At 40.6% G+C, this 71,511-nt stretch overlaps 4 protein-coding genes across 4 annotated transcripts; 3 read left to right on the top strand and 1 right to left on the bottom strand.

Moving 5' to 3' along the window:
• The first annotated feature begins 471 nt into the window (after nt 1–471).
• Nucleotides 472–25,858, top strand: spire1a (spire-type actin nucleation factor 1a). The gene is made up of 19 exons (XM_029514434.1): nt 472–978; nt 4,451–4,482; nt 11,830–12,096; nt 14,160–14,285; nt 16,774–16,848; nt 16,966–17,130; nt 17,314–17,400; nt 17,485–17,614; nt 19,432–19,479; nt 19,838–19,992; nt 20,365–20,446; nt 20,555–20,697; nt 21,698–21,721; nt 22,420–22,449; nt 23,198–23,335; nt 23,442–23,512; nt 23,606–23,633; nt 23,716–23,879; nt 23,985–25,858. The coding sequence occupies exons 1-19, from the start codon at nt 648–650 to the stop codon at nt 24,250–24,252; spliced, it is 2,364 nt and encodes a 787-aa protein (XP_029370294.1). The 5' UTR covers nt 472–647; the 3' UTR covers nt 24,253–25,858.
• Nucleotides 25,859–29,340: 3,482 nt separating this feature from the next.
• klhl38a (kelch-like family member 38a) lies at nt 29,341–32,577 on the bottom strand. The gene is made up of 4 exons (XM_029514752.1): nt 32,508–32,577; nt 30,087–31,437; nt 29,856–29,961; nt 29,341–29,630 (listed from the first exon to the last, which is right to left on the bottom strand). Exons 2-4 carry the CDS (start codon nt 31,434–31,436, stop codon nt 29,341–29,343), a joined length of 1,746 nt encoding a protein of 581 aa, XP_029370612.1. The 5' UTR covers nt 31,437; nt 32,508–32,577.
• A 2,857-nt stretch (nt 32,578–35,434) lies between these two features.
• fam91a1 (family with sequence similarity 91 member A1) lies at nt 35,435–54,623 on the top strand. The gene is made up of 24 exons (XM_029514627.1): nt 35,435–35,506; nt 36,523–36,607; nt 37,081–37,232; nt 38,581–38,638; nt 39,961–40,028; nt 40,351–40,464; nt 40,997–41,087; nt 41,682–41,744; nt 42,036–42,142; nt 42,269–42,307; nt 43,981–44,093; nt 44,634–44,743; nt 45,101–45,213; nt 45,304–45,390; nt 45,561–45,690; nt 47,480–47,628; nt 48,234–48,368; nt 49,384–49,497; nt 49,616–49,688; nt 50,331–50,477; nt 50,953–51,054; nt 51,249–51,372; nt 51,507–51,576; nt 52,110–54,623. The coding sequence occupies exons 1-24, from the start codon at nt 35,435–35,437 to the stop codon at nt 52,293–52,295; spliced, it is 2,502 nt and encodes an 833-aa protein (XP_029370487.1). The 3' UTR covers nt 52,296–54,623.
• Nucleotides 54,624–56,909: 2,286 nt separating this feature from the next.
• On the top strand, nt 56,910–60,837 carry lratd2a (LRAT domain containing 2a). The gene has a single exon (XM_029514074.1). It carries the CDS (start codon nt 57,337–57,339, stop codon nt 58,159–58,161), a length of 825 nt encoding a protein of 274 aa, XP_029369934.1. The 5' UTR covers nt 56,910–57,336; the 3' UTR covers nt 58,162–60,837.
• The last annotated feature ends 10,674 nt before the right edge of the window (nt 60,838–71,511 follow it).

Consider the following 71,511-nt stretch of genomic DNA (forward strand, 5'->3'; position numbering starts at 1 on the left):
AGCCTAAAACTAATTCTGCAAAACCACACAGTAATTGAAGATACGACTGGAATTCATATTTTACAGCAGTATAAGGAGCAGACTGTGATAATAAAGCAGAAATAGAACAATTTCAATAAAATAAACAGAACAAACAAACAAATAAATAAATAATTAAGAGATTACCCAAAACAAAAACTGAAATGTCTTGTGTAGATGGCGGAATTGTTAAAAGGATACTTATGAAAAAATAAATATAGAAATTAAACAAAAGGTTGAAGAACTAAGAAGCGTAAAATAGAATTGCTCATATATACAAACATTGAGCATCGCGGGTTCATCCAAATTCTCATGAATGTAAAGTCTTCCTTTAACGGACTTTAATGGGCCGAGCCGCACACCTGGTGGCGGTAGCTCCTCCATGACAGTTTCCTCTTCCTGTGGACGCTGATGACGTAGCACCTTAATCAGTGGACAATGAGAGCACGCGGAAATCTGAGCAGCAGTCGGCTGTCTCGCGCTGAGTGAGCCGTTGGTGCTCCTCGCTCTCCCCGGGAAGGAAACAGCTGAAGCCTAACCCTCACCTGCACGGCTCCGACAGTTACCGAGTCACACCGATACCCTGGCCGCTTTTTCCACCACAGCTATGCGGCCGTAATGCTGTGAGGATGGCCAAGCGACTGGGGACTGACGACGGGATGCTGAGTTCGCCCCCGATTCTCCGGGATTTCGCCGCGGACTTGAACACCGGGGACGTGAACCCGGACAGCGGCGACGGAGCCGATGAAGTCACCCTGGAGGAAATCTTGACTTTGTACAGCCAGCCGATAAACGAGGAGCAGGCGTGGGCAGTGTGCTACCAGTGCTGCCGGACTTTAGCGCACAGACACAGGAGGAGAAGCTCCAAGTCCGCCGGGTACCCGAAGAGGATCTCCGGACCCGAGGATGTTCGGATCGGTAGAGACGGGACTGTCAGACTGCACTTTGAACACGGCTCAGGTAAACGGAGCGACCGTAGCCAGGTGCCTGCTGTTTCCCCCCCCCCAGACACGAGTCTGTTTGTCTAACTACGCAGCTAGACGACAGAAACCACAGCGGGCTGCCAACAGGGAAGCGTTGTCCCTCTGAATCAGCCACAGGCCAAACGAGCGGAGCATCCCGATGAAGAGGCCATATTGTTGGGGCTGTCTGCCTGTAGCCATGTGAACATTTTGTTTACTGACGCCCGATGCGGTTGTTGTTGTTAATGCATCACCACATAGCTTATGGGATTCACAGCGCCCAAGAAAACGGTATTATTTAAAATAACACCGACACAATCTGCCATTAAAATGATAAAGATGGTTAATTCTATCCCTTCATCCAAAGCGGAGATATTGGGGGATTGGCTGGTTGGTGTTTGTGTTTGAAATGCTGCTGCTTTAGCCGTCAGTTAGCTTCGGTAAACATTGAACCATGTGATGGATTCAAACTGCAGAGCACCTTGGAGGAAATCCAGAGCCGAGCCATACAGTCAAAGTCGACGCCAAATACAGATGACTCATTTTGCTGCTAACGGCCCCACTCTTTGTGTTTGTGACACTCAAAGGTCCAGTAGTACAGATCAGGTGTTGGCTGTATCACGTCAAGCATAAGGAAAGTGCGTTTTAATGTGGTCTGATAAATATATATGCTGTTAAAATCAACATTAAATGCAAAGAGTTTTAGCCCTGTTGTTCCAGATTCCGTTTAGATTTCTGTTCTGGCTATGTTGTATACCTCAAAACTGAAATAACTGAATATTTGGTCAGACACATGACGGTAAATTGATCAGCATTAGTTTTGATAACCGTTTCTGAGACTGTCATTCTAAACATTTTCTAGTTCTGCTAATATCTCTTTGTTTTTACAGTAACAGTAAAACCAGTACATTTTGGGTTTTGGCACTGGTGGTTGAACAAAATGAGAAAAATGAAGATGTCAGATTAAACATGTGGTAATGCAGTTAAAAAAAACATTTTCTTTAATGTTTATTTAAAAACATTATTCTATCAAATGAGCCTTTGGGTATGTCGGGTGATGTAAGAAATGTCTCAAAGCCTGAACTGCATTTCATCAGTATGGTTGATCTTGGGTTAGGAGGAGGAGTTGTTGATGTCAATAGAGCCTCAGGCCCTAAAGTCATGTACGCAGTCTCCTTAGCACCATTCAACTACCTTTCTTCCCTTCTCCCTTTCCCTCTTTCGTTGAGTCCATCTCAATGTATTAAACTAACCACCAGTATCGCCTCCTGTGTGTGGATATTACACCTCCGTATAAACAGGTTCAGTCATTGCTACTGAGTGTTTTGGCATGGCCAAAAGAGAAATGTGATGATCAGATGCATAGACTTTAGGAATCTGACTTTGAAGAGTCCCTTGCTGCTCCTCTGGCTAGTTGCTGAGGTATTTTGGGACAACTCGGCCCTGTCCTGATTCTTATTAGGCCTGGCGATGAGAGAGATGTGAAACTTATTAAGCCTCCTGTGGCTCAGCAGCTAGTTTAAGAGGTTTCTGCCCTAGCAGAAAATCAATGCTTATGCAACCTAAGTATAGCCTGCACATAAGTCAGTGACAAGGTGGCATATTTGGCTAGTTGACAGACCACCAACCGCACTCTGCAGCTAATACCATCCTGTTCAAAGATATTGTCTAGAGCAATATGCTTGTGATCAGCTAAAAAGCCATCCCAGGAAAGATCAAGTTTATTTTTGTGATGCTTTACAAATGCAATCATAATAATATCCAGGATGGAGTCCAAGTCCAGTCTTATTTTACACTCAACTGACGCAAGGTATACAACCCACCTTCCAAGATAGCATCATTTCACTCAGAGCCTGGTGGTGAGTATATTCACACCCACTCAGTGTTACCCAGAGGAGGGCAAAGCTTGAATTCTGCATTAAGAATAAACTTGTTTACCTCAAGACTTCAGTGATTCATACCTTTCATACCTACAGTACAGTTTTTTCCTCTTTTTGTTTATTTGGTACATGCAATGTTAGAGCCAAACTGATGTTCATACCGCTAATAAAGTAACCTATTTCACTGAATGAGTTAGAATAAACATGGGGTTTCCTCTTTGTGATTTGTTGATTACATTGGAGGGCAGTGATGGCTAAAACATCAAACTTTATCCTAGTCCAACATAGTCTGGCTGACACATATTGCTACTCCAAACATACTTTCTGTGATTTACTTGTCCTAGGAAAGACAAGAGCTCTGGCCAAGCCACCTCTGCTTTGCTGGAACAAACAGAGGCCTTCGTGTTTCCCATATGAGCTTAGGTGGATGAGTGTTTATTAATATTTTCCTGTCAGCTATAATTCATAATGATCTGTCAACAGAATGCCTTTTCTGACAACATGTCTTTAAGCTCTCTATAAAAATATGAATGACTATTTCCATCAACCATAATTGGAAATTACCCAAAAACACTACCTTTTTAATTGAATGCATTTAAATTGAAATGGAATTATCAGTGACATTGAATTGAAGTATCTCTGCTTTTGCATGATCTAATCTTAAACTCTGGACTGGTGTGAAAGTCTCCATGTCAATTGCATCTGTACTTTAACCCATAATGTTGCTATCATTGACAGGTGTGTTCTATTCAAAGCACTTATAGGTTGTGATTACTGGTCAATTGTTAAAACTGGAAGGCCAACTGTTATTAAATAGATTCTTAAATTGACAGTGTACTGTTTGTACATGTGTGACTGTGACATGGTTGACAGAAACCCGCATGGACCTACAGATAAGATGGTCAAGGTTGATTTGCCATATCGTTTATCCAAAAGGAAAAAGTATTGTTTTTTTCTTCGTAAGCTCTTAACATTCTCTGTATATGTAAAAACAGTTTGTGTGACAAAAGCTACCACATTCAGCCTAGATTATTTATTTATTGGAAAGGTTGCAGTTCGATTGATGTATTTCATGCTTTTTTTTTTTCCTCCAGCTTTATATTTTGAGAATGCCTCTTATGGTAATGGATAGTCAGTTGTCAAGTATTAGATATCTTTTCCCAATGTATGAATGAACAATCATGTTTCCAAAGATAGCCCCCTGTGGCACGTTTTGACAACCTGCTTTGCCTCAGGCAGTGTGCAGTTACTGCAGAGAAAACACAATGATTTATTCACCCACTCAGTTATCTGAAGTGCTGTAATCACGTAGTGTGGCTTTTCATCTGCTCCTCCTGTGTGGCTACATTAGTCTCCATAGTGGTGCCGCGCACGTGAAAAGTGATATTTAATGTTCTGTAGCACTGGATGTGTGTTTTAGCTCTGCCCATTTACTTAAAGATGTCTGGTACACCAAACACCAAAGCAATACATTCTTTTTAATAATTCAGTGGGTGTTTTTGCTATGTTAATTAACTGTTACAAATAATAACGTGTGCAATTATAACCATCCTTAATATTAATGCTCTTCTTTATGTTCTGTCATTGCAGATAAGAACAGATCGGCTCCCACATCATTAGCGGTGAGTCTAAAAATCTACTTTATTCATCAGATTTGATATGAATCACTGTTTAGTTTAATTTTACTCAAAATTGGCTAAGATGTATTTTACCTTTTAATGTTTTCACTCAACATCTGGCATGTATCATTTACTTTACCCATAATGTAGGTAACAGTATTTCAGAATCAGTTTTCATAGCTTGCTCACCACTGATGCTTTTCATGCTAATTACACCACAAATAAAGTGGTGTATCTCTGAGAACATTCACTTCCCTTCAAGCCAGTGCAACATGGTAGTTAGCAAAGCTTTTCATTTTTAATTTTAACATTTTTATCATTGTTATTTATCATTTTTATTTTTTACCACTCTAGAGCCTATTTTGTAGAACTGTTAGTAATCAGTCAAAATATAGATATTTCCCTGCTAATCAGATTTTGATGGGATTTGCTTTCTTGTGTTTTTCCTTCTTTGTCTAAATATGCACACAAAGAATAACATGATCACTGTGAAAAGTAATTCTTCCCATTTAAATATAACAACGTTCACTGAATCCTTTCATGTGCTGTAGAGAGTGAGCTATATGCAAATGGCTCAACTAATTTGTTGTGTAGTTATTTTGTAAGATGCAGGAGAGCATGTTTTTGGCCTTCTTTTCATTATATATTTTTTTCCTCATCATTCACGAAAACACCAGTACCAATACAAGTGCACTGAGGCCAGTAACGATGACCAGTGTCTGTCTGACCAAACAAGTTACCCTGTATAATGGGAGGAGATATTGCTATCTCAAAATTCATCATGTGTATACAGTGTGAGTGTCATCAGTGTTTGTATTGTAGTTCATGTGATCACAGGTACGCACAGAATGTACTTTCTGTTAAACTCTTTGCTGTTGTAGTTGATGCTGGATTACCGCAGTCCATGTCTGTTTGTCTTTGGTGCTGTTAGAGTTAACATCTTGGTCAATTGTTACTTCAGTGCATCTGTGTCATACAGAGTTGACAGGTTGACTCTGCAGCTAAAATTTGGGACTTGTTATTAAAGAGATGTAGCCTAAACCAAAGATAAATTTGCTTCTCATACACTTGAGCTCTCTGCCATAGCAAATAGCAGGGAAAAAAATGCAATATGAATTTCAGTCTCTGACTCTTTTTTGGTTGATGGGTCTACTGCTTTAGCCCATACTGAGCTACCTCAACAAATGAAGACAATTTGGGTTTTTTTTTCTGAAATATCCTGACAACTATTTGGTAAAGAAACTCAAATGGGATTGGTTTAAGCTTGATTACAGGCTCAAAATTAAATTTGTCAATTATTTCCAAAAAACCTGAAACAGTTTTTGCTATACCTGTCTGCTTAGCATGTTAACATTAGGTTTCCAACTGAAAATTATTTTCATTATCAGCTAGTCTGCTAAAAATAAATGGATCAACATTGATGTAATGTACACGTTTGCATATTAAAGTTAGGATTCAGCTGAAGTATTGCCTTCCAGCTGTCACTGGGATGACTGTGGTGTATGATTGTTTTGTTTTGTAGAAATCTTTTACTTATGCTAATGTCATTTTAGCTTTAACTTTAACTTTGACCTGGCATTTTTGCACAACCTTGTTTCTTTCAGATCATTTGTGGAAATTGATTTAATACACATAGTCACACTCACAAACACAGCATTTTTGAAACAATTTGAAGAAATGCTTTATTAGGTTTTGGCCTATGTTCCCTAATCTTTTGACCTTGAGTGTTTGTTATGTGAAAGTATTCCTTGTAAGTGATTTGGTGAGCTTGCAACTCTAGTTCCACTACTTCTCCACACTTTAGTGTTTTGGAGCTAATCACTGGCTCATGTAGGGTTGACTAACTTTCCCTTTCTTTCACCAAAGAACCTGTGTTTGGGAAATCATCACTAGTGTCAAATAAGATACATTCATTTCTATGTTAAATGTTCTTACAAAGCAGCTTTTCTCTTGTGATGTGTCCTATCATGTTTCTGGTTACTAGCGTATATGTCTTAGAAGAAAGGATATATGTGAGATGTCCACCTTATGTTGCAGACTATAGGATAAGCTTAACCCAGTTTTTCTCTGTTGAAGATTAAGGTGAGATTAGTTGTAGTATCCAATTACAGGTTCTCCATTTTGCCAGATCTGCCCATGTCCTCGTGGCTCAATTTTAGGCCAAATAATGAGTTTGCCAACAGCAAGCACAATGTAAACCCTTGGATTTTGACACGGATCCTAAAGGGGTTTCAGTGAGTTAGTCAGGAATTGCCTCTGAATAGCCTGCAAGATTGTTTTCTCTGACTTAAAATATTACAGAGCCATTAGACCCTATTTTTTTTTTTTTCCACTCACATGCCTACTCTTTTCTGTTTTGAAGTGAGATTTGATATTGGAATCATTTAAACTCAGAATTGATATATTTGGATTTTGGGGCTCAGGCTGACCAGAGTTATATATGTGAACAGTGTACAGTAGTGGCCTCCGCAGTGCAGCTGGTTGAACAGGGCCTGCATGTGTCTGCATGTGAGGCGTCTGTGTTTAGAGTGTGTACGTGCGCGTCTTTATAGCAGCCACTGGAGAATGTGAGCTCCGTCTCTACCAAGACTGACTCTCACTGTTGTCTGCTCTGATGTCAGCGCTCACTCTGGAGAAGGAAAAGCATTAATTTTTATATAGTTGTTAGTCAGAGTGTTTGGAGCAGTCCCTTGAGTCTCACCCAGTTTGATCCCTGTATGCCTGATATGTACCAGTGACTTAATTATGTTACTTTGTTATTGTTACATTGTTATTCTAAGTCAGATTTTTCCGACACTGACATTGTCACTTAAAAGCACCCTTGCAGCTTGTATTACCAGCCCAGGTGTTACATTTCTCTTTCTACAAGGATATTCAGAGCAAGCACAAAGTCAGGGAAATCGATTTATTGAACGATTTGAGTCAGGGTATTCTATTTATATCCACAACAGAAAATATATATATTCATTTTCAGTTCCAGTCAGGCCTGCAGATTGAGTTGCCATGTTACTGTGCCAAGTTTATGAAGTTATTGCATCTTGTACAACAGATGTTTTTCAGCAGCTACTTGAAAGTCCCAAGTGGTTTTTAGAATAAGACACATGGGTTTGCGCGAAGGAGCCTGATTTGTCTCCTGTCAAGCTGCTGGTCAGATTTGTGTGTTCAGTTGTGCGGTGTGGGGATTTAGACAGCATTAAAGGTCATTAGGAGATGCTTGGTTATTTTGTAGCTGATGAATTTCGGCTGTAGTGAAATAAACTATATGGGCTTTCAATCTTGGGAAGATATTTTTGGTACCAGTGAACCAAGTGTTTCACCCTAAAAGACTTTTGCCATTGATTGTAGTATCATGTACTGCCAGTGTGAGACAGCCTGTGAGTTTTGAATTTTGTCTTAGAACTCTTACCTGCATTCCTCAGCTTTTATGCCTATAAATCAAACTAATGGCAGAGACTGATGAAATGTAATGTCTAAGGGAACTATTTAAATCAGAGAAACATTTTCTTCATCAAGACTATCCAGATAACTTCAGTTGACTTGAATGTAAACTCGACCTTTTGACAATTGAAGATTTTGAAGGAAAGAGAAAGAGCCGCATTATGTCCTGTCTCAGGATGAACAACCATAGTGACGCTGCTGACTGAAGGAGACAGAGCATCCGCTCCTGCAGTGAAAGACGTCTAGATTTAACTCTGCTTATGTAACTGCATGGATGGCTTTTCTCTACTACTACAGCAAATGCTGAGGGCTGCTTATCTGACTGTTTTGTGAACTCAGATAACTAAAGTGATTGATGGCTTGGGCTGCGAGTACTTAACTCTGACCCAAAAATGACACCTTTTGCAATAGTCAGCATGAATATATATATATATAGATATAGATATATAGATATAGATTCATCAGCTTAATCTTGTGTTTTACTGTCTTTACATTTTGCCAGATATAAATTTTGTTTTAAAAGCAATAGATACAACCCAAACAAGATTTATTTAGCTTCTTCTAATCAGAGGTAGCAGTGTTAAAAAAGTTCCCTTTTCTAAGCAAGTTCCAAACAAGAAGCAAATGTAGACAAATCGTAACAGCATTTTTAGCCAGTTCCAAAAAGCCTTAAGACCTAGAGCCATGCAGTGTAGCATTACTTATGAGTGACCAGGCTTGCTTGCTTGCATTTTGTGAGAGTTCTGGCCTCGGCGGAGAACAGATGTTGTTAATTATATATCCTTTATTTTTTTTGGTCATCAAAAGGCCTGTGTTGTGTTGAGCATTGGGTCATTTTTAACGTATAACAAGGGCATATTTGATTGAAACAAATGGTTTCTGTATGGGCACATACGTAGATTTTCATTTCATATTAATTTGAACAATTTTAATCTATCAATTAAAGGCTTATTTACAGTAGTAGTTTATATACTAGTTACTAGTACTAGTTAGTTAGAAACAAGTCATGATGGTTGAGATTTAACATAACCACATCCCTTCATTCAGGAGACAAAGGTTATTTATGAGTAAAAGATTCTCTTCATATTTGTCATTGATTCTTAAGATGCCACCTCTGAATGTGATCTTCATGGAAAACAGAGACGCGGAAATAAATCATTGTTGGAAAATTGCTTCTCTTACCTCAGTCAGTAATGTCAAGCTTACCATCTCTTATTGGTTTGTGGAGCGTGAGAAAAGTTGCCTCTGAGGAAGAATGGAGTGTTTTTGGAATGTATTGAAACATCCACACTTATGAAAATGTGTGCAACTCTGTGTATGTTGTAAGCCCGTCTTAGCTGAAATTATCCTCTCATCCTATCTTGTTTTTTGTTTTGTTTTTTACATCCCTGACTCACCCTGCTACTTTTCTTAGGAAGCATTTGGTAATAGAGATGATTTTCATAATAGCAGAGGTTGACTGATACCTAACTGGTTGAGAATGTGTGTAATTCATCCATATTGTTGTAGTTCACGCAACATGAGTCTCAAACCCAGTAGTGGATTTTCTGTATGCATTTCACAGCTATTCATCCACATACTTGTTTCCCCTCCTTCACAGATCTTGCTGCTCCTCCACTTTGCCCACTTTCCTCATTCCTCAGTTTTTATACAAGATTGTGACATGCATTTGTATTTTTTTTTTTTATCTTTTCCAGTGAGCAATTTTTGCTTTTTCGTTTTCTGCCCCTGAGTCAGCCTGCAACTGGTGATTAGACATTAAAATATAGTGAGCAAATTAACTGAATAGTGAGCCTTTCTGTCATTGGAGGGTTACTTTTTATATGCTAATTCTATGTTGGCAAGGAAATTAGATTGAAATAATTAGTGTTAGCTAAATCTGCTCACACCTTGTCAGTACAGCACATGTTCCTTTTAATAAAAAAAAAAAAAACTTTAATGCAACTGTTCAAATCATTAAGTATTAAGTATTCTGGACTACCTCTACCCATTACGGTGCATGTTTAAGTACAGATGGATTATAAGGTTACATAATAAGACACCAAGGAATAGGATTTTAGCCCGGGAAGAGGATTATCAACAGCATGCAGATAGTTGATAAATCATAGCAGTATAATGCTACAAAACTGATCTTTGCTTAGAAAGAATACAATTAGAAATTTTGCATGACTTTTTGGTGCTTTAAGGCATTGTAATGTATTTTAAGGCACAGGAAGAAGACAGAAGGGTTGATCTTTTAATTTATTTTTTTATTTTTTCCCTCTTGGGCGCCTCCCTTTTTCAACAATGTTTCTCCGTTCCTTTCTTTGTAAGAACATACAGTTAGTCAATGAGTCACAATATGAAGCTCATGCTGGAGTCTTATATGATGATTCTATTGCCTAAGCAAAGACATTAAAAACGCTTTGCTGATTACATTAAACACTGCCGTTATGTAACATATGGTTGAAACCATTGTAAGTCTGTCATTGATAAGTAGGGTTAGAGTTAGTTGTTAGTTATAATTAGTTATAGTTGGTTTTGGTTAGTTATGTTTTCAGTTGAATCATGTTGGAAAGTTTCTCTGATTAGTTTGACTGATTCATTAGTAGCTTTAATAGAATAATGTAGTCTTGTAAAGCATGTGCTGCTCCCTGAAAATTAATATGCTAATATACAGCCATTGACACCCCTGGCTTATTTCAGCCTGTTTCAATGCAGTTTAATGGGCGTGCTCTGTAAGATCACATGAACCTGTTGCACATTGAAAAAACAGAAACTTTAGCTAGTGTGCCAACCGCATAGCAATACAAATACATTGCAGCCAGCAGTTTACATGGTGGATATCCATATTGTCACAAATCCTGTGCAAACATTCCAGCCTTCGCAGCTGTGCAATGACACAACCTTCTTGTTTTCTATTATAGAAAGCAATTAAGCTCACTGTATAATAGAAAACTGAAATCAGTAGTGCAAATTACAGTATATGTTCTTGTAGGCGGAGGGTGCAAACTACTATGTTCTGAAATAGCTGTTGATATGAGGGATGGAAAGTATTTTAAGTCTTACAGTTGTCATTGATATGAAAAATGAAAGAATATGTAATAAAACGTTTTGATAAATGTAAAATGTAAATGACATGTAGGTTTACTACTCAACTTGGAGTCTTTAAACAATCCTTCCCTTTCTTCCACAATCTATTTTTCCTCATCCTACAACATTTCCGTGGTTTGTTTATGGTCTTTTTCTTCCTTGTGTTGAATTTTTAGCATGTCTTTTTTCCCAAACATTTGTTGACCTGAGACCACTGGTTAGATTAAGTTATCAGGAGAGGACAAATCAGTAGCAGACATGCTGAATTGAAAGAACGTCTTTGTCTGGTAGTGACCTAGTGGTAGTTTCAGACATGAAGATGATTTGTGACAACCTGCGAGAAAAGATGGGTCATACCCTGCTTATTAATGAGAGGAGGCTGTGATTAAATAAAATCATGCTCAGATCATGGACATGATCATGCTGTTTGGAGGAACACTGTGGCCTTGGTTCCTATATTTTGAGGACATGAACTCTCTTCTTGTCTGCTCGGGTGAATTGAGTTTGCTGTAGATAGGAGCTGTTTATCTACCGAAGACAGGGGTGCAATAAAATTAAGTTTGTTCTCTATTAGGATGTTCTGGTGTCTCAATATATGGAGAAAAGCTGTAACAGAGAATATATAAAGAAAATTGAATGTCACCTGAAAGGAACATATTGCTGACACACTTAGTTAAAAAAAAACAAAAAAAACCCTTTCATATTTTTGATTGACATTTTTGTCCTTTGAGCTAAGAGGTAAAATCTTGAAATTGAAAAATCATTGTCAATTGCAAGAAACCATTTTAGCCAGGTTCACAATAATAATCTGCAACATTCACTTTATAATTTTTCCAACAGGTTATCGACTCACTGGGTGTTATGATATATAAAGCTCTGGACTATGGCCTCAAAGAAAATGAGGAGCGTGAGCTCAGCCCACCGCTTGAGCACCTGATTGATATGATGACCAACCCTGAGGAAACGGAGAGTGACACCTGTCCTGATGAGGGCTATGAAGCCACTGAAGAGGAAGATGAGTGTGAGGAGGATGAACGGGAAGATACCTTTGTCTGTGCTACCACTGACACTGTCAGCCGCATTCGTGGCTATCAAGATCTCATCACGGTAGGTTGTTTGGAGGTGATGGGGACTGACTGGTTGAAAGATGTTTCTTATCTGCTGGGCCTTCTGTTGACCAGGAGATGTCTTTGGTAATGGGAATACCCAGGAATTTAAAGGAATTATAGCCCAAAGTGCTTGTATTTTGTTGCAAATGTGAGCTCAGTTTTTCTACTCTAGTTTCCACAGCTGCATCAAGTCTGTTCAAAGTAGAATCCTTGCACTTCAGTAATTTCCTACAACATTTTGATCAGGCACAGAGTCAGGCTGAGGGAGATCACCATTCCACTCCATTTTCAACTTTCAAAATGTCCGTCAGGTTCATGGGCACGCCAGCTGATGCCAATCCCAGCTGGCATCTCGGGCGAGGGCGTGGTACACCCTAGACAGGTTGCCAGTCTATCACAGGGCTGACATACAGAGACAGACAAAACACTCACCATAGGGTGATTGAATTAAAAGATTCTCCATTTGCTTTAAACATCCTCTTTTTATATCCTGCAGATCCATGCTTTCTCCCTTCTTATAGTCTGTTAATTAAGCAGTGCATCCACACATAATCATCACTCTAGCTCCAAACAAACATTCTTGCTGTCCTGTAAATCCCCCAAGTAACTCCTATATATGAGGCTGGTGATTATAGCTGCTTGAACAAACTGGTATTTGGGGAATAGGCTTAGAAACTTTCACAGCCTGTTCCCTCCATGTAATGAATCTGGTGAACACACATGTTATGTCTGTTTGCTGCCAGTGCACGTCTCGTCTGGCCCCTAATTCCCCCAACAATTATTCTTTTGTGAACTTAGGTAATTAGGCATTTGCGACAAACCTCCTTCCTTTCTTACTTGTACTCTGTCTAACAGGGGTAGGTTGGGTCAATGTGGGTTTGACAAGATATGGGGTTGACTAAACATGACAGTAGTGCCTAGGGAAGCATCTGTTGATGTCAGGGTGGAGATGTTGAATGGATTTTCTCAATGTTTTAGTGTAATGGGTGAAGTGAGGAGTGGCTTCATGGGTTGTCATCTCACGAAAGCTCTCAATGCATTTTGTTTTCGGTTGATTGCTTGTCAAATTTCACACGCAAGGTGGAATTGGGTTGGAAACACTTGTGACATTAGTGCAAACTTACATAGGGAGAATCTGCCGTTCACCCACACTTTTGTTTTCTTGTCATGTTTTTGTTGTTGATAAAGATAAGTGTTTTTAGTAGAAACAACGGAAACTGCTGCATCAATGTGGTATTAGTAAACACATTACCTGAGAATTTCACAAGGAAGAAGATGTTGAGTCAGACATTCCTGTGGTTTGCCCAGCCCATCAGGAGAACATACAAATATGTCATCCATCTGGTTTCCTCCTTTGTCTTGCTAAAGATAGTTTGGCAGTTGTTCCATTACTCTGCCTGCCACCCTCTATTGCTAATGCAATCACTGCCAAATACCTAAAGCGTCAGAATGGTATTTTTCATGATCTTTTGTAAGTATGTTGCTGCTACAGGAAAAGCAAGCCCCCACTGTGAAATGTACGGCTTTACACAGTTCTATATTTTTAGCTACGCTAATGGCATGACGTTATGGATGACTATGCTGTTTTTTTTTTTGTTTTTTTTTTTGTTGTTGTTGTTGTTTTTCTCTGGATGTCATGATTCAAATGTCTCAACAACCGCTGGATAGATTCCTATAACATTGTGTTGATATACATAGAGTGTAGCTTTAAAGTTGGGTCTAACATGGTTGTATTTTCAGAAAACTTTGACTAAATGATGGAATGTGCATCATAGAAAGGAAAATGTGACTAAATTCTTGATAGTTTTGGATCATAGCAATGTCAGAAAACTGCAGCCGCAAAATTGCTCACTATGTTAGCAAAACAAAAAAACAAACCTGCCTCCAAATATGGCTACTCTGACCCTAGCTAGAAGGGATCTCTTCATGAGTCAGTTTACGAGATACTAATGTGTATTGTATGATGACCATGGTCAATAAATATTTTTCTATTGGTGACCCTACATACAATTAACATAAACATAAACACATAACACATTCCTTTTCTTTTAACCTCTACAGCTATGTTCCTCCCACCTGCCCAGCCCATCAGATGCTCCCAGTCATTACCAGGCTGTGTGTCGTGCACTCTATGCTGAGACCAGGGAACTACACACTTTTCTGGAAAAGATCAAGAGTGCAAAGGAGGTATGAAATGGTGGCGTCTGTCACTGCTGGTTTCTGAAGATAAGTCACAGTCAACTTCAAGCAAACAATTCCATCTGTTCAATTACCAACCAACTACCATTATATAAAAAATAATTGAAGAAGACACAAGCACACATGGTTTTAATTATTGGTGGTTTTTGGTGAGTGTTGGCCTTGTCTCTGATTCTATTTGTGATGTTCATGGACAGGATTTTGAGGCGCAGCTGTTGTGAGGGGGGGTTGCAGGTTGGTAGCCGGAGAAACTCATTGTTGCCTTTTGCGGATAATGTGGCCCTTTTGGCACCATTGGCTTTAGATCTACTGCGCTCACTGGATTGGCTCGCAGCTTAGTGTGAAGCGGCAGGGATGAGGATCAGCACCTCTAAATCTGAGGCTGGGCTTCTCAGTAGGAAACCGATGGATTGCCGACTTCAGGTGGGGAATGAGTCCTCTCCCCAAGTGAAGGAGTTCAAAGATCTCGTGGTGTTGTTCATAAGTCTGGAGGGTGAGATTGACTAGAGAATCGTGGAAGCTGGTGCGGTGCTTCATTCTCTATACCACACCACTTGTCACGAAAAGGGAGCTGAGCCAGAAGCAAAGCTCTCGATAGAAAAGAACAAGATCACGGGCAAAATGGGTTTTCTCTGCAGGGTGGCTGGGCTCTCCCTTAGACATTGGGTGAGAAACACAGTCATCCGGGAGAGAGTCGAGCCGCTGATCCTTTGCGTGGAAAAGAGGCAGCTGAGGTGGTTGGGGCATCTGATAAGGATGCCGCTAGCACACCTCCAACTGGGAGGAGAACTTGGGGTAGATAAAGTGGAGAGATTTCATCTCCTCACTGGCCTGGGAGCGCCTCGGGATCCCCCAGTCAGAGTTAGCCGAGGTTGCAGGGGAAAAGGAAGTCAGGGGCTCCTTACTAAAACAGTTACCCCCGCTACTCGACTCAGATAAGCAGTTGAAGATGGATGAATAAAGACAAAATACATGCACAAGGTTAACAGAAAGTACCAAACTCTTGTTTTTGAAATTCCCATTTATTTGTAAATTGGCTGTGTAGGATTCAATTGGTTAAATATGATATTTTTTCTGTTGCTGGTAAAAGAGAATACCCAAATGCTACCCATACATAATAACAACAAAACAGCACATAAAGCTGTGATGGGCCAGAAGGACTGAGAGTTTGACCTCTTCGTCAGGCCATCTTGAGAACTCCGCCAAGCTTGACCTGGCATCAGTACACTAGCTAACTGGTAGACTGTTTCCTGTTGCAATAGTGCTGCACATGTCATGCAACTCTTTACCAAGATGATTTTTTTTTCACTTGTTCCTAATTTTTGCATTTATGAAATAAATTCAGTTAAGAATACTTACACCACCATTTGTTTGAGCAAAAACAAATAGTACACAAAGTCATATAAAGATTTTGTGTGAACAGGTCTAAGGTGTTAATTAAATACTTACTTTTAGCTTTCTTTGATAAGAGTGTAGATAAGATGTAACCACATGTTTTGGTCCATAGCTTGTCAGACAGCATAGCTTTACTGAACAATGTATGCACTGGTGGTGACTTCTGCAGGAGGCCTGACTTATGCAAACAATGTTATCTAACAGAACATTATAGAATATAGTATAATGTTATTTAAGCAATTTAAGGAGTTTAAAGTATGGAACTACTAGCCTAGAGAGGCCTTTTTCCGCTTAATGTTGACCTGAATATCACCGGATAATAGCTGATGAGTAACCTTACACACTACCATACATGCTTACAAATTAGGAAGCTAGTTAGTGAGGCTTTCTACCAGTTCTTTTAGCACTTGACAAACAGCTGTGGCTGTCAGCAGTCTGCTAGATAATGCTTGATTCAATTACTTTTAATTAACCTAAACCGAAATTGAATTAAGAGCCTTTTTAGATTTGTTTATGAAATATAACGAAGAGTTTGACTGCGTCTATAATGAAAATAGATTGTGTCCCACATTCCAGTGTGAGTGTCTTCTTTGCCTTTCCTGAATTAAATAAACAAAAAAACTAAAATAACTGAAGGAAGAGGCAACATGTTAAAAATACACATGGCACTCTACCATGTACAGGACAGCAACATGCAACTGTGAAGAAAGGACACACAAGACAGATACTACAAAGAGGAGGGTGATTGGACATAAGAAACAAACAGTACATCAAACAGATGTCCTGATAACTAGCTTGTGCAGTAAAGATTCAGCAGAGACACGTTAATAGCACTCATTAGTGTGCAACTGTCTTTCCTTTCCCACCCTCTGGTACACTATGAGTATAGAGTGAGACAAGATATTGAGATACTCATGTAAAAGAGCATCCATCAATTAACAAACCAGACTGTTATAACATTATGGGCAGCTTGCCAGCGATCTTCATTTAATTACAGCCAGCTCTGGGAATACAGTGACGCATCTAGAGTGTTGAACAATGTTAACGTTTATGTTCTTCATGCCCCTTTTTTCTTGTTAAGAACCTTCGGAAAATGGAAGGTGAGACACAAGAGGAGCCTGTTAAAGACCTCAATGAGCTGCAAAATGCTGATTGGGTAAGAAGAACATTTACTTGTCCTTTACTTTTACTACATGTCCATGTGTTGGAATTTACTTGTGCATGTGTGTTTTCTGAATATAACTGCATCCAGTATCTTTTGTATTCCCATAAGGCACGGTTTTGGGTTCAGGTGATGAGAGATCTAAGAAATGGTGTGAAGTTGAAGAAGGTTCAGGAACGACAGTACAACCCATTACCTATTGAATATGAACTCACACCCTACGAAATGCTGATGGATGACATCCGCTCCAAACGTTACAAACTACGAAAAGTCATGGTGAGGATTTCACATGGACTGAACATTAGCTTTTATTTTTGGTTTTACCTGTTTTCTGTTTGTAACAAACGAGGATATAAATGTCATGGAAAGTTTTCTTTTTTGCCTTATACTGGTGTCCGACATGTAACATTTAAGGCTAATATATCTATTAATGGTGTGTGCATTTGTTTGTGGTCCTAGGTGAATGGAGACATTCCTCCAAGGTTAAAGAAGAGCGCACATGAAATTATTCTGGAATTCATCAGGTCACGACCACCGCTCAATCCTGTGAGTAATACACAACAAGGTTCTAGTAATCTGTCAGAAGAAACTTGTATTACTGTGCTCACTCCTTTGTATGTCATACATCAGGTTGCAGCCCGTAAACTGAAACCCCACCCGCCTCGACCTCGCAGTCTCCATGAGCGACTGCTTGAGGACATCAAAGCTGAAAGGAAGCTCAGGCCGGTCTCGCCGGATATGATCCGCAGACACCGTCTTGGTGAGACACTGATACAGAAGTGATGATGTTTATGTCTACAAATGAATATGGCTCCACAACACCTTCCTTGAAAACTATTATTATACTAATCACATAATAATCACACAATAATTGTATTTTTTGTATGAATGTAAACCTTTCTGTAATTCATGAAGATGAGCCTCAGGTGTTTCCGATCTGAATGAGTGTGGCTGTTAATCTTTATCAACCTTAAATCATCGACCATGGCCATTACTCTTAACCAGATCCATCACGATTGCTCCAACAGTCCCCCTCCCACAATGACTTTTTTTCACTTCATAAGAAGAGCTATAGTGATTAAAAAACTGTGTCTGCGGCTGCCTTCAGTCGTTTCTTGGATATGCACTACTGCCATTATCATTACTGAAAAATGCTCTATTGGATTGATAATGTTCAGATGAAAATTTTATTGACCTTTATAATATAATTATGCTAATGTCATGGTGCCTTTTGTGGCTTTTCACATAAAATGCTGCTGTACATTTTAGTGCATTTTAACATCTGGTGGCGGACTTTGGTCAGCTGCTTAATAAGAGATAAAATTTAAAACCATGAAATACTTTGCTCAATAAAACTTCAAATATTTTTCCAGTCAGTGCGATATTATGCTGCTATACAAGATGCCTGTTGTCAGGGGCTTTTTGGATGATAACATACAGATTTTGTTACATAATCATACATAAGAGCTGTATGGGCTTTCTAAAACACTTGCCAAAGAGTTTAGATGATAATATTTATATGCAATGAATATGTTTAATAATTATAGATGATCAGTTCTCTTCATCCATTTTACTTCTCATTGATTTCTTTTTCTCCTTTTTCGCCCCATCTCTTCTTTTGTGCATATCTGTCAGTCATGCGACCTCTTAGCATGTCTTACAGTTTTGACTCATCAGGTAAAGTTGAGTGTCATCTATTGTGTTCCTGCTGTTGTTCCTTTTGTTTCGTTCCAGGATATTTTTAGGGTTAGTACTTGCTTCTCCCTGATTTGAAAACACACACGCCTTTTTCTTTCACGATCATGTTGTCGAAATTGCATGTGTGACACACTACTGTCACTCATTGGCTGTCGTGATAAACACACCCACTGTACCAAAAAACAGATGGCAGCAGTACTGAATTTCAGGCTGTGTGAGACAATTTTCTTGGTGTCATACAAAGGTTTATTTTAATTTTTTTTTGACTGGCCTAGCTTTGATATATAAACTTGATGCTTCAAAAGAGTGGGACTTCAGGTACATTGTCGATGGTGTAAATGTACCAGAGTTTGACTGGCTACTTTACTGCAGACATTTCAAAGTGACCATGGTCTAGTAAATGAGGCAATGCAATTGAGCCTGAGCCAGCAGAGTGAGATTACAGATCACATCTCTCTGCAACTAGTGTGCCCTGTTTGCCACCCTAATCCTCTTGGTGTGGAATATGAAAAATTACATAATGCTGGTCAGCATCCCACTTCAGTTAAATAATTGAATGACAGATGATTGTATAAATGTAGGACTACAGTTCACAGAACATTCATAATCCAGATGGATGTACGGGAATAATCTTTTCTTTTTTTTTTTTTCATTATCTTTCTCGGCTCCTCTCACGCTTCCCTTCATTTCCCTCACCCCCGGTGCTTTCCAGCTATGTACAAAGTGTTAATGTTTGAGTGTAACCCCTCATTTCACCCCTGGTCTGATAAATGCTTGTTTCCTTGATGCTTGTGCCCTCGCTTTGTTGACAGTCTGTTGTTAGAAAAAGGTTCTTGTCTATGTGGTCCCATTGATGGCTGTATTCTCTCATCTATACAGGTGCAGGAAAAAGCATCAGCACCCCTCAGGACTTGTTCCGGAGCTCAGGTGACGTACATATGATGCAGTGTCGTATAATATAAAACCAGCATTAGCTGGTGTGTTGGCAGGAACAAAATGCACTTCAGGCTAATGAGATTTTTACTGAGGTGAAACTCAGAAAATTTGCATGTGTGTCTGTTTGGGATTCATCTTGTTCAACATGTGGCCTGTGTATACTGACTCTGTAGTATCATATAGTCACAATACAAAGATGTCCATAGTTTACACAGGAGGCGTAATGGTCAGATATTAAATTGAGGAAAAAGTTCATGATTGTTTATGGCTGTTAAACCAGACTCATTTGCAGTTTACCAGAAGCTACAGTCCACTCTTTTTGACTTACTCCTTTGGGTTTGACCTACAGACACTCCTGATGCACCCAGGAAGCTGGCTGGCAGCACTCAGTCTCTGGCCAGTGGCACCACGGGACCCAACCAAAGTGGAGTGCATCCACTTAGCCAGAGGAAGAGGCTGCTCAGGGCGCCTACGCTGGCTGAACTGGACAGCTCTGAGTCCGATGTAAGATATAAGCTTAGATCACAATGACAACCTCTTTATTAAGAACTTTGTGATGGAATGTAAATGGCTTGACTACATACTAAAGGTTATGTCTTAATTTAACAGCTACAGTAGTATCTACAATTAAACTACGACTCATTAAATTGTATGACTCGACGATCACACCCTAATTATTTTGTTGCTCTATTAGCTTACCAACTGCTCTCTGCTTTGAGAACAGTTTAAAAATTTAGCATGTTAAATAAATGATCAGCGACTTGATTTTGTAAAATTCACTTATTTTAGCTTTATTTTTTCAAGAATAATACTGAAAATATGCTAATATGTCTTAAAGAAACAGGATGGAATATATGTACTTTTTCTTGGTCACAGGAGGAGCCTACACGAAGCAGCTCCAGTATGTCCACGTCTTTGATGGAGGACACGTCACCTGAGCCTGTTGAAGGGAAGAAAGGTAAGAGATTATCTTGAACATTTTTTAACTTAATTTTTTTGCAAATGGTTTAAAACATTCACTCTGGAACTGCTGTTTGACACATTCGTCTGTTTGTTCTGTCTGCAGCTCCTCCAAAGTTTCTTCCTGTCTCTGCAACCCCTCAGCCAGACAAACGTCCATCTCAACAGAGACGGCACTCGATTGAGAAAGAAGCTCCCACCAGTGTCCGCCCTTTTGTACCTCCATCCAAACAGAGCTCCAAGTCTTTGGTATGTTAACTATAACAATTGTTCTCATTGAATTAACAATTAGACCCTAAATGAATCAATGAATATTTTAACCTACGTCAATGCATCAAAACAGATTTCACTGCATCAGTTGCAAATACTTTCATAAATTATAAAACTAAGAAAGTATATTCCACCCTTTATTGAAACTATTAAGGTTATCTTCCTGTCCAGTCAGTCAGATTCACAACTTTCTGAACTGTAATTAAATTTTCCCTAGATACAAAGAATATATACATAGTTATATGTTTGCAAATAGCACAGTTTTGTCATAAACATGGACATTATATCATTTGACAACAATATACGTCTTCAGAATTCACTCCCATCCTGTGACTGAGTAGCTCTGTGTTAGTCATATGATTCCAGTCAAAGTGATGATGGATGTAATCGAAAGCACACAACAGGCCGCTGCACATGGAGGATTTAGATGGAATAGTTCAATCTTACAACTTACATATTTAATAGAAAACCTCTGGCTCCAAACTAGAGTCCCAACCAGCTAGACAAGACATCTGACAAGCTCACTTCAAATGCTGGGTTATGATTCTCAGAGGTATCGCGTGATATTTTATGTTACACTTCACTTTCAGTTTATCTCCTACTTAAAATTAGTGACCAAGATAACTGAGAGGAACATTAACATCAGGTCACACTGGTTGTATATGCCTTTTTTCTGTACTTTAATATTCTGCCTTGTCTTTCCAAACTCTGAATAATTGAACTTATTTGTGACAGTTTGCGCTGTTCGAGAGAACATTGACATGAGCCACATTAACATTTCTGTCTACTGTTTTGACACAGGCGTGTGTTCAAGCACGCTTTGTCTTCAGGAGTTGAGCTTCTCTAATAGGTGTAAAATACGGTCATTGTTGTACCTCTCATCCTCTGCTGTAACTTAAGTGTCTTCACTCAAGTTTACACCAAGACTTACTTGTAGTCGTGTTTTGTTTTGTTTTTTTTTCCCCTAATAATGCTGCAGATGATGACAAATCCCAGTGCCAAGGTAACTTGGACAAAATCTTATCTATCCATCATCATCCCTCTTCTTAAGAGGTTTTTTTTCTTGTTGCTGTTGTTTTTTTTTTTTTTTTTTTGTCTTTTGGGGGGAGAAATTTGGGAAAACTAACAATCATATGTTGGGTGACACACAGGGCAGAAGAATTTGGGGACAAATAGCAGAAATGTGTACAGCTGTTATCTGTTGTGCCCATGCAGAGTTCACTCAGACAGTAGCCTTCATCTTGTGGTTTATTTGTTTTTTTTTTTTTTCTGCTCTGTTTTCCTTTTGAGATGGACACTGTCAGATGATGTTCTAATCATGAGACTGGCATTTTAGAAGTTCTGCTGTTATGAAATCAAACTTCATGCAGGAAATGAGTATGAAATCAAACAGCTCATGAACTCGTGCTGAGAGAGTATCCATTTTTTTAACATATTGTATATAACTTATTATATTCTAAAATAGGATTTTTTTTACACCTCCAGAACTGTCCTTATTTTCTTTATTTTTAAGTTATGCCTTCATATGGTGTCAAACAAACTTGGCTTTAAAAAGAAAAAAGATGACGTGACTGGCGGTTACGTAATATCCTCTAATGAGCTCTCGTATTAAGTTTATGATACATGCTGTATTTAATTCAGTTGTTGGAAAATTAGGTTCTGCTTCTACTTCAATGTCTTATTCCCTTTGTCTGCTGGTAGGTGGAAGCCACCAGTGGTGCTCAGGGCGCGGTATGTCACTGATACTTCATATCATTGAACTGTATCATCCAAACCTCATAACACTTGGTGGGAAGCCCTTTGGAAACACAGGGTAGTCGTGACCATGTGTGCCCACGACAGCTGAAAAACACCTCACTCAAGGTTAAAAAGAATAAGAATTTGGGAAGAGTTAAGTGACCTGTGAAACATTTACCACAGTGAATGCCAAGTGCAAATGATTAGTTAAGGTAAATATCCTTGAGCCTTTTTTTTTTTTTTTTTTAAACTGCTGCACAGTTTAGCTGTGGCCATAAGCCATGATATTGAGTATGAAGACAATTAACACAAAGATCACCAGATTCCAGCCTACATGGTGGAGGTCCACTTGCTTGGATGGATCACAATGTTTTAAACATCTGTATGGAAAACATGCATGCCACACTTAATTTTGCTGAGTTAAGACAGATGTTGATATCAAAAGCCAAATTTTCAAATGCACGCACATGCTCATGATGTTCTGTATTCTCAGTATGTTCATTTTTACACTTTCCTGCCACTGGAGGCATTGTCATTGTTATGGACTGTTTTCACCCTCACCATCTCATTGCATGTGTGGCCTTGGTTAAGTGGTGTGTAAAAGGTGCTTTATTAACACTGCGTTGCCAGACTCACATGGTGTTAGTCTCTCTTCACCTTCTCTTGCACTGAGCTGGGTTATCAGTTTACTGATCAGTGAACATTAAAGAAGTCTGCTAAAATGACTCATCTCTACTTGCAGGAGGAGTTCTGCTATCCAGTGGAGTGTCTGGCTCTCACAGTAGAGGAAGTGATGCACATTAGACAGGTTCTGGTCAAAGCTGAGTTGGAGAAGTTTCAGCAATACAGAGACATCTACAATGCCCTCAAGAAAGGAAAGGTAGAGAAAAACACAACATGTCGATTTTGTCTTCAGTCAGGCAAACATTTTGCGACTTATTTAAATGCATCAGGTAACATCTACCTCACCTCTTTTTCCTCTCAAGCTTTGCTTTTCATGTCGGACCAAAAGATTCTCCCTTTTTACCTGGTCCTACACCTGCCAGTTCTGCAAGAGGTAAACTGAATGACATTTAGAAGAACTGCTCAGAACAAGTACAGCCCCTGTTCAGTAACATCTAACTTAACAGCTCTTTTATGTATCTCACAGGCCCGTGTGTTCCCAGTGCTCAAAAAAGGTAGGAGGCTGTTGTATATTTGATAAGATGGAGCTCTTTTTTGGAAAATTTGATGCTATTCTAACAGTGTTTTTTCTCTCAGATGCGACTGCCATCTAAGCCTTACTCCACCTTGCCCATCTACTCTTTGGGTCCTAGTGCAATAGCTACAGACAATGCAAGTGGAGTTTCTGTCCCAGCTGAATCTGAGAAGAACCCATTTGGGTCCGGACACAGCCGACACAGTCTACGCAGGAGTGTTTACAAGTATGTTAGAGTGGAACACCTGCTCTATTTTTACAACCTGAGAAAATATGGTAAAAGTGTCTGGCTTTGTCAAGGTAATTGTTCATTGTGTCTCTCTGTCCTCAGGTTCTCCAAACACGGAAGTGGCAGCAGAGATGGCCGGTCACAGGACGAGCAAGAGCTACCAAAGGAGCTGACAGAGGACTGGGCCACCATGGAGGTCTGTGTAGACTGCAAAAAGTTCATTACTGAGATCATTTCCTCCAGCAAGCGCAACCTCTCTATGGCCACCAAACGTGCCCGGCTCAATCGTAAAACCCAATCCTTCTATATGTCATCATCATCTAGCTCTGTCAACTTCAGGCCCTCAGAGCGTACCATCAATGAGGTGTAGAACATGCCACCACCCTGTGCACTTTGGTTCATGCTGAGCTCATTTGTTTAATGGGGAAAAAAAATCTTCTCTTGATCTCGTTTTGACACGGACTGGTTCACTGTAATGTAAATGACAGTTTTTCAAAAGTCTAAAGTGACCATGAAGCCAGTCCGTCCCACCCCAAAGGTAGTAAAGGTTCTTGTACCTTGCCCCCCTCTCAGGAAAAGATGGCATGATTGGCCGTGACAAGTCAGAACTCTGCAGTAGTTGCCAGATAATAATGAACAGCCATGGATCTATCAGTGGGACGGGTAGTTCAGGGCATGGTGGGATAGATACAACTGCTGAATGTACCTTTGATTGAAGAGTGGGATTAGGTGACATGGGAAGCAAAAAGCTGCAGTGTTTTTATGTAAATAGTATGAAGGCCCGACCCTAATCTTAGCTATCAACAAGTTTTCCAGTTCCTGTTTACTTGGAGCACTCAGGAAGAACAACCGATTGTCTTTTTGACAGAAATGCACTGTAGATTCTCCTGTCAGGTCCGCTGGGGTAAATCTCTAAATCCCTGCCCCTCCTGTATTCTTCCAGCAACAATTATGCCAAATGTTACGTCATTAATTAAATTTTCTTTGTAAGCCAATTTAAATGCATTGAGGGGGGGGGGGGATAATCAGTTTATTTTTCTGTGTTGGGTTTAGCTTTTAATTATCATGTATATTCCATTCTGTGCCTGGTGCCAAAATGTTTCGTTCTTTTTTCTTTAAATGCCTTTGTTGTTCCAGACCTATTGTACATACATGTGATATACTTAAGTGGTACATCATGTCATCATCATCAAACATCATCCAAGTCTTAGTTTCTTGTCCTTCCATGTTCCAAGCTGCAATAGAAGCACATAAAAAGGGGGCAATGAATGTGTACATGCTGTATATCTTAATTGTTCCAAATTTAAATTTAATATAAGAAAACCTAACTAAGCAGAAGTATAATTTTATCATGCTTTATGATCATGGATTTTCTTTTTTTGATATTCTTCGCAGAGACCTTTATTATTAGTGTTTATTTTTCTGTCAATGTAATAATAAGATTTTATTTCTACTGTGTAGTTCCTAAACTCTTCAGTGTTAAGATATTCCTAATTTGCAGGTAGCACTTTTATTGGACCAATGTATTGTTTATGTTGGGTTTTCGTTTAACTTAATAATGGTTATTCAAATCTTTGTTTTCCATCTCTTTAGTGCCATTTCCCTGAGTTCCACATGAATGAGAACGTGTGGAGGCTGGAGGTTGTTTGTAGGGAAGAAAGATGGCTAAAACAAAACAGCTTGACTTGATTGTAGGCATTTTAAAATATACAAATGTAATTGAATATGCTTTATCAAAATTTTTCTCTCTTTAACACATAGTCTCATTGAAATGCATAAACATTTTAAGTTCATATCGTGTGTTTTGAGACTGTTGTTACCAAATGGGCATAAAGCCTAACCAGCCTGTTGAAAAATGATGCCATGAAATAATAAACCTGAGCAATTTTATTTTAGACCTCTGTAAGGAATGTTTGCATGCTGTATTGTGATTCATTTTTATGAAATGAATTCTAATAAAATGATAATTATTGTTATGTTTGACTCAGTTATCCTCATACAGAACATCAGACAGCAGGGGGTGATGAAAGGAAATCTTTCACATAGAGTGACATCGTGTGGTATAAGATGTGTGTTTCAGGAGTTTTAAGTAGCACACTTCAGATTTAGACTATAATTTGGCTGACAGGGTGATAAAACAAAGTGTTGCCATATAAACAGTCTTTTGAATTGCATTGAACTGCTGCAATAGAAAGGGATATTTTTCATAGACAACCTGGAGTCCTGGACTTAATTCTTTGACTTGGTTGGCTGTTATGTTGTCCTTCTCTGGTGTTTAAAAATAAACAAAAGAGGCCATACACAGTCTTCTAGCACCATCTGTTGCTGTATTGAGTCTTTTCTGTTTATAAGATCACATTATAAGATCAGTGAAAGTTTGAAAATATAATATTGTACAGGCAGTTTAGCATTAATTCTTGAATGGTGCCAAGCAAACATTTAAGTTGACATAGGTCATCACTCATTTCTACAATGAGACTCAGACCCGAAGACCCTATTGTATGAGTCATGAACTAATCAGCCGAGACCCGTTCATTAACAAATCTGGGTCTGTGGATCAGGGAAAAAAGAACAAATCACCCTCTGAGATGACTTGTTACTCCTGAGTCATATAAAAGATTAGTTCAAAATAAATGACACATCACTGGTCTTCCCTTTCTTAGAGGGACTTAGTGCAAAAAAAAAAAAGAAAAAAGCTCACAAATGGCAGGTGGTTTTTCCAAACTGGCCCTGGCTGTTAAGGTGTAAATGTTCTGAAACCCCCATTCATCACTTTAACACAGAGGGGGAGTAATGTTACTGACCTACAAAGGACCCTCTCATGTGACACAGAAAGGAAACCATTCAATTAGTATTCAAAATGACTCCAAACTGAAAGAAAGTCCTCTGGTTGTAAAATTTCTGTTCAACTAAGATCTGACTCTACAATCAGGAGCAAAGGACACCGAAAAAATCTATTTAAGACAGAAGAACAGGATCTTAGTCATCATTGTTATTACTTTCTCACACTGGACAGCAATGATGCAGCAGGAAGGCTACTGAGATTTAGGTGAAAATGTGATGTTCAGTGTAAACACATTGAGAGAACCTGTGTAATAATGAATGAAGGTTATACAGAAAAAGTGATGCATGCTGATGTTTCTATATATGAATACAGGTGACTTAGCCACAACTGTGTGTGTGTGTGTGCGTGTGTATAAGATGACACACAGCTTTGGCAAGCAGTGAAATGCTATCCCATAATGGGTTAGTAACAGTCACTGAAAATAACCAGCCAGGGAACGGCCCCTCTGAGGGGTGACCCTCACACACTGGTTTCTATGGAACGATGACAAGCAAACACACAGTCAATACAAACTCTGGATAGGCCGTGTCTTTAGCAGCAGCCCAATAAAAAGTTTCGTAGGATGTCCTTCGCTGCTGCTCTGTCTAACTGATAAGAATATGACATCTGACATCTCCGCTGATGACAAGCAATCTAGATGCTGTTCAGATTTGTAAGTTTTAAGTTTTATTTTTTTCTTCTTTTTGTCTTTATAATAATTTAGGTCATGTTGTGGGGGAGTCGTGAGTGACCAGGCGAACAAGGAAGGAAGAAATTTAGCCCAATGTCACTCACAGCTGTAATCTAAAGATAGCAAGTTTAACTTCCTACAATTATTCTGAAAATCACTTCATCAAATTCTCCCTAACTCTGGTGCAGTATTGTTATGGAAGTTGCACTGTAACTAATGATGTACGGAGAGAAAATGTGTTGCCAGTGAACATTTCTTTCTCAACAATGCTCAACAATGTTCAACGATGTATGACAGGAACACGACTCGGGCAGACTGGCATGGACCAAAACAACTAAACACAAGCACAGAAACGGAACACAACCACATGTTCTTGTATGTAAAGGGATTCAAATGAAACAAAAACTAGCAAATCAAAAGACCAGATTTGCGTTGTTGTGACACCACATACTGTAAAAGAAAAAACAAACCACATGTCACGCAAAGTCCACAATTCAAAGTATGTACATGTGCAACAAGCAATGTAAGTCATATAAATAATAATAGTAAATAACTCTGTAAGTAACAGCAGCACGTTAGACGTCATGCAGCTGATCAGTGATGTAGTGTTGAACAGAGAGACTCACTACAGGAATCTATGATCGGTGAAGGTGATAACAGAGTTGCCGTGGCAACCATCACACAAAGGTCTGGTTGAGTTCAGAAATGAATGTCTGCTCCATAAAGGTCAGGAAGGTCAGCTGATGAAGACAATTGTGACCACTGTAATGGTTAGACATGTCTCACCCGGTCTCGCTGTTTGGATCAGTGAACGTTCTCGTGAGGAGCCACCTACAGGTTACATGTGTGTCAACGTGAGTCCAGTGTGAGCTGACAACCTCCCCGAAACCGCCATCAGTCATAGCTGTGTTTAGCAGGTCACTGCATCCCCACCAGGCACTCAAATTCAAAGGCAGCATTGTCACAAATCATCACATCAACACAGCTGCCTGTGAATCTCCTTTCTATGTCAAACAATTGCACATGATGAAATTTAAGGTTCCTCACTGCTGAAGAAAGCACAAATCATTTAAGTTAACTGTGCTTTGTCTAACTATAGACCTTTTATTTTAGTTCCAGCACTGTATATTTCAAACAAAACATTCAGAACCAGGCTTCACAGAACGTTGTTTGTGGAGATAATCCTCAATGGATGGATGAAACCAGTGAAACTGGAATAATGCTGGCCCAGATAACGTATTTTCAGTAAAACGGTTTTTCATGGCAACACTTCCAGGAAACCAGGATAGACTACCGAGTCGCACCCTGGGAGTTTATCCGTGTGCTGTCACAACTGTTCTCCTCATCAAGGGCACTCTGTTTGAAGCCTTTGGGTCACAGAGGAATGTATTTTCTATTCAGCGCAAATTTATTGTATGATCTGTCGCCTTCAGCTTTCTAAACCAGACAGAGCTGCTGGCTTTAACACAGACATATGCGTAATTCCCTTTTGCCTTTAATTGCCACAGAGAAGTCATCTCCACCTGCCAGGCGGAGTGATAGGCTGTGTACGAATGTCGGAGAAATTAAAACATTAACACTTTCAGCGAACATCAAACAAGCGCAGCCGCCTGCGGAAAGAGCTCTTTGGATGACGTAAGTGTCTGAACAGCTGCTTGTTTTGCAAGTGTGACTGCCTCGTCTCATCTCCAGGCTTCTCAGCTCAGTCCCACCTCAGGTGCCTTACACATGACACCTCCTTGTGTCAGCCGAGCTCTCCTTTGATTCACGTCTAAGTCAGCCTGGTTTAACATGCCACTATGTTGTGGCAGAGGCTGCACTGCGTGAGGGAATGCAGTCAGTTTGAAATGGTTTCCCATTTGTGCAGTTAGAGGCCAATAAATCATGGCAAAGGGACGTAGAGCACGCAGCTAAGCATTCGCCAAGAGTGACGGGGTGGTTGATCATGGAGGGTTGGGTCTGTTGGAAATGCAGACTAGGGGCAGAGAGCCATGGTCAAATAGCTTGTACGGCAAAGAGCCTTTGGAGGTCCAAACATCTGTCTTTGGGTCGTAACACTCGAAGCAGTCCGAGTCCTCAATGACATCGTGGCTGTTGAGGATGCGTCCGCCAGTTACGTAGAGCTTGTTGTTGATCACTGTGGCACTGTGATGCATCCTTCGCTCCGTCAGATTCTCACATTTTACAAACTTGTTGGCCTTGGTGTCATAGGCTATCATTCGCCTGGTGTACCCTGGAGAGATACATTCCTTATTATACCACGCATTCTTCACTCAAAATTATGGCTTTATATCTTTAACAAGGGAGCACAAAGCTTAGGGCATAGGGGTCAAATATCAACAGACACACTATCACATAGTTGCCTATTGTTAGGATTTGTGTTACTGTAAAAGTAACACTGAATATTTTTCTCAGATGAATCTTTGTGGTCACCCGGCACACCAAGAACTGAACTCACCTCCTATGATGTAGATTTTGTCCTCTATGACGGCAGCAGGGGCACAAACATTTTTCACCGTCCTGGTCTCTAACCTCGACCACAAGTTACGAGAGATGTGATAGACCTGTTAACAAGTAATCAACAGTCACTGAGTGCATGTGTGTTTTTGTAGCATGCAATGAAATCTGGTCACTGTTGTATTGGCACTTAAGTGTAGATCTTTGGGCCCTTAAAAAAAAAAACATCTACCTGAATTAGCCTGACAGGATTCTGCATGGCATCCTCTCCTCCAAAAACATAGATCCTCTGATCACTGGCTGCAACAGCTGGATGCAGCACGGCTGTGGGCATCGGTGCCATGGCCTCCCATTGGTTAAACACACTGTTATACCTCTCTACTGACTGTGAGATCCGCTTGTCTACTCCAATACCCCCTAACACAAAAATAAAGTGCAGATAGGACACACTCTGGTGGGCGTAGCGCGGCGCCAACATGGGCTCAGCAGTCCTCCACTGGTTGGTTTTAAGGGAGAGTGTGTAAACTGTGGCACTGACCGAACTGTCACCTGATGCCATGCAGAGACTCAGCCCGCCGAGCACATAGAGGATGCTGTGAATACACACATATGCAGCTTTGTAGAGCCGCAGAGGGAGCTTGGCCAACCACTGCCAACGATGAGTTCTTTCATCATACAGTAAGGCTTCTCGGGACGTTTGTTCGTTGTTCTTGCGTCCTCCAACCACCACCAGCGTTTCTCTGCAGGTGTAACGTCGTGGTGTGGTCCAAAGTGGCTTCAGCTCATGACTGCATTTTGCACTGACTGTAAGCATGAGGCGACGCACTGACTCGATTATTTCAGTACAGAGAGTGGAAGACTGCACCAGAGGGTCATTGGCAATGAACTGGAAGAGGTAAGTCGGGTGGATGTAGCGCAGACGAACTCTCTTGAAGAGATCGTGGATGGCACCACGTCGTGAGAAGGGGTCATGGTGGATCCATGCCAGGAGGGTCTCAAACACTTGCTCCTCCTCAGCACAAAGTCGGTCGTCCTCTAAGTAGCACATGAGCTCAGGAAGGGACAGCTCACAGAAGTCCTCGGTAGCGGCCACATCAGAGAAAAACCTCACAGCCATCTCCTTTGCTCTCTCACGCAAACTCTCACAGTGAAGGATGTCAGAGAGGCGGATCATGCTCAGACAGTTTTCTGGACTCAGCTGCTCCTGGAGGAACAATGAGCAGGCCTCAAAGAGACGTCCATAGTGAAGCATGGATGCAGCCTGCATGAGTGGGAGCACAAGGTCCATTGTGATAGTGATGCAGCCTGTGTACACGTAGTCCACAATCCCACTGATGACATTTGAAGAGATTCCTTTCAGATTCACACGGGCCTGACTGCTCTCCAGAAAGTTGCTGCAGAACATGGCACGAAAGTACGGGCTGCTGGACACCAGCACGTTCCTGTGACAGGGGATCTCCTGGTGCTCCGTGCAGAGCAGGACATCCGTGAGGATGCGTTCCTGCCGGAGGACGTTGAGCTGGGCGAGCAGGTGAGAGGAAAGTTCAGAGTCTTTGAAAGAGAAAACTTCTTGTAAGGCCATTCTATTAAAAACAGAAAGAGAACGTAAGGTGATGATACTGGTTAGCACAGTGACCCTTTGTCTTGAACTTCAACTTTTTATCTAAGTTTTCCTCTTTGTCCTCAAACTCAAAGTCCTGTGATGGCAGAGCCATTTGCTTATAAGCCTGCACTTAAACCCTGTAGTGCAGCTGTCCTTAATGAGAATTACTGAGTCACAGATTTCTATTTTAAACTGCTTCTAAACTATCTTGATGCATCCATGTAGCATTATGCCATATCTCCATAATGAAGCCGCCTATTACTGACAGCACTATTAGAGCTGTTTCAACGCACCATCTGTGTTTTGTCTTTCCAAAACTTTGACCTTCTCATGTTGGGCTTTTCTCTCCTTTCTCTCTTGTTTCTGTTTCTATTTTCTATCTGTTATATTAATTAAAAGAAAAGAAAAAGCCAAATATATCATTCAGCCTGTCTTTCTCCATTTGATGGGTTGGTGATGGCCTGCTGTTAAAAGAGCAGGAATTTCATTGGGCTATTAGCAACTCTAAGTCTTCTAAGCACTCCCACGACAGCTACTGATTTACTACCACTTACCGGTCCCACATGTCTGATATATTTGGACCTCTAATCATTATTGCATGCTATGAAATGCTAATGAATGTGAGTTACATTTTCCATAATCAGTGTTTCTGAATGACTTTGGATACAAAATGTAATCATCATGAATATTATCATACATCATTTATATATAATTCAACAAATTTTACTCCTTTTTTGGTGGCAGATTGTTCTCCATTAAATTTTGTGAAAGCTGCCACAATGATATGCACCTTAATACAAAAACTGATTGACAAATATATAATTTAAATTCAGCATTTAATAGAATTAACATGGAACAGTCATGAAAAAGACTCAATTTAGTCATCTTATAGTGGAAGAAATAAAAAAAAAAAAAAAAAAAATACTGCCATTTCGCAGTGAAAGTTAAACGGAGTTGAAGCATTACATAATAAAATCAGCTTATGAGTTGGAGTCCTACTGAGCATGCTATCAGTTCATCGGCAGCATCTGCGGCTGGTTGACTCCTTACCTCCTGTCCTCAGAAAATCAGTAACTTCCAAAATATCTTGTCAGCCCGAACTGAAAAAAATTCAGATCTGACCAGAAAGGAGCCAGATCATAGTCCAGAGAGAAGGCACGGACAAACAGCAGGACTCTCCAGTTAGGCGCTGGTGAGCTTGCCATGAGGCCACTGTGTACATTCCTGCAGCTAAGAATAGTATGCTGGGCCACTGTGACTCCAGCTAGGCCTCTCATGTGACACAGAGCTGTTTGGTACCCGGTTGCCGGCTTAACAGCTCTGCAAGGGTCCAGTGGAGAGAGCGTTTACAACGGCCAGAGGAGGGAGAATCATCACTGAGCCAGCCGCCGAGCCATATCAATCAAAATGCTCCAGAGCTGCTAACTCTTTTCCATCTTCCTGTGCTGTTTAGGACCTCCCCTCCTGCGCCTCCTCCCTAATGTGTGAAACCCAGGATGAAAGTAAATATAGAGCAGTGCTGATGGGCCGGCATGATCAGGAGAAACAGCTGTAAGATCTAGGAACAGTTTATCTCAAGGTGTGGTGGCGTTTTTTGGAGTTGGTACATGAGTCTGCAAGACACCTGTATGAGGTGTCAGTTACTCAGCTGCAATGAGCGGGTCACCTTGGGATATGGATCAAAGGGTGGGTTGGTATCCAGTGGACAACACAAAACTAGTTTAGATTCTATCGTAACCCCGTGAGAACACCAAGGGTTTCATCTATTCTGAGATTAGTGGTAGTCTGTCTTGGGAACAGGGTTAGGGTTCGATTTAAGACCTTGGTGATTACTTTTAAGCGTCCTAATGGCCAGGCTGTTGGCCACTGGCACTCAGCTTCCAGAGCTCTTTGATCTGAAAATTCATCATCAACTAGAAGTTGACAGAGCCTCAGCCATTGCTGCTCATACATTATGGAACCAGTTGCCACTCTATTTTTAAATCTGGACTAAAGACCCATTTTCATTCGCTGGCCTTTTTAGCCGACTGACCTTTCAGTCCATTGTTACGATGGTCATTTTTCTGTATTTACTCCTTGTTGTTGCCTTGTTTTTGCTGGCATTTTTATGTTTATATATGCAGTAGACTTAATATGCATTCCTTGTGTTTTGCTTATTTGATAATTTCTTTAACTTTTATTAATTTTATTTATTCAATGTCCTTTGTACAGAACTTTGGTCAACTCAAACTGTGTTTACCTGGAAAAATCATTGATATTATACAGATATTTAACATGGTGAGGTTAGCTGTATTTGGCTGATAAAATATGTTTGTTTTTTGCTTTTTTTGTTTTTATTTGTCAAATAATAGATACATTCAACTTGTCAGGCCACCAAAAATTAAACAGTCAGATTAACCTGGGCCTCTGATGAGGAGTTGCAAAGCAGACATCATGTAATTGGAAAAGGTCATTACCCTTTATGTCTTAATTGTTGCTTCCGCTCATATTTTCCTTTTTTTTCAGATGTAGTTTCTTGCCCTTCCTTTACTTGCAGATGCTGAAGAGATGAATTATTGTCATGTTTGTTTAGTGGCAACTGGAGTTACATCTGCGCAGATTGAATGACATCGCTACAAGAAACTGAGCTGTCAGCAACTCAGACATCATGACATGTGAGCACAAACAGCTTTGGTGGACTTTGAAATTGTGAAATCCTACACCCTGTTATTAGTTACCAAGTGACAGCTTCATATTCAGAGCTTGTAGTGTGTACTGAGACTCCTGAAGGAATAAAGCTGAAAATCTGACACAGACCAGTTTCCTGAAAGATACAGGTTGAGGCGCAGAGTAGAGATGATATTCCAATGTTACTTCACTTTACTGTCAAAAAAATCTTCATTTTCTGATTTACCTGCAGCTGAATAATAATAGCTTGGGGGACTATTTACTACTGAGCTGAGAACTAAAAGTTAATAGACTGAGATCAGATTTACACTTTCTCTACACATTTTTTATGGGCAATGTAGAGAGGTAAATGAAAATGTTGACATATTCTGGTTTGTATAAGTTTTGATGTTTCATTACATGTATGTGTTTTTGTGTGTTTGTTCCTTTTATGTTTTGAATAATATTCTGCAAGTAAAGAAGTCAAATTTAACTTGATACCTGACCTTGGTTTAAAGTTAATATCATTATACATTATATAACATTCATTTATTAATGTTTGAACATTTGTTTGAACGTAGCTAAAGTTTACACGTAATGTTGTAAAGTTTTGTTTTATCTAAATGACCTTATTGATTTCAGGGTCAAGTGGTTTAAACTCAGAAAATCTCAGGCAGGTATTATTCCAACACTGTCTCTAATTAATTATTATTTTAATTCTTCAATAGCTTTTTAATTGCACAGTGCTAAAAACGTTCATTGTCATTATCTGAAGCCCAAATTTACATGTTTAAACTGCTTTGTTTGTTGTCTAATCAAAGACCAGTAACATCCAGTGTATTTTATTTTCAAAAACTACGATAATTTTAAGAAAATGAAAATGCAGTGTTGTATAATAGGGGTGAGTTTGGCCCCTCGGGCCTCCGCAAAATTTAATCCGTCCATGATCCAGCAGGCTGTACGTGCTGCTGTGTGACAGTAACAATAATAACAATAACAATAACACTTCGATCGGGTTTGATGACCGATCACCTCCATCGTCTGTCGCGGGCTCCATTCACATCCACCGTCACGCGTCTGCAGGAAGTGACGACTGCGGCCACGAGCGTGACGGACGACTCGTTCGAAAATACAACAAGGAAGTGACCGTTTATTGTGAAGCCAAATAATCTCTGGAGAAAACGTCCTCCTCGGACCGTGGAGTGGCTCGGCTCGGCTCGGCTCGGCTCGGCTGTCGGGTATCGGGTGGGTAAGGTCACCGTGGACTCGCCCCGGAGCCCGTTTGAGTTCGTCTCGAGGGATTCTGCTTTTAGCCAGCTAGCTAGCTAGCGATGAACACGGACGTTGAATTTCACATCAGGCAGAATTATCCGTGGAGCAAGCTGCCGGCCAACGTCAAACAGGTACCGGTACCACCGTCTGCTCAGGCTGGGGGGGATGCGGGAGAGGGGACCGGGTGGTGTGTGTGTTGGGGGGGGAAGTTAACCTGTCAATGTCACACGGGCGGCTGTCAGCAGCGCGCCGTCCGCTCGCTCCTCTGCAGGGGTTTGTGTGCACCGCCGGAGCCATGACCGACCATCAGTGACCAGCCCCGGCTCCTCCGCACCCTGATCACATGACACCCAAGTTCAGCCAAGTCACATTTCAGTTATTACGTGGTCCAGTGGCACAAAGGTGCTCCGTGTAAATGTGGACAATGGCTGGGACCCTGTAAGAAGAGGACCCCCCCACAACAACAACAACAACAACATTAATGGGAGAAGTCTGAGGAGAAACAACAGAAGAGGCATCTTTTCATCCAGGATTGACAGACACGTAATAGATGCAGTGTAGTTTTACAGAATTGGGAGTCATAGATCTTAAACATTAATGCTTGTTTGATAAGTTACTTGGACATCTGGCAGGGTCTACAAGTAGTCCGCCTGGATCCCTCATCCTGCATAAACATTGTCCCATCACGCAAATCCTCGTACAGCAGCTATGTGCTGTTTTAGCTGCCTGCATCCCAGGGCATCCTCACCAAAGATGGATTACTAAACAGAAGAACTGGGGAAACTTTCATACTTTCCTGTGTCATGGATTGGTTCTGCCAAGATCGAGTACAAATTTGGTGATAACTCACTGTGGTGCTAACTAATAGTAAAAAAATAACCTGAATAACAACACAGAATTTAATATAGCTAAGGCATCCTACAGCTGAAACATGATTTTGTGTGTACATCTCAAGCATTGAACTGAAGTGTAACATCAGATTATCTAAGGGGCCGCGATATATTCTTGCAGAGAAAATCAGTTTACATTGCACACACATTGGAATGGAAGGGGGCTAAAAGAAGTCTAGTATCTTATTTATTTTTTTTATCCCAGCGGGTTAATCCAGTAGTGGTCCTTACCTCTGTTCTATGTTTTTTTCCTGCAGAGTTTGGGGAACTCTCAGCGAGAGTATGAGAAGCATGTGCTGCTGTACAGTATTCGCAACCAACTGCGATTCCGCAGTAACCTAGGTAAGAAAGTTTAACCATCACACTGGTCTGTCGCTAGAGATGCATGTTTTACTGTATGACATGTCATGATTAGGTGTGTCTTGCTGCTCTCGACATAAGAGTAAATTTCTGGACTGGCCAAATCCCAGTTACCATCTTAACGGTTATATTTATCTGAAATGAAGGAATTCAAATAGAACAGTCCTGTGATAACATCCTCCACCAGGTTTGGTAGGATACATCTAATTGTTTACTTTGTATAAGTTTATGTTTCTTCAAAGATTGAGAAAGTGACTATATAAGCTGTTAAGCAAAAAGTACATTACACTTGATCTAATCAGTTGTGTTATTCCCATCTTGACCTTCAGGAGCTTTTTTCCAGATCAATATTCCTTTTTTTTTTTTTACCTGGATTGATATGGTATACATTGTGAATTAGTGTTACTGTATGAGTGAATCTTCACCCCTGGTGTGTGTGTGTGTTTGACAACCAGTGCGCCATGTGAGGAAGGATGAGCGCAAGTATTATGAAGAGCTCCTGAAATATAGCAGGGACCACCTGATGCTGTATCCATACCACCTGTCTGACATCATGGTCAAAGGGCTGCGAGTCACTCCATTTTCCTATTACATAGGAATCATGGAGGTAAGGCATTCAATGCAAAATGGAACTTGCAAGACTTGTGTTTGATGTGATTAAACAACAGCACTTTTTTTTTTATCATAATCTCACTAAGCAGGCTCCCTTACAGCTGAGCATTTGTCTTTGTGCGCACAGTATGTGAAATATTGTTTGTGACTCTTGCTTCTTATTTTGAAACCCAAGGTAATGACACACGGGATCTGAGCTGTGACAGCTCTGTACTGCCATGTGTAGTCTTTCTTACACCAGCAATGGCAATATATCATATCATATGAGGATCCTCACTAGGTCTATTAAAAGGTTAATGTATCATTAGGATGTGTGTGGGGAAAAAGGCTGCGTGTTATTGGCTTGCATGAGTGAGCAGCACACTTGAAATCAGATTTTATTGAATGTCAAAAAGGAGGAAATGTACCCAGAGACAGTTCATTTATTCATGAGATATGTCAAGTTATTTTAATAAATATTCTGCTGTTTTAGAAGCTCATGGGGTTTAGTATATTTGTGTAAAGCCTTTTTTTCTCATAGAGATAGTTTTGGCATCACTCAGGCACTAGGTGTCAGTCAGTTCCTGGTGACTGTGCCTCATGTAGCAACTCAGGGAGACACAGAAGACTGATCTGAGGACCAACTCGCCCAGAGAAAATCTGTGTTGTTTCTTCTGCAGTCAGTTTGGGCTTTGCCTGTACGACAGCTTACTCTCACTTGATAAAGCACAGTCTGTTGTTTAAGGAGGTCACATTCAGGCCCACAGAGAGTCAGTCAGTCAATGACTTTGACCAGCTGTGCTCTCCTTTACGTTTGAATTTCTCCATTTCATTGTAATCTAATTTCTTAGATTACAGTTAATGAGCCCATGTGTTCACATGGGGAGTGCTGCTTTTGCGAAGGAATTTGTACACAATTACCTCATAATTATGTTTGTGTGGGCATATTGTGTGTTTGCAAATGCTATCTGCCATGTTTGATTTTTCCACATTAATATGCTTCCCATTTCATCAGAACAAATGTGATTAATGTGTTCTTTCTTATGACTTCACTTGCAAACAGTAATACAAATGAACTATTTCATTTTTAGCTCAGTTGAAAAGGCTTCAGACACTTTTCTATGCATGCTAAACTAAACTTTACTGAGCTTTAACTGTGGCCACTAAATTGCTGAAGGCTATGTCATATTCTGATAATCCGTTTCAAGTACTTAATAAAAACGGGGAGTGGAAATTAGCATGGCTGTCCTGATCTGCTAATCCTGTTATTAATCAGAGGTAGGAGACATAGAAAGGGGAAAGGGAAATGAGTTTAATTTTTCTTTTACCTGTCTCCTCTCTTCTCTCTTATTTTGTACCTCCAGGATATTATGAACAGTGAGAAGAGTTACGACTCCTTGCCCAACTTCACTGCTGCTGACTGTGAGTTCTCTCCCAGTTTCCCTCCTCGCTCCCACATTGTTGAAACAACATCACTGGGGTTCTGTGTCTGTCCTCCTACACCTCCTCTCTCTCTGTCTCTGGTTGGTTTTTGCCACCTTTCCCAGTTCTTGTTTTTTTTTTTTAAATGCTGTCCTGGTCTAAATGGTGGTAGAACAATCACTGTGAAAACCTGCTTTCTGAAAACTGAGGGACAGGTTATGTGAGGGCCACCTAATATTTAAATGTAAACGTTATAAATAATATTTTCTAAAAGAAAGAAAATAATATTTTTAAATACTGTGAATGGGTTCAATATTTAAGTCAGAAAAAAATGAAATATATGTTACCTTTCAAGAAATTGTAATTTACACCCTGTTACAAATCCTATTTTATAGTTAATCAAAATGCCTCCTGAAAAAGGAAGCTGTTGGTACTCTGGTGTGTTACTGCATCATGGAGGGGCCACATTCCTCAGAAACCGATGCAGAACCCAATTATGATTTCTACAGAGCTAAAAGTCGAGGGGTAGTCATAATGTTCTTTGACTTTTTGCTCTCAAGTGAAACAAGCTTTGGCTTTAGCCTGTGAGTGACTGAGTCCTGGCAGGACAGGACCTTCATGCTGTGGAGACAGAAGGCTGCCAGCAGGCTGTCGGAGCCGTGCTTGGAGGGGCCTCTGTCCTTTAATCTCCCCGGAGGAGCTTTGGAAGTGTGTCATGCAGAAGTGGGTGGATGGAGAGACAGTGAAAGTGTGTGTGAGATAGCGTTACGTGGGTGGATGTTTGTGTGTTGTGTCTGCGTCTTGGTGAAACAGCAGGATCTGCATGTTAGGAGGCTGAAATGTGAACCTCCCTTACTGGTCCCTGCTTGCATTGGCAGCTGTCCCAGCACATTTTGCTCTGCCCCCTTCAGGTCTGTGCAGCACGGGCAAGAGGAGGTGACTTGGTGGCACTTGGAGACAAATTTACGTACATCTGCACTATACCTTTGCTATATGGTCCAACACTACGTCAGATTCATAATTTACATGTTAAATTGAGATCCCTTGTGTGTTTGTTGGTTTGTGGATTAGCAGTGCTTGGTGTGTGTGTATCTGTGTCTTAATGTGTCACCCTAAAACTTTGCTTCTTGTTGTATTTCTTTCACATTTTTTTTTCCTGTAGCTTCAAAGGCCGTAAATGAAAAATGCCAGAGACTTTTGTAGGTGCACTGCTGCCAGATTTATTTTCTGTAGGGTTAATGTGCAGCGATTACAATTTCATACCCTGTTACTGAGGGATGATTGAGTTTTATTGATTTACTCATTTCTATGTTGCCTCACAGGTCTGCGGTTGCTTGGCATCGGGAGAAACCAGTACATTGATCTGATGAACCAGTGTAGATCCTCCAAGGTAAGACATGTAAAATAACTTGATAATTTATTTAGAAACAAACCTAACAAATAAATGTTAAGGAGTTCATGACTTCATGAAATCTGAATTGTCCGTCACATTATGGATACTGTTCTTTTTGCGCCTTTAGCATGAAACACGCATAGTTGTATTGAATGTTAAAGCAGCAGCTGCACTGCAATGTTGAATATAAAAACACATCCTTATAGATATAGATGCGATTGCTGTAATATTAAGGAACCTCAAACCAAGACAAGATAAAAATACTTGATAATAAGTTCACTTTGGTGACATAGGCTTTAACACCTGATGGCCTTGTCAGAAATTCTTCCGTAGGAAATCAGCACGGGACCTGCTACCAGCCAAACCAGTGGAGATCTCTGTAGAGCCATGGTGGGTTGCACAGACGGGATACATCACTGAGGATGATATCAGGGTGAGAGAAGAATTTTGATTCATTTCTAGTTTCAATTTGATTTGACAATGGCCAAAAGAAACTTAATAAAATATTTTATTTTGGAGTGATAGCAGCTTGGATCTGGTGATACCATACTCATATCATATCCCATCATATGTTTTGTTTCAACTGGATTTATCCAAATTGACCTTTTTCATTAGCTCAATGGCAAAACAACTATACTTTTGATCTTGCTCCCTTTCCAGGACATTCTCATGAAAATCTTGGCACCCCCCACTTTACAACTGCTTAATTCATGATCCACCACAATAAACATGGAGTACTTATTCAACCAAAAATACATTTCAGCCAAGTTTTTAACAGTTTCTCTGCATTCCACAAGATAAAAAGGCAACGCTGCAAAACAGACTACACGGTTATCACATGCAAATATATTCATTCCTCCCAGCACCTGCACTACCTCACTGGTGGTGGTTTTTGTCATCCATGGAAACAAAGCCACTTGTGCAGATGTATTCTAATGTCACCACTTTCTTTTGTGTCATCACAGATCTGTTCTTCAGCAGAGAAGAAAGCCATTGATAAGATGATAGATGCTGGTCCTCAGCTGGCTGGATCAATGGAGTACAATGTCGTGTTAAGTGAGTATCTGTGACATGTAGGTATAACTTGCTTCACAGTTTTTGTGAACTTGAATTTTGATCTCTCGCAGTTTGATATTATTATTCTAACAGCTGTGACAGTGAACCAGGATGAACACTGAGAACCTCAAACTGATGCAATTAAATAGAAATCAGCCATCATTCATTTTATTATTTATACAGATCATGTCAAAATGTCTCGGTGAAAAGGGTCTGTTGACTAGATTTGCTTTGAAGACAACAATTTATTGTAAAAACATAAAAATAATTTTCTTCAGATCAAAGTCCTGTGGTGTCTACTTCCATCCACTAAAATGGCATCATTACTTAAGGATATTAAGAATTTAATTTGACAGTGATGAGCCTCTGCCACTAGAGTGCTACTGATTGAGTGGGAATAAATACAGTTAAACGCCGGAGATACCGAGTACCTGTTTAGATTAGATTTTCATTTTTCCCATGGCTCTTAAATGTTTAATTTCAACTTCAATTTATCAAAATATATTCATTTTTCACAAGACCAGAAATGTTGATGTAAAGAAGCACAATTATGCTTACAGAGTGTGTCAGTGTATTGATGTTTTTTTATTGCAGGCTTATACAACCGGGGCTTTATTTACTTGGATGTTCCTATATCTGATGACAGCTGTATCTCAGGTACATATGTGGTTTGGGTGTGGGTGTGTGTTTTAACTCTGGGTAATTATGTGTTATTATGTCCCTAAATAATTACCTAAACTAAACACACTGTTTACTTAAATGACAACTGTGGGAATGTAAATGAGCCTTATGTTTCAGGGAATTGAACTGCAATAACTATTTGTAACATTACAGTCACATACAGTTTTTCAAAAAGAAAGTATAGAAAATACATCCAAATGAGAATTAAAACCAAAAAACCCTGTGGAAATTTTTGCATGGCTGTTCACCACTGTTTGTGCTCTTCAGTGCCCCCACTGGAAGGCTTTGTCATGAACCGTGTCCAGGGAGATTACTTTGAAACGCTTCTTTACAAAATCTTTGTGTCTATTGATGAGCAGACAAACGTAGCGGAGGTAGGCTTTAGAAATGTGATTCATTTTACTCATCTGCTGTGTTATGATTGTAATGTGTGTTTATGGATCAGCTTTCCAACCTACATCCTTTGTTCTTTCTTTTCTTACTCCCTTGGTGACCCTCAGCTGGCAAATGTATTGGAGATTGACTTGGATTTAGTGAAGGTGGGTGTCACTGCAGAATGTAAGTCTTTTGTAATGTGCCGACAAAGTACCGTCTTTCACAACTGGATGGCAAAAACTTTAGATATGAGAAATTTGACCCCTGTTTTCAAAATTGACACTAGCAAAATGAGGGGTCATTTTCTGTTCCATCTGTGGACTTTGGAGAGACTTTTCAATTGTCTGTGCTGTCTGTGCTTCAATCCATACAGTGTGGCAATGTGCTGTGTTGTAGAAACTGTAAATCGGTGAGAGATGCAGGGATTCAGTGTAGCCCAGCAAATGGATATTTCTGCCTGATATGGCAGCTTTACAGTAAATAAATAGTCACAGACCAGAGAGGTATAGTGTGACACTTGTGCAGCGCACACACACTTGGTCCTTCATGCCCTATGTCTACCAAAGTGCTGAGCAGCACTGCTGCAGTTGAATTGATGCTCAGGTTTGGCCCAGTTTTCCCCAGTTTCCTATTCACTTTCTATCAGACAAAGAGCCAAACTCCCTGTCAGTGTTATGACCTCTGGTGCGAAGAGCTTAACTCCCCTGTCCCTTTTCCTCATCTCATTCCACCTGCTGAAAGGCAGCACTTCAGAGAAGTGGTTGGAGGCAGCCATGGCAGTTATTCTCCAGGAGAAACCCTGTAACGTGAGAGATGATTGAGATGTCTGAGAGGTCTGCTTTGTGCAGAACTTTTCCCATTGTGACTTTAAGCTTAACTTTCTCATTTAATGACAACCTCATGGGCTGAGTGACATTTTCTTCACTGTGCTTCTTTTGATATGATAAGAGGATAGCTAAGCGTTGACTTCAGCTTGCACCTCTGGGGCGTCAAGGTTTAGAAAGTAATCAACTCTACCCTACTTCAGTGAGGTAGTCTATTCAGACTGAATTAAAGATTTAACAGCAGGGCAAGTTGACATTTGTATGTGTTCAGAAAATAATGGAAATCCCTGCTAACTCTAAAGTGGAAAGTACATAGCAGCAGTCTTCTTCAGTCTTTTTTAAACAGTCACGGGAAAGAATGATGGTTTTTATTGTAGATGTCGTGGCTCATCAAGAAAGCCTCACCTCAAAGATTATTCTTGTCATTTTTTTAATTACTTTTAGTGTCTGATTACTCAAGATTGATGTCAGCAGAATTAGACATGCCATCAAAGCGGTAGCATTTTTGGGACACTGGTAAAACCTTCATGATGTGTCTGAAGTAGCTGCGCCTTTTCTGAAAAGAGTGATTTATTTTTTTTATTTTGGTTTTGTTTTTTATACTTGATAGTAGATTTTAGTCTGTGTTTAAGTGGCTATTTATTGCAGTGGGAAATGTTCAGTCACTAAATATTCACCAAGAAATACTTTTTCAACTTTTTCAAACAAAGAAGGATACCCCTACGTAAAAACAAATTGGTTTTACTACTATCTCCTCTGAATGCCAACTTTCACCATTTTCAGTCAATGTTACACCATCCATCATACAGTGAGAGATAAATGCTGTTTTTACAGAGACAGTCTTGAGACATTTCACCCTCAAAAATCCTGCAACTGACTTTTGGTTCTTTGTTCCCTTACCATTCCCTTAACTCAAACAAATATGGAAATCTCACAGGTTGGTGATTTATGACAGTGAATGAGTATCTGAGGATTTAAATGACAAAGTCAAATATTTTGCTTTGCTTTCTTAGAATGCAGTGTCCATGTACTGTCGCCTTGGCTTTGCTGTAAAGAAAGGTCAGGTGATCAGCTCAGACCAGCTCCACCCAACCTGGAAGAACGCTCCATCTGTCAACAGACTCAAGTATGTGCATCCATCCACAAAATTTTTATATGAAAGAAAAGCTAACATTTATTTGATAATAATTACAATGATAAAAGAAACAAGACTAAAAACTGAGAATATGGCCAGGCTTCATTTCAGACAACTTGCGTTCTACCTGTCAGTCACTATCAGCCCTTTATCTGTTTCTCTTTTGTTCTCTGTGCTCACACAGTAGTTAGCTTGTAAGTTAGTAACAGAATATTATATAGTCAGTTTTAAATTAACCAAACTCAGTCCCTTTAAATAGACAAACAGATAAGAGACAATGTTGAATGTCCTTGACCATCCACTTCTTTGTTTGTATTGGTCCTTTAAATCCTTAAATTTTTCATTCTTTCTCAATATTTTCTTAAACCACCTTTGTGGATAGGAGCTGATTATTTGAATGCACAGAGCCCAAATCTGACCCCTGAAATTTACAAAATAAAAATGTGTGTAAAATAAATGATAAAAGTGCTGTGTCTGGAGTACTTGAGTAGTGGCATCATTACCATTTCTGTGGTCTGCCCTCTGTGTTAGGAGCACCATGGACCCTCAGAAGATGCTGTTATCTTGGGAGCAGGGCAGTCCCGTCATGGAAGGAGGCTCCTCTGCTACTGACACCGACACCACCAGTCTAGAAGACCAAGGTCTGACCCAACACACACATGCATTGATTTAGTAAAATTATTCAGGAATGTATGCAAAACTACACACATAGTGTTGATTGCACACAAAGCACTTTTTTAATGTTAGTTTGAAGCAGCAGTGCTAATTAATCCCTCAGAAAGTTTGGTCAGGTGAGCTTTTATTGTTTGGTTTCTCGAAATAACACATTGGATATAATGAAAGTGTCCCATTTATCAACCAGTTTAGCTTGTTGATGATCAATGAAATTGAATCCATTTTAGAAAGAGACATAATTGTGTGCAGATAGAATTGTGCAATTACATACATTATTCCTACTGCATGTGGTTATTGCTTTTGTTATATGTCCTTTTTTGTAGCTGACACAGCCAGTGTTAGCAGCCTGAGTATACCAGCTGCACCCACAAAGAGGATTGCCTTCCTTTTTGACTCCACCCTCACAGCCTTCCTCATGATGGGCAATCTTTCCCCGGTTAGTGAATGGGTGTGAACTTGAACAAACACACACAAGGTTTACGACAGACAGATTTCCTTTGATTTTGTGTCTGTGTCTTTGTCCCAGAACCTGAAGAGTCATGCAGTGACCATGTTTGAAGTGGGTAAACTGTCTGATGAGACTCTGGACAGCTTTCTGGCTGAGTTGGAAAAGGTGAGACCATCAGTTATTTAAAAAAAAAAAAAAAAGTTTTGTGATTTGTCATTTTCTCTTGTGAAGCCTTTGTTGGGACCCTCTCTGACTAACTTCTATTTTTAAAGATTAACACAAATTATAGCCTGATGTGTACATACGAATACTGATAAATTCTTCGCCGGTTTCAGGTGGAGAGTACAGCAGAAGGCGAGGCCCAGCGTTACTTTGACCATGCTCTGACCCTGAAAAACACAATTCTCTTCTTGCGTTACAACAAAGAACTCACTCAGGACCAGGGTCCTGATATACCAAATATAGGTACTGTTCTTCTGTTTATATATAACTGTATGCAAGACACAGATGTCACATCTAAATACACATGGAAAATGGGCAGCTTGCCGAGAAGATTTGGTTTGGTTTTTATCCAGCTACCTTTCCTGGTTTTGGTTCTCACTTCCTTTCTAGCTCTAACAGCAGGTGTGAAAAATAGAAACTCATATATTTTAGTCTACTTCCTGCACATGACATGTTTCTCCATCTGTGCTCGCTGGAGTTGTATTTCAGGTGACATAAACTGTTAAAAAGGAAAGTGGAAAAAAAGAAGTGCAGTCAGTTAACATTGTCAACAGTCAGACTGAAATTTAATGTGAGAGTTTCTTGGTGTGAATGTGTGAATGAGGTTGGATATAGACAAACAGATGCACATGAGCACACAGACTGAAGCTGCTATTAATGTACCTGTAAGATCTGTTTGATTCAAAGGAAGTGTGTTTTGTTTTTGCTTTTTTTTTTTGTAGACTTGTGTATATCCCTGTGGGAGTGCTAAAAACAATGTGAAATTCAAGTTAAAAGCAAAACCAGTAACTCTTGAACACTTTTTTACTAGTTTTTTGTTTTTTGACTCTACTATTTGAACAATATTCTGAACTGGCTGCAGCAAGCAACTTCTTTAAATGATTCCTATTCAACCCAATGGACCAGTTTTGCAGTCTCAGAAAATCTATAACTGATGAAATATTTAGGTTGTGCATAAGTCTGGAATATCAAAGGGCGAGTGTGAAACTATATCTTTGTTTTCTCACTGATGAACTCACTTGAATATGAATTTGAGTCTATAGCTGTATTGTTCTACTCATGTCCCTAGAGGGAGCAGCGTAGACCAAGTACTCCGATGACAGCAAAGCAAATCTCTCTGAGTTTTTCTGTAACTCCCATTGTGCCACCAGATGCTGTTTATTTGTTTGGCTTGGCTGCATGCTTCTGCTCTGATTGTCTTAGCTTAGTGCTCCTCAGCTGCTGCTGCAGGCTTCTGCCGAGGACAGAGTGCAGTGAGCCTGCTGCCTGAAGCTAAACTGAACCTCTAATGATACAAAAAGTCTAGTGGCGATTGCTCATTTAGGAAGTGAGGAGAATTTCTCTTGCCAACAAAAATAAATGTAGTACATCCTGTTTAAAGCAGACTTTTTTTGCTGCAGCTCTTCACCACTATAATCAAAAGGAAAACTAATAGATTTAATTAATTATAGCTTTGGATACACCATGGTGGTAAATTGCTGTATAAAAATTCACCCTTATATTAGTAAATTTGAAGCGGCAGTGTTATCACACAAACGGTCTTTTGTTGGGGACTGTTTCTCTTCACACTGCAAAAAATACAAACATCTGAACCTTTGTGGCTTCATTTGACACTAGACTTGGGCTATAATTTATCTTTCAATTAGCACTATCAGTAGTTCACAGACACCTCTTTGTTATTATTATTTATATCTACTGTAAGATGCATGAAGAGGGTATACAATTCAAAATGCCAAGTTGGGTCTTGTGACTTCTTCATAATTTAACTTGCAGAGGAAATAAAGATAGGATCTATCTTGTGTGTGATCTGCTGCTACTGCTCTTCAGCTGTGTCACTCTCTGACACATCCACAATCCTCTGCTCTTTCTCATTTAAGGGAATGAAACAATAAGTTGAAGGAATAATTAAATATTTTCTTATTCACTTGCTTTCCTGAGGGTTAGACGAGAGCCGTTGTACCACTCATAAACTACATCAACAGCACCACCCTATATTGAAGTTGTGACTGTCTCTGGCTTTACCCCTGACTAGGATTCCCCTTGGACATGTTGCGCTGTGAGAGCCTGCTGGGTCTGGACCAGGCCACCTGCAGCCGCGTCCTAAACAAGAATTACAAGCTGCTGGTCTCCATGGCGCCACTCAGCAACGAGATCAGACCCATCAGCAGCTGCACGCCTCAGGTATCAAGAGGCGTGCTAGAAATATTGGATGAAGTGTGTGTGTGTGTGTTAGGATCTGAGAGTGCTCTGTGTGTTTGTGTTTTAGTCACCAGTTAATGCGCTTATGCTTGTGTGTTTTGTGGGGTTGTGTTTGCCCTCTTGCTGTGTGTTCACACTTGTGTGGCCTGAATGATTTGTGGCTGTGTGTGTGTGTGTGTGTATACACTGTGAGTGCTCAGCCTGCTGTTGCCCCAACAACAAGACTATACAAAGAGAGAGAGGAGAGGGAGAAAGGAGCCGAGGCTCGTAAGTAATTCCTCTGCCTGGCCGCACTCCAGATTTCTAGCTGAGCTGAAAGCGGTACGAGGAAAGGAGTTAAACTCTTGTCCCATTCATGCTGCTGTTTATTCTTACACTACTGGAACCCAGTGAAGTAGAATTCAGTGAATTTCTTCATTGTTCTGCTCATATCTCTAATAGCAGCTTAAATTTCTACATCTCAGACAGAAGAACATCATTAGAACAATCATTCCTCTTTGTCAAAGTGAGAAATGTTCATCTGAGGATGTGTACATTGCCCCTGTTTACTTGTTTGTGAGTATATGTATATGTGTTTTTCCCTGAAGCACATTGGCCCGGCCATCCCTGAGGTGAGCTCCATCTGGTTCAAGCTGTACCTGTATCATGTGACTGGCCAAGGCCCGCCATCTCTGCTGCTCTCCAAAGGTTCCAGGCTCCGCAAACTGCCGCACATTTTCCAGGTGTGTTTAAACTACTCATTTATCAGAAGGGGTAGGTATGTCGCAGTGGATGGCAAAATTAATAAATGCATTTTGATGCAGGTGTAAGGAAAAGAAATGCCTTTGAACTTAGTTAAGAAAATCCACACTTGATTACAGTAGTACTCTAGATCAAAGATGTATGCAGGTAATTTTGCATTCATCTTCTGCCCTTTAAAATTTTGACCTTGCTGTTTCAGTTGGATAAGGAGATAATCAGAGCACTGGTGGTAAAATTCAAAGCCAGCCTTTGTCCTAGTCAACCTTAATTTTTCATCAAGTCACCGGGTTCATCAGTCACACCACACGATGTGCTGCACAGGGTCTTGGAATTGCATTAACTATTCTGGGAATGTCAGGAAACAAAAGCAGTTTTGATGTAGTGAATGCCGAGGGGAAGACCAGTAATGTCATGCAAATGGGTCATTTCATGGAAAAATAGCAGCATGCCTTCCTCTACATGTTCAAATGACAGACTGTCCTCAAACTGAACCTAACGCTGTGACAAACCAGACCTCTTACCCCTTCAGAACACAAGACGTATATTAAAACAAGAAGACATAAATTATACCTTAACTTAATGGAAAAGTCTCAATCAGACAGAGCCATAGTAAAGTCATGGCAGGTAAAATTAGTGCCTGAGTGGAGCTTTAATTATTTTAATCAGTTAATTCTTGCCATTGTGGGAGGTTGACATTGGAGGATTTGATTGGAGAAGTGAGGTTTCTGCTGCTTCATTCTTCATTTCTTGCATCCCTAAATGAAATCATTTTCAGTAAAAGTAATGGAAAGTTTTTGCAGTTAACTTTATCACCTTAATAGAACTAGGACATTCTGAAAGATGTCTGTGCATGTTTACTTCTCCTTCTTTGGTATTTAGATTTTTTTAATTATTATTATTATTATTTTTTTGTCTTAAAGAGATGCTTCCATGATGGTTTCACTCATTAGCAGCTGTGGAAGAATTAATTGTTTATCTGTTTTTTACTCAATTCAGGTCTACGACAGGTTGCTGATCACATCCTGGGGTCATGACCCCGGAGTTGTCCCTACGTCTAACGTGCTAACCATGCTCAATGATGCCCTCACACACTCTGCTGTTCTCATCCAGGTGATTTTTCTATGAGGTGCTTTGGGTTATCATGAGGTGGTTTTTGTTTATTTAAAAAAAAAAAAACTAACTAACTCTGTCTGTATTAACATAAACTGTATGTGTGTGTAACGCTCAGGGTCATGGCATGCATGGACATGGAGAGACTGTTCACATCCCATTTCCCTTTGATGAGGAGGACCTGAAGGGAGGTAAGAAAATAGTTGGCATGAAGCTGTGACCTAATACATATTTTGATGAAATGCCAGCCCAAAGAAAACCGCTTCAGTTTAATACTTTAACCAAACCATGTTTCTTTTTGAAGCATGAACATTGTGGATTTCCTGCCTGTTAAGCATTTATAAGCAAGATATAAAGTAAAATGTTTACAAAACACCATGGCATAAGTTTAAGCACTTATCAGGTTTTGACTTTATCAAGTGATAATTGGTATAGCTTAAAATGCTTTCATCATTCCATACAATAATTAACAGTCAACTCAATCATCAATTGATGGTCCCATATCGGTTTCAACAGCATTATATAGAGACAATATAACAACAATATAACAATTATTTCCTATATTGTTATAGAAAATAATAAATGGGAGATAGAGCACTAGAAATACGTTTTGGATATACAGTAGAATTCAGTAATTACTTGATAAAATTGTATTCTGCCATATTACATTCTTACTGCCATGATGTATCTAAATGATTAATACAACCTCAGTTAAGCCTACTGGTGTTCATCATTGTGAGTGCATTGGAGTTCAAGGTTACACTTAAAGAATCACTTAAAGAGTCCTTATTTTTGTCATCTCTTCCTTTCTCTGTCTCTTTCTTCCTGTGCAGAGTTCTCCTGCTCTAATATGTGTGTTCACAAAGCGCTGAAAAAACTTAAGGAACACGTGGACATGGAGCACCAGTGTGGCTACATAACCATGCTCAACTCCAACAACAGGCACCGTCGCAGGCCCAGCGACAGTGCTGAGTGCAGAGGTGAGCAAGCGAAAGCTAACACTTTTTTTCTGTTTGTGCACAGTTGTGTCTGTGAGCACTGAACAGAGAAGATATATAGTTGAATTAGGAATAATGTCCTTCGGTACCGATTGTGCAAATTAGATAGAGATTGCTCAGAGTCCACTTTAATTATGGTGTTTGTCTGCATAATTGTGTCCCTTATTGTGATAGCCTTTGATAATGGACGTGGATCGAACTCTTAGCCTTTACTTGGATTCACTGGTTCAATGTGGATGACATAAGTGTTCAGAGTTATGTTTAAGATTGAAATTTATGCACATTACAGTACACAGATTATGCTAACAGTCAAACAAATATTTATTCAGCAAATGTTCAGTCTTTATTGAAATGTTTTAACTAAAGGTCAGTGAAGTTGTAATCTAGCTGCAGCCATCTTCCTGAAACAACATTTCAGTGTCTTAATGTTGATGCGGGTTTGTTGCTTTTCTTCAAGGAGATACCCATCTAGGTGGAGGCCTTGACACCAATGGCAGCACCGAGTCCTTTGAGCTTGTGACAGAAGAAAGCAACGGGGAAGGCAAAGGAAAGACAGACAGTACGTCTAATTGTTTGGTTTTTGTATTTGTTATTCATTCTAATATTTTAGAATATCGAGTAACTTGAACACATGTTTGAGGATGGGAAGAGATGGTGGAGACAGGGGAGAGCAAAGAGTAACTTGTGACAAAGGTCTCATGATATTTTCAAAATGAATATCCCTCTTTTCTCTTGTCAATCCTTTTCTTTCAGCCCTTTCATCCGAAGATGAATGGGTCCCTCTTGAACTGTGCTTTGGCATGCCTCTCTTCAGCTCTGAGCTTAACCGCAAAGTGTGTCGAAAGATTGCCTCGCACAAGCTCTGCAGCAACGAAAGGTGGGGGGAAAAAACTAAAACTAAACGAAAAATACATCCAGCATCCTCACAAACTTATCTTTTGTTTAAAACGTGAAACATGTAAAGAAAATTGTTGTAGTGGTGCTAGACTTCAGGCTTCGTTGTTCTTTCAGCCTTCAAGAACTACTGCACTCAAGCCGAAAGCTGTCACTGAAGGTGTTGAGCTTTGTTCAGTCATTCCAGGTAAAAACACGCTGCCGTCTCAGGCTGTGACTGAGAAATCCTCACAAAAGACAGAACTTTGTCCAGGAAAAATATCAGGAAGAATGTTAGATGTAAGAATGCATCAAGATTATTGGTTGATTAATTAATTAATAAATGCATTAAGTAGAATTGTTTTCATTTGGTTTTAGGCAAAAATAATGTTGAGTCCAGCGGCCATATTATTTTACCTTTAGTTTTTGCGCCTATTGGTTCATAACGTAGGTCTCTTAATAACTTTGTCAAACACCACAAAATGTGGTTTAACATTGTGATTTAACTGCTAAGTGAAATTATTAATATCTCAAACAGAATGCGGCGGGTACTGTGGATGACAATCCTAAAATAATAAAAAGAAATACTTTCATTAAAGACAAACAAAAGAAATATATGTTATGGATGCAACAGTAGCATGAGGGTTGTTATTTTAATCCTGTAGAAACGTATCCCTGTGCCACATATAATCCCCTCTCCCGCCTGCCTGCTGGCCTCTGACCTTTGCCCTGTGTTGGTAGGATGGCAGCCAGCCGCCTGACCTGGACAGCGGTGTGTCAAACCCTCTCAGTCAGCCTCCGGCGGAGTCTGGTGTCCCCCTGCCCGCCCTCAACCTCCTGTTCAAGGACGGACAGCTGAAGGAGTGGAGCGGGCGGGCCCCTCCTGCTTTGGACATGTCAGCCCTGCAGAAGGACCAACCCACATAAACCAACCACCCCACTCCCCCACCCCACCCCCAACCAGCCCTGTCACCCTGAAACCTGCAGATTTGATCATGAGGGGAAATCGTATCCTTGAAAGGACCACAATCTCTTGCAGTTTCACAGGCCACCGAGGAAACTGTTAATGGAGGTTCAACCCCACATCTTCATATCTGATCACATGGAAAGACTTAATCATTTACACTTCCTTGTTCATCAGTATCCAATCATGGGAAAATTAGTCCCGGCAGCACTTTGCCATTTACCTACTGTATGAGGAATCCTCCTCGCAGACACTAGTTTGAACCCCGCCTTTCTCCTGGGTGTTTTCCTCTGCCATTCCATATCCGTAGCAAAGCAGTGTTATCTGTTGGAGTGGTGCTATTATCACACTATATAAAAGTGATGCAGGTTAACCTGAACAATTATATTACTGGAATCCGAGTGTTGTTTTCCTCTTCTCTCCACAGCCCTCCCTCCTCCCACATTTCAATTGGCGGATGTTTTGTGTGATCTTTGAGAGCGGAGTGAAAGTGGTTAATATAATATCCATGTTCTGAAAATCACCCACAAAACAAAAGAGAAAGTTGTAAACAGACTTCTTCAGGAACCAAATAACAATATGCATATTCTAGTCAAGTTATTTGGACTTACCGGACAAATGAGAGTTTGTCTAAATATAGACTTCTTTGCTGCGTCCCTGTGTTGTCTCATGAAGTGATCTGATGCATGATACTGCTGCACTTGTACCATAAAAAATACTTTCCTCTTGTGATCAATATTGGGCATTTTTATTTGCACTGTACAGGATTTCACCAAACCTGTGGATGAAGTAGTGTCATTTAATTTTTTTATTTTTATTTTTTTAAATGTTGGATTCCTTGTAGTGCGCACGACTTTGGACCCAACGTTCATCATCTGGAAGTATTTCCTCTTGGAAACTTTGACAAATTAACCAGGTATCAAAAACTGCCTTTTTTTTTTTGTTTCATTTTTTTACTCATAACATTCTTTCTCAACGAAGGAGAAGACCAAAGACCATTTTTCTCTGGAACATAGTATTTTTCACTTCTGTTTTACAGTTTTTCCTTTAATTTTCTTGCCTTATTGTTGTTGGCCAATCAGAACCTACTGCTGGGTGTTGGATTGAATCAGCTGATTTGAGTTACTGTTTTTCAGTTGTTGCATTTCATTTGTTATTTTTTAGATTGCTATGATTTTCAAATGATTTATGTGAATGTAGTGAAACGACTTATTGTACATAACAAATCAGAAACATTGGGTCACAAACTAGCAACTGTCACACCGCCTCAAGAGAGCATCAAGATTAAGCAGTATAACTGGACCTAATGGGAACAGCCAGGCTGTGTGTTTGACTTAGGCCTGTTGCTCCTGTTGCCTGCCAATAACTCTCTGGATCAACTCCAGTTAGTGTGCGGCGCGGCACACTCTTGTCCATCACGCCACACTCTCTAGGGGATACTGTTTACGCCATGTTTTCAAAAATGCAGTTTGTATTTGAGAGAGGAGGAGGCAAGTTTGCCGTGAAGGCTGTCTCAGACTCGAGGGATAGAAATGTTAATGCTTTGCCCAAATTCTCAGAGATGTAATGGCCCAAAAAGTGTCTGAAGTCTGTTGTGAATTTTCAGTTTGGTTCCACGAATAGAGTACTTAATATTACACTTAGAACAGTAATCCATTTAATTGTTTATTTTTATTTTTTATTTTTTTTTGGAGGGGGGGGGTTGTTGTTGGTTTATGTAGTTTTGAACCACTTGTGGTTGTTGTTTCTAATAACGTGATGCTCAAATAGGAAAAAAAAAAGACTCAACATGGGGTCCCATTGAAGCATGATGGCTGTGTAGAAACTGTGTGTGTGTGTGTTGTGTATGCGTGCGTATTGTACACCTGACTCTTGGTGTGTTTTTATACACACCTTGCTTTCACAATAAGAGTTCTATCCCAATCCTGCTGGTCTGTTATCTGGTTGTAGTAATTTGGTCATCCCAGATATCCCCATGCTCTCCCAGGTATACATCTGCCACAGTGTTTAAATAAATGCTAGTTTTATATGTCAGTCTATATTTTAGGAAATCTTAGTTGTAGCTTGTTTAATGGGACTGTGAATATCATTGATTGAGTTCATGATGATGCTCTTGAAATTTAAATGGGTAAAAAAAAGAGAAAGTGACATTCCTTCAACTTCTACTTTCCTCTTCCATTCTAGCTCCATGTCCGATATGCTCAAAGTACATGTTATGGTTACAAATAAATATGTAAAAAGTACATGAAAATATAAATAAATATATAAGAAGTACAAAGCCTTTTTCCTCTCAGAAATTGCCTCCCAGTGTTTTTTTTTTTTTTTTTTTTAATCTATGCTTTGAGCTTTGTATCATTGATTCAGTCCCTACTGGCTCTGAATTGTTGCCAATCACATTACATGATATTAGACCACTAGATGTTTTCCGAGCCAGGTGGAACAGATGGTGTGCAAGACGCAGTGGCCCGGACGCTCTGTCCATCTGCCTCAAGTATACGTTTGTTCACCAGTCCCTGTTGATGTGAATGGATGCTGATCTGGATAGCTACGGGTGTGAAACCTTTGAAAAGATACAAAAAGCTGGCATTTCTGCACGTGGTGGGTTGTGCCCCCCACCCAACTGCTGCAGTCCTGCCTAATTGACTATGTCTCCCAGATTCCCCTGCTTCAGTAATTTCCCAGCACCACAAATGACCCTTTGTCACCAGGAGGCACCAGGGGCATAAACTGGGTCACACCACCTGAGTATAAGAAACTCTTAAGAAATGTTTGAATGGGCTGCATATCACCATGCTAACACTTCATTCCTTACCTGATACCCCCAACCACTCACTCATATGAAACCTAGTGCTCGGGGAATGTGTAATACTGATCTGCTGAATTCATTTTGCAGATTTGTCATTTTTGAATCCCATCTTGTGCATTGCCAAACTGGGACGGCGGCACGGCTTCAGACTGAAATAGGAGCAGAGCAGCGAGACGTGCGAACACGGTAGCTATGAGCAAAAACTTCAAACAAAGCTGATGAAAGGTCAGAGGATGGTGAGATTATACAGATTATATTCTGATGCTTATTTTCATTTCATCGTGCTTTTGGTAGTGAAAGTTGATGATGTTCCTTGTAATCATGTGACCTGGGTATCATTTGCTGTGAGCTGTTCAGAGATGTTCACTTCTGTGCTGAATGTGCCTTGACTCCTAAATAGTCTGCATTGCTAAAGAGGACATAAGGGAGCACAGATGTGTTCGAACTCTCCAGATATGATCAGTTACATGTCTATTAGGTTAAGACTTTTGATTGATGGCACTACAGGCAAAGTCCAGGAATCATCAAAGTCAGTGAGGCTCATCCTCTGAGGAAATTATATAAAATTTCAAGGATCTGTTTGATGGATGTTGAGATATGAACACTCCGCCGATGTGGCGACAATCACGTGATGATCTGTTGCTATCTTGACCTGGTGATCTGAGCCTGATTGAACATTACTAACCACGGGAATCAGTCTAGATTACACAGTGGTGGAAAACACAGTATGATCCTGTGCCCCTCTGAGGAAGCTTAGTTTCATTATTAACATGATAGTGGTGCTGCCCAAAAGCCTAACTAATCCACGGTGTCCACAGTGCTAAGTGAGGCCTTTCTGCCTGTTTCAACCACACCAACAGATAAGAAAGGGCTCTGCTTCTGTTCAGACATGTCTTCTGTTATATCCCCTTTGCTGGATGACTTTGTAGTTGTAATGGGTCCCTCCTGTGGCCATCCAGCTCAGTAATGGGGTCAAACCCAGTCTCATCCGCCCTGTTAACAAAGTTTGTGTCTCGCTCCTTCACAGATGTGAACATTTGTTTCCCTTTACAGCCTGTGAAGCAGTGTCTGCTGCAGGCTCTCACTCACGGCCATAACGTTTGCAGGGCAGGTGCTCTTACACAGAGGCTGCTGCAGCATATGCCATTTTTGGGGCATGCTGAGCACATTCCCCTTGCCTTTGGGATGCAGTGGTGAGAAAATAGCCCATAACCCAGAGCGAGTCTAGGCAGGACACAAGCCACTACAAACGTAATGGAGACATTATAGTCCCAGCAGGAGATGGAGAGGGAGCGAATGACTGCAGCTTCAGTTCACTCAAGGATAGACAGTTTGTCAACATAGTATAATATGCACAGATGTTGGAGCCCCCACAGTCACCAAAATACAGGCAGTGTTATTCACAACAAATAAGATCAAGTATCATGAAAAATAACATTTTTAAAAGAATATAAATATGTAGAGTAAAGCAAACAAATAAATCAAATAAAAAAAATATTTTAAAGGCTATACTGAGTCAACTATAAAGTAAATTGAATTAAATAAATTAAATACTAAAAGGCATATACAACTTAGTACATGTATGTAGTACAGTAAAAAAAAAAAAGAAATGGCTAATTCAGTAGAACTGAGTCCAACACTAACTGTGATCAAACATAATGATCCAAACCGATCAGAGAAACATCTCTGCTTCTTCCTGTAATGAGGAGGGGACACTAAAGATGGAAATTACGCGCACTTCCGCTTTAAAAGCTGATTGAGCCGACGCACACACACACACACACACACACACACCTGCCTTCAGCTCTCCGGATACGTGCTGCACAGTGCGCAGTGTGTGCGCTCCGCTCCGTCTGCGGTGAACACAAACACGGTCAGATGTGTGTCGGTGCGTCTGGATCAGATTTGATCAGGGACGGGACTTTCCGCAGGGGGTGACGGTGCGAGCCTCCACCCGGGGCTGGTTGGTACAGACCGACTCTCACAACACTTGCTGCCCTCCTCCCAACTCCACACTTGTTGATGGGGCGCAAACAGGTTTTCCCGAAACGCTCAGACCCGGTTCCGATGATACTCCGGCCTGGAGAGGGAAGTTCTCAGCCGTGACTGTTCGTGGCAGGTGGCCGTCATGTTTAACCGGTAACAGGCTCTCGGCATCGGATCGGATTACCCCGGACTGCCACCAGGTGAGCAGCGGCATGGGGAACCAGATGGACCGGCTGTCGCATTTAAGTTACGCAGAAGTTCCCACCGTGGACCCGAACGGCGCGGACGCGGAGGACGGACCGCGGATCGGCGTCTCTTACATCTTCTCCAACGACGACGACGAGCTGGAGGAAGGCGGCGCGGTCGACGGCTCGGAGAGAGACCCGAACCAGGAAGAGAAGCAGTACGACCGGAGAGACGAGGTGGAGTGCGCCGTCTACAACAGGCACGACTGCGTCTACGAGAAGAGCGCCCGGTGCTGCAGCCTGGAGGTGTACTCCCCGGAGAACCTGCTCAACAAATGCAAAGCCGGGGACCTGGTGGAGTTCGTGGCCACCGGGCAGTACCCGCACTGGGCGGTGTACGTGGGGGACTTCCAGGTGGTGCACCTGCACAGAGCCGAGGTGAAGAACAGCTTCCTGACGGACGCGGCGCAGGGACGCAGGTGCCGGATCGTGAACGAGCTGTACAAGTTTAAGGCTCTGGGCTCGGAGCTGGTGGTGCAGAGCGCCATGGAGCAGGTGGGGCTGAAGGACCGGGAGCTGAGCTGGAGGAACTCCGAGTGCTTCGCTGCCTGGTGCCGGTTCGGCAAGAGGGAGTTCAAAATGGGCGGAGAGATCCGGATAGGCAAACAGCCGTACAGGCTCAAAATACTCATGTCCGACAAACACACACACGTGTTGGAGTTTCAGAGCTTGGAGGACGTGATCATGGAGAAGAGGAGGAACGATCACCTGGGCCGGACTGCCGTGCTACAGGAGCTGGCTGCTCACCTCAACAGCGTGGAGGAGACCAAAAAGGAGCCAGCAGAGGACTGATGCCCACACACACACACACACACACACACACACACACACACACTCTTTGCTCTGGGAAAACAATAAGAAGCTTTGCAACAGCAGCATTTGGCACACACAAACTGTCACACCCAGCTTACACCTGGAGCAAGCCTGCACTTGTTCATCTCGGTTTTAATTGGTTTAGCTTAATTTCTACTGAAACGTTGTCATTTTAGTTTTGGTTTAATGGGTTTCTAACATTATTCCTGCCTTAAAGCCACATTCCTCACCATGCTCTGAGCTAAATGACCTTAGTGGTTATGAATTCATTCATCTGGAGGAAATGGGATTGACAGAATTAACTGATGGGTCCTGTAAGACAGAATGTATAGTTTTCTAAAAGCTTTACACATCCGTCTTAGATTGTCCTGATTCTGTAACTGGAGTGAACGTATCTTCAGTCATAGTGGGTCCTGTTACCTGATCCGTGTAGTTTAACGTCATCCGCTCAGCTCACCCCGGCAGCAAAGTGTCAGAGCTGAATGTGAGAAGGATTCTTTCTGCCTTTAGAGGGAAACTGCTGTGGATCTGGTCTGTGTTACACTGACTGAGTAAGTCTATGTGAAATGTACCCGAAGTCTGAGTAAACTATCGATCATTCCGTTTTCCAGCACCTTGTCTTATTTACGTGCAGTGACATTTCTACCTCCACTTCAGAGGTTAAATGTTTTACCTGAAGTGTTTCGACTGCTGTCAAAGCAAAACATTCGACAGGAAGGGTCGAATTCAATCTGTTTAACATGCAATTATTATCTCACAGCTAACGCTGACTCAAACAGGAGAGATGTTCAGTATTTCGCTGACGGGATTTGATATTTCACTCCCTGTTACTTTCAGCTGAATGTTTGATAGAGTTTTTATTTGACAATCATTGCACAAGTTGTTATGCTTCCATAAGGCTTTTAATCCATCTGGTAAACTGTTCGAAAGTTGCTTTATAGATCACTTAGTCATCAATAAGCCCAAAGTGATTGTTCCAGGAGACTAATCTTTTTAAGAACTTTTCAAACATTTATTCATGTGTTGTTAAGTCCCAGTAAATTTAGCAGTGCTAGGTTAAAAGTAATTGGTCTGGCTTTTACAAATGTAAGCGACTGATTTCTCATTAATAAAGACTTCATGTACAACTGAGTACATCCTCTACAGCAGAGAGACCATGCTGTATGTTTTATGGCTGGCCTGCCAGTTTCATTCTGGCTGGTTAGCCATAAAGGTCTTACAAAAGTCTTAAGTCTTAGAAAGTTGTCTGACCTCTAACTGAGGTGTCGCCATGGTAACTTGCACTATGGGGCTAATCTACATTGAACTAGAGCAGACTATCAAAATGTATAACACCTGCTTTGTCATCAATCAACTGGGAGAAAATGAAGCCCCAATTCCTTCAGGCGGTACCGAGACTAGTTGGGTGAAAGATTGTGTTGCTTCTGGGAACCAACAGCTGGAAAGAGCAGAGAGGAAAAAAAATGCATTAGGATTAAAAATTTACAAAAAGCAAAACACTAAAGCTTTTATCTTACAGGGGATCTAGCATTCCTCCCTGCCCATCCATATCTGGCTGCTGTGGGAATATTGATGCAATCAGCACAAAATGATCACAACCAAGTTGGACTAAGTTTGACTGATAGAATTAGTCTGTGGCATCTCGACCATAATGTGATTCAGCTATATTTGTTATTGCTTATAAGCGTCACTACGTGTTTTTGCAGGATTCCAGACGGCAGCTCTAAAGAACAGGAGGAAACCATGTTGTACCGTGTGTTTTTACAGCCTCACTGTGATAACACAACTTTCTGCATCAGTGGAAAGAATGCTGTTTGTGCCTTGATGAATGCAATGATACTCTAATTAAGTCTGTTTGCAGAAGCCTGCAAGAATCATACAAACTGCTCATTTCACCGTCAAGATATTGAAGTTTATTGTATTGAAAGTGTTTTGGAAAGAATGTGTACGATGGCTGCAAGAGCAGACAACTGTGGTGTGGTGACTCACATCCCCCATTTTTTTTTTTTTTTTTTAAACAAGCATTTCAGCTTTAGACACAGGCTAACCACACTGCAACAGAATGAGGATGGAGTCAACATGTTGTGGCTTCACATGCTCTTTAAAAATACTATTCATCTGCACCAAACCTCCACAAATCTCACTGAGTCTCTATTTTTCTGAGTATATTAGTTAATACTTAGTATATACCGGAGCATATTAGACAATTTTGTAAAATAAAATTTGAACAAGGCAGGAGTACAGCTGCACAAATGTTTGCAAAACTTCCACCAGCTCAATGCATTTCTACCTACAATGAAATTCTCTTTAAATGGTTTTGTGAAAAATCCCCAGATAGAATTTCAGTCTGTCAGAAAGCACTCGTTTGAAGGGTTTTCTATCAATTAGTTTTTGTGTCCTGAGACAAGAAAGAAGTCAGCTGCCTGGAAACTCTTGAAACAAATTAATTTAGATTGGAAACATTTTGAAATATTACCACTGTGGATGTGCAAACTTCTTCTCACAAGTTTTGAGGACTAAGAAGTTGAAGTTTAGTCACCATTTACTAACAATATTGCTCAGTAAGAATTTCGAGATGGCACATGTATATCTTAGGGAGCAGCAGGTTGTCTGACCAGCACGTTGTTGTTGTTGTTGCTGTGACTCAGTAAACATTAAAACTCAAAATGTTGTTTTTTTTTTTGGCTGTTGTGGAGATGCTGAAACTTCAGCTATAAGGTCAGACAGAAGTTTGCAGTTTTTAATATCAGCAGAAAAGTTTCCTACACAGCCAGGTTTGTATGCTGTTTGTTGGTGTGAAACTGTTTGGATTGAGAAGGGGAGCACCTCATGACTTTAGAAATAGGAAAGTGCTTTTTGAAATGAACTTAAATATGAACTTCAAATTCCTTGCATGACAGTGAGTGACATCGTCGTCTGATTAGATGCGTCCTGCGTGTGTCCCTACCTCCTGCTCCATGCAGGAATAGCCTGATTGGATCCAAATGACTCTCTGGTGACTTTTATTTAAACACGGAGCCCTCTGCTGTATACAGCCTGAATGCACTTACTGTGGAGCCGCAGTCATAGAGCATTAACTGTCAGCCAGGCTGTTCCTGTTGATGCGATGTGAAAGCTTGGACCTAACAGAAGCAACCTAATTATAATACACTGCCACAGCTTGCCCCTGGGTACCTCAGCCTGATGCTGCTACTGTAAGGATTTCGTTTCCATTGGTGTCTGATGAGCTGATGAAATTAGTTGCATCATAAAAGAGCAACATAATAGCATTCATGTCCCACTGTGGCTTTAACACACAGGCTCAAAGAGATATTTACTTTCTAGTTTTTGAAGGGCAGTGTGTTTTAACAAACTGTGATTTTGGCTTTTTGAAACAGTGCGCCCCATCTGTTAACTGTCTTTTTCCTGCTGTAGACTCAGAAAAGTGGATACCCGCGAACAAATTAACATCCAAAAACAGAAGTTCATCTTCTGGTGGTCCTCAGCATTCATAAGTAGTGAATGCTGCAAAATATAAAATTTAAAACACTCAAAAAGTCAGCACACAGTCAGAGGCCCAGTGAAAGATTTCCCTCAAAGGAACTACAGACTGGGATAAATAGATTTATTGTTGTGTAGACAGTTGGCAGTGCGGGTAGTCGAGTGGTGAGTGCACATGTAACATTATTGCAACCTCCTGGGTTTCATTCCAACCATGGACCCAAACTATATGTGACTCCCCTAGCTCTCTGCCACTTACTGTCTTAATAAAATTCTTATGTTGGTAATGATATAGAAGATATAGATATAGATATAGAAGCAGACTATTTTCTGTAAAACGATACCGGGGAGTAATGGCGTGTTAAGTCGTGTTGAGTGTGTGTTCTAGTGACTTTCGCTCTCCTCACAGCATGACATGCATGAGAATCCCTCCTGGATTCTTACAAAGAAGATGAGTGCGGAGCAAAAGTGGACTGCACATGCTGAGAATGGGCTCAAATCTTTTCCCATCCAATCATCCGATTAGTCCCAGTCGATAGTGTATAGTTTTGTTTTTTAAGTATTATTCATGAGGCTTATTTTAATGCTTTTATTAAGACAGTAAGTGGCAGAGAGCTAGGGGAGTCACATATAGTTTGGGTCCATGGTTGGAATGAAACCCAGGAGGTTGCAATAATGTTACATGTGCACTCACCACTCGACTACCCGCACTGCCAACTGTCTACACAACAAAATCCATATCACGCACCTACGTATTGTCACCCAAGTGAAATAAATAAATCTCAGCTTTAAAGGTAAGAAAAAATGCATTAATGTGCCTTGCTTTATTATCATATCTTGAAAATGATAAATTCTTTTCCAGCTAGTGTGCAAAAGCATCTATAAACAAAAAAGAGCAACAATAAAGGTTTGCCAAAATGAGACCCACCCCTGAGTTCTCTCCTCACATGAATTCAAATGCAATTAATGAGCTCATTAAGGGCTGCAGGTTTTCATTCAAATGCTTGTAAATATTTTAGGTGATTCAAGTTCTGCTCTTTCCTGCATGACCCGTTTAAAAGGATGATGGGAAAAGGTTGGCTGATTGCACCTGCCATGATGGAGGTGAGTAATGTCCAACCGCAATAAATAAATAGCCTTTCTTTCTGTTAGTCATTCCGGGAAAAGTCCCCAGTGCCAAGAGGAAAATAAAGAAACTATAATGTCGTAATTTTGCTGATAGGCCCACACAAAATATTTGGAAAAGAGGAATGCCTGATTGCATCATACAAAAATAATAAAAATGGGACATGAGAGGCCGCTTTATCACTGACATGGTGACTAATGAAAAATTAGAAACCGCATTGGAGAAGCTTGTGTCCAACAGGTCAACTCAGTTCTCTGAAAAGTCTGAAGGTTGCAGTGCACTAAAACATCAGCTCTCCCTGATCAAGAGCCTGTAGCCTTTCTCAAATGAACACCTAAAACAGATACAAAAGCAGCTGCTTTCTTCTTTTTATTTATTTATTTGTTTATTTTTGTCTGCATTTGTCCTTTTATGAGAAGCCAAATATTGGAGCTAAATATTTTATCATTTCAGTGCGTGAATATGACCATCACCAGCCCTCCCTGGGAGCTAGTTTGTTGATGTTTGTTGTGTGTAATGAGGACAGTGCTACACTTCAGTGATTATAGGGGGTAACAAAGGATGGACAAGATGCAGAAGGATGGACGGGGAAGGGAAGCAGGTTGTGCTGGCAGGAACTAGCGGAGTGAAGGATGCTGTGCTTATCCTGCCACCTCACTCAGGATTATGAGCGATCTCTGGAGAGATGGGAGTCCAGATAGGTGGAGGTGTCCAAACAGAAGAGCGTTCAGCCATTTGTTGTCTGACCTGTGCTTTTCAACTTACATTATTTACCTCTGCAGTAGTTAAAGGCAGCACCTACAGAAATACGCTACTTTCATGCATTTTTGACAGAAAGAGACTTTGGAACATTTGCACATCATAGTAATTTAAACCCCATCGTCACATCAGGTAAACTGGAAAGATTTTCTTAACTTGTTGTGTAATGTGTTGTTTTCATAAAAGTAGCTGGATCAATTGTACAAATGTTAATATAATATTTTACTTAGATGTATTTATGGTGGTGTGTTTGCCAATATTAATGTGGCCAGCTCACTGTGTTGGGGGATAATCCTGTCCCTGGGTGGAGCTGTACCTGAATATATAAATGTTTTAAACTGCCAATAAAAAATGGAGCAGACAGGTGGACGCCTGCTGTTGGCTGATTTGGGTGATAGAGCAGCTTACGAGTGTTAGGCATCGCAATAACAGTTAGCAAGCAAAGAAACAAGTTTTGTTGTTATTGGGTTGTTTTGTTTTGTTTTTTTTTGTTTTTTTTTTTTCAAATTCAATTTCTTGTTTGTGGTTATACAGATAATTTGGAGCCAAAACCAACAGGGGGATGAAATATCAGGTCAGAAAGTTTGGGAAAATCTGTGACTTATGAAGAATGGTTTCAGTATTATTTTGTGATTATAGGGTGATAATTTGTGCTCACGGTCATTTAACAGGTCACCTAAGGCTAACGTGCCTTGGACCTGCCATTGTTTTGCTAGTTTAATTTCTCAACTGGACCGAGTCGTGTGAATCTAGCTGAGCTGAAGATGCATATGTCAGTGCTGCCAATGTTAAAATATTGATTCATGTGTTCCTTTGCCATCAGAAACCTGGTGGGTGTCTAGAGACTCAGATCTCTTCAGTACACATTTATTTGTATTTCTTGTCGACTAATGGCCATAACATTAGTATGAGTATACAACAGTGAAACCCCTCTGGGTATTCAACAGAGCAGATTGCTGTTAATTGCTGATTTATTCAGCTTTTCATGAGTGAGAGGCCGAATCAGATTTTATGTCAATAATTATCCATCTTTCATTAAAAAAATAACAATACATAATACATTTACAGCTGGTTTTAGCTCCTGATACAATGACATGCTTCTTGTTGTTGTTGTATTGGCCTTCTTAGTTTTCCTAATTTAATGATTAGGAAGACTGCCCAGGTATTCTGCCTACAGTGTAGCCTGAAGCTGTGGTTCTGGCCTTTGGTTTGACCGTCCACAGTCAGGTGGTAACAGCTGATTGGCTTGCGATGTAGAAGAGGCAGGTGTTGTCTTTGTCTGCCCAAGCTTTGTTTATCCACCCATGGCAGCTCTTTCTGCCAGTTGTCCTTTGAGCTGGTCAGAGCTGATCATTTTGAGATCATCTTTTGATGTTTTTTTGTGTGGTATGGGGGTTTGCATCAGCTAAAAAAACAAGCTATTAGTGAGCAAAATCTAGAGTTTAACAATCTGATGCATTAAATTACATATTATATCTTCCAGCAGCCATATTCACTCATGTTCTGGAAGACTTCACTAGAAAGTCACTTTGCTGCGTGGCATGAGGCCGGCGGAATCAAAAGCAAATTTACATACTGTAACCCAACAGAAAAGGCTTTCCTTGCACCATTAAGCTGCTAAATTGGAGGACACAAGGGCAGAGTGCGTGAGTCAAAGAACGCAGTGGTCCGATTTTTTCTTCTTATCGCTCCCTTGTCTGTTTACACAGCTGCATATTCAGGCAGAGATCAGATCTTTAAGGCCAGAACACCAAAAATAAATTAGCTGTACTCTTTTGCATGAATAAATCTAATGAGATTTTTGCACCAGACTTTTACCTTTATCCCTTCAATTAGTAGATCCTATCTGAAAATCTGGGTCACTATATAATATAATTTCCCAATTTATGTTTTTTTCACTTCATGAGTGGTGATGTCTAGTACCTAATTTTTAATTATCCTCGTCTGAAAGTTCAGTCTCTTTAGTTTTGCGAAAAAATTTAATATTGTGTAAGATGAATAATCTTAGTTGGTATTTCTATCAACACGAAAGCCTGAGCTTTATCCACTACAAGCTTCAAGATTAAACTGAAAAATTTACTGCTGGTGCAAAATAACACCTGAGATGCATCAAAGCTCAGACTCATTAATGAAACTTTTGCATAATTTCCAGACTACCTTTAGAAAAGGTACAAATTTTGTGTGGTCTGTTTTGCTGAAATAGCACCAACATCAGAACAGTGGGCTGAACATGCATTAACAGTAAATGTAAATATGGTGTATATTTGTGCCTGGAGCACTTCGGGGACATACGTATCATACCTGAGCTCTGCTGACCTGGCTGCACCCCTCCATTTACATCCTCATTATGAAGCAGCCTGCACAGGCAGCGCTGATTTGACTCCCTCCTGACCGCAGCTGTTCCGCTGTCTGAAATAAGCCTTCTTTAGACTCTTTGGAGCCTGTTTGAAAGGAAATCTCCCAAAATCAGGTAACAAGCAGGAAGAACGCACTCCTAAATTGACTTGCGTTCTGCCTCTCCTCTGCATGCAGCCCCGATTTCCCCCTAAACAAACAAATTAACAGCAGCTTTAATGACACTGCCCGAGCATTTACTTGTTCAAAACAGCCTGAAACCCAAAACACGATGCTACTGAAAGCACAGAAAATTGTGCTGCATTGCCAATTTTCATATTAGTTAAGACTTTGTAATGACTGGGACCTGCTTGTTCACAGTTATTCTCAGAAAAAAGGTAATTTGCAGAGTTCACTCAAGTGTATCCCGTCTTTCTAGTTCGATCATCTGGCTTTTGGACATTTGAAAAAGTGATTATAGAAATCAATATGTTGATTAATTTGTACATATAAGGGGCGAAGCATAATCTCAGAAAAATTCGTCCTATACATATGTGGTCTTATGATGTTTTCCAGGATTGTTTCCCGAATACTACCCAGCTCCTCAAACATTGTGTTTTATTGGATTGGAAGAGAACATGATGCAAATAGGCCATAATGGCATATTCTCATGTGCCCGAGGTGAAACAGAGCATATTGGTCATATCATTTTGATGGTGGATGAGCGGAGTAGACGGATAGATTGTCGGGTGATGGCTCCCCTCTACTGGGCTGCTGCAGACAGCTGAGGGTGCGCTCTAACCGGCACATGCCATCTGTCTGGAGATCTGGGGACCAAGGTGTTGATCCAAATGCACTTTGCACGTCATCTTCATTGTGAAATCAGAGCAGGACAGCAGTCAATCACTCACAAAAGCCAAGCTCAGGTCTGGGTATGATGCAGCTGGGAGCACAGCTCAGGGAAACTGATATCATACAAGACCGAAGATGGATGGTATACAGGAAGAAGTGAATTTGAAATTTAGACTTGATAATAAACTTGGGACTTGGAGGCCCCTTGTGACTTCATCAGCTTCAGGAGGTAGGAGTCTTGTGTCGGTTCACATAGTTAAGGGCTTTGCATTACCTGTCTCTACAGAGAGGCCATTTGTTCAGATAGAGTGCCAGCATGCTGAATTTCCTCTGCTAATGATTCACAGGCAGTTGAGGTGCTGTCACTAACAGCTTTGCCAAAAGAGAGAGTGATTCCTCTGGCTCTGACTGCAGGGAGGTCAGCCAGCATGTTACATGGCATCAGTATTCATGAAATTTTACCCTCTCCTGTTTCAACCCCTTGGCTGTCTCTCTCTTGATTTCCAGTTGTGACCGTGGAGAGTACTCGGGCAAATGAGCATCCTTGTACTAATTGCTGCTCATTTGTATAAATGTTTGGCTTCCAGATGCCAGGAAAGAGGTGAGTAAGGGTAACAGCTGGCTGGGTCACCTCCCCGCCATGTAAGTGAACTCTGACCTCCAGCTCTGATTCTGTATTTCCTTGGTTGAGATTTCACTTCTCCCTTTGAACAGCACTTGTCATTCAGGTCAGGCTTGGTGCTATGGTGACTCGGTATCAGGTGGTCAGACTGGTTAGCATATTAACTTAAGTACAACAGAGAAGGTCGAAGGGATAGAAGCAAAATAAGATGGCTGCTTACCACAGCTGGATGCAGCGCTCTGTGACTAAAGCAAAGTCTGATGCTAAACTTGCAACCTTTTTGCTAAACCAGAAGTAAACAGCAAATCAAAACTCACAAAGACCTCATCTCAGAGACTGATACATATATATATATATATATATATATATATATATATATTTATATACATTCAGCACAACCGAAAATGGGACTAAATGGATATTAGACCTAAATTTTCTTCCTTTCCGAACACAACTATTGTTATTCTGTAACTGGAGGAAGCGCATGAGGCAACCCAACACTAACAGTTTCACCATGAACCCAAAAGGTGACAATAAAACTGTATGGCTACGTTCACAGCTTGTTTCCGCTGCTCCCAAGTGTCCAATCAGTTATTGCAGCTTTAAAGCTCTGTCAAACACAACTAGAAGAGGTGACAGGGCTGATCCTCATTATTCTCCAAACCAAACACTTAAGAGAGAGGTTGGTGGGGAAATTCACTGAGACACCGTTTCAGATTTGCGCCTTTGGTGCTCACTATGTGGTCCAGCTCCTGTACTGCAGCTGCTGATAGGAAGGAAAAGAGCCCCTTTTCTATCCTTACACACAATACTCACCCAGAGTTGATATAATGTAGAAAATCAGTCTGACAAAAAGGCTTATGAAATAAAATATCAGTATCTGCAGCTATCGTTGAAACGATAAAGTGTTAAATGAGTGGCAATTAAAGACTAAAACTTAAATCGAGAGGTATTCACAGGAGGTCAAGTAATATAGTAATATAACATTCAGTATAAAATATTAGTGAGGCATTGTCTAAAACACACTGTTAAACATTATGCTGCTACTGTTAAACTGTTAAACCCAGGTAGCCCAGCAAATTAATTGCTGAGGTGAGGTGTAACATCCAGGTACATTTCATTTGTATTTGTATTCAGCATATTTAAAGCCTAAAACAATGAAGGCGCACTCAGGAGATATATTTCCATCACTTTGCCTGATGGGTCAGTCAAAGCAGAGGAAATTCCAGTGCTATAAGAAACTTGATTGCAATAATAACGGCAGAGCAGAAAACAAAGGCTTGAGTCAAAATGCATGGGGAGCGCAAGACTTGAGAGTTTTATTCTGATTAACACAAGGGTGATTTAGCAGCATGCCGTATCAGCGGGAATGTGAACAACACCCTGAAGAGTCATGCAGTACTGCAATTAGAAAAGCAAGTGCATATCAATTACATTGCAAAGTGCACATAATCCACATTTTATTTAGATCTTCCATACCTCAGTGTGTTTGGGACTGACTGTGCATTAATGTTGATATTAAACGTAATGATTTTTATTGTTGTTGTAGGGGAGTACAGGTGGTGTAGGGGTAAGCTTCGTTCATAATGTGGCATGCATTTATTTTAAATTTCAGTAATTTCGTGGTGTATTTTTACAAAAATAATTTTGGAAAGGTCTGTCAGCAGCCTGATAAAAAAAAAAACCAAAAAAAAAACCAAAACATCATTATTATTGCTATCCATTCACTGACATTTCTGCCATGAGTCAGTGTTCATTTTGGTCTCTTATCACAGGAACCTGTATTCATGGCTCCCACAGTCAGAGTATGGCCGTGCTCTCAGGCCCAGCTGGAGGTAGGCTGTGAACTGAGTCATTTGGGAGAAAGTGTCACTGTGTGCATGTGTGTTTGGGAAAAATGAGCGGATGGATGCATTTGCAGGGGTCGTACACAACCCCGTCATCAAAGTAACTTTCCTGTCCTTGTCTGACTGAGGCTCGTTAAGTACAGGATGCAAACGGAAAACCCTCACATCCACCATACTCACACCTAAAACTCATCAACCTCTCCCTTCAACAGCAGCCGTATGTGTCAACCAAGAGAAGGTCCTCGTGTTTGCTGAGGTCAAAGTCATCTGTCAAACTGGCGAGACGGCTGGCTGACTCCACTGAGGTAATTGGTAGCATTGCTGCCTCCTTGGAGATGCTTGACAAAAATCTTTCCCTGTGTCAGAGAAATCTGTTCAGGGGACACACACTCTTGTTCCTCTGATGGCTTGCTGTGCTGGGAAGCAAACACACGCTGAATGCGACAACACGTGAAAGAAGCACAGCTGCAATCAAAGGCAGTTGAGGCTTTTTTATTTTGCTCCAGATGATATAACCACCACACACAAGATGCTTTTATCTGTCACCCAAGTGCCTTGAGTTTCAATGTGAGTTATGGATACAATCAATGGCGTTTAAGGAGAGGCACGACCTGGAGTTTTATTGCTGTTAACAATGGATATGTATGACTCAAGAGGTGGTTTGAGATGTGACATATTTGTGTCTTAGAAATCACCTCTGGAGATGTTTTAGCTCCAGGCCAGGGATAACTCCCAATCACGTTTCAAGGCCAATACTATGGTTGCCAGGATACAGACTTTCATATGAGGAGGAGCTTCAGTCAGTTTTTTATGCCAGCTGAGCCAAGTAGGAAAAATCTGGGAGCGAGTTAACCATCTTCCAGCTAATTCTCCTGTTTCAACTCTGCCGAGGATATTGTGTTCTTATTCCCTTATGAGCTGACAGAGAGTACTTAACCCATTCCTTATGTTCCAAAGATGGAGATCAGAGAAATATCACCCATTTCCGCTCGGTTGTACGGAGCTGTTGGGCCTTTGCTTATCCTGTACCTTTTAATATTCACGGCGGTGAAGTGGCCTCAAGGTGCACAGGGACAGTTACACTCCTGTTCGCTTTCAATCTCTACAAAAGTGACCATCAGTTGTCTTTTCTGTCAGAAACTGATCTCCAATGTAATTAACTCTAACAATTAACATCAGACCCCATCTTTGTCTGACAGACCTGCAGACTGACATCGAGGTCTTGACAGTGTCTATGATCGCATCCCCTCTGTGTGTATTTTAGGTACATAAAGCTTATCTTTTGAATGATTTAGGGAGTCACTTTGATCAGCAGAACAAGGCCACCGTTGCTGAACAGTCACTGTTGGACTGTAAGAAACAATACTTAAGAATCTGTACTTTACGTGAGTTGTTGTACATTTTCCATTAACATGTTTGTCACTCAATACCACAAGTAGGAGCAGCAGGCGTATTTAGTCTTGGCGGGCTGCTTGTAGACAGGCCGCACGTGATCAACGTTACAACGTCACGTGATATCTTGGCGCGTCGCCTCGAGGCCCTGCGCGTGCAGATTGACGCTACGGGCTATCTCGCGAGAGCGAAAAGTTGCGCCGCGGTAGACACGGAGGCTAGCTGATGTTAACCCCCACACCTGCGAAATGGGGAAATCTGCCTCCTGGTTGGAGATGACTGAGTTCAAAAAACATCTGAAGCCCGAACAACCTGCCGGCCACCGTACCGACCGTCGGAAGAGCCACACACCTGTACGCGGTAAGTAAACATCTCAGGCAGTGTCATGACTTTGAATGGACATCTGTATTAGGTCTGAGGTCTGCTGTTGGTTCTGCTCTATAGATTTGATGTGTTGCTGATTACAGCTTGAAGTGGCGATGTCTGAAGTGTGTGTGTGTGTGTGTGTGTGTGTGTGTGTGTGTGTGTGTGTGTGTGTGTGTACTGAGGCCATACTGGCTCCATCCAACAGTGCTGCACTGTGTAGTTCCCCACACTCAGTCCTACAGGCACCAAAACAAATGGTTGCTCTGTGTTTTTTGGCTGGAACTGCACTTTTAATTTTTTTTCATTTTTATTATTTGAAAATATACACACATTGTTTTGGAAATGTGTTTTCTGTAACCGTTTACACTCAATAATTTTACTTTACAAGACTGTGAATGGTGTATAAATTGAAAAACAAGTCATGCATTTTGCTGAGTTTAAAATGTCTGATATAGTCTATTACTTTAGGTGAGCTTACACTCTGCACAGACAAAGGAATGTCATAAATTGTTGCTGTCTCCTCCCATGGGCTTTCCTCTGCAGGACTCTGC

Source organism: Echeneis naucrates, chromosome 11, assembly GCF_900963305.1.
Source record: "Echeneis naucrates chromosome 11, fEcheNa1.1, whole genome shotgun sequence".
NCBI lineage: Eukaryota > Metazoa > Chordata > Actinopteri > Carangiformes > Echeneidae > Echeneis > Echeneis naucrates.

Coding starts and splice junctions, on each gene's coding strand:
- fam91a1 (XM_029514627.1), top strand. CDS start 35,435: ATGAACACGGACGTTGAATTTCACATCAGGCAGAATTATCCGTGGAGC. Junction 40,465..40,996: donor TCACTGAGGATGATATCAGG/GTGAGAGAAGAA, acceptor GTGTCATCACAG/ATCTGTTCTTCAGCAGAGAA. Junction 42,308..43,980: donor TTGACTTGGATTTAGTGAAG/GTGGGTGTCACT, acceptor TTGCTTTCTTAG/AATGCAGTGTCCATGTACTG.
- lratd2a (XM_029514074.1), top strand. CDS start 57,337: ATGGGGAACCAGATGGACCGGCTGTCGCATTTAAGTTACGCAGAAGTT.
- spire1a (XM_029514434.1), top strand. CDS start 648: ATGGCCAAGCGACTGGGGACTGACGACGGGATGCTGAGTTCGCCCCCG. Junction 14,286..16,773: donor AGATCAAGAGTGCAAAGGAG/GTATGAAATGGT, acceptor TTTCTTGTTAAG/AACCTTCGGAAAATGGAAGG. Junction 17,131..17,313: donor ACAAACTACGAAAAGTCATG/GTGAGGATTTCA, acceptor TTGTGGTCCTAG/GTGAATGGAGACATTCCTCC.
- klhl38a (XM_029514752.1), bottom strand. CDS start 31,436: ATGGCCTTACAAGAAGTTTTCTCTTTCAAAGACTCTGAACTTTCCTCT. Junction 29,962..30,086: donor ATCCTGTCAGGCTAATTCAG/GTAGATGTTTTT, acceptor ACTTGTTAACAG/GTCTATCACATCTCTCGTAA. Junction 29,631..29,855: donor CAAAATCTACATCATAGGAG/GTGAGTTCAGTT, acceptor GTATCTCTCCAG/GGTACACCAGGCGAATGATA.